This window comes from Poecilia reticulata, linkage group LG10, assembly GCF_000633615.1.
Source record: "Poecilia reticulata strain Guanapo linkage group LG10, Guppy_female_1.0+MT, whole genome shotgun sequence".
NCBI lineage: Eukaryota > Metazoa > Chordata > Actinopteri > Cyprinodontiformes > Poeciliidae > Poecilia > Poecilia reticulata.
In genome coordinates, this window is record NC_024340.1 from 14,933,380 (window position 1) to 14,996,871 (window position 63,492).

Sequence of the window (63,492 nt, forward strand, 5' to 3'; positions counted from 1 at the left end):
TACTGACATGGATGTGAAACTCACTTTCCTGGACCTGGTTGAAGGACTGGAAGACCAACCAGCTCAGCAGGGTCAAGGCTCCAACAGCACCGAATTGTAAGAAAGGAGCCGTGTACTGCAAAGAGAGAACAAAAAAATAAAAAGGTCAGCTTGGAGTCTGGAGTTAAACCTCTACATTGTGCTTGGCAATAAAAACTATTACAATAATTTAGTGAGAAACGGAAAATGTAAATGGCTATAATAAAGGTAGGCTTTAAAATTCAATGAGACAGACATTACACATGCCCTTTAGGCCTTTTGGAGAAAAAAAACTGCAAACTGAAGTGTGAAGTCGATTTGCATTTTCCGGTCATACTCAAACATATTTGCATTTTAAAAACAGTATGCACAAGTTACAGTAATTTACAGTCTTTCAAAATGAAAAACTGTTGGCTGCTGCACTTCCTGCTTTATTTGTAGCATTAAGTTTATAAAGCAGAAAATGTATTTCTTCTCAGGTTTTATCTGCAAGCCCTAAAATATGTTACAGCTGATTTATCAGGAACTCGTATAACAGCAGAGAAAAGATGCTAGTGTCTGCAGCTGATTGATTTCTATCAAAGAAGACTGTATGGTGGAAATGAATCAAACTTCAATCAGGTTTTAGTTTAGGGGTGTGCATATTTATGCAACTAAGTTTTTATATGCCTGTCAAACTGATTTTTCTGTCAATTATAGGATATATGACACATCAAAGGGTGAAAAAAAGTTACGAAACAATCATTGAGCCGATTTTTCAAGTCTCATAAACGTAAAATGATATAAGGGCGCTTAGAGAGTCAAGAAACATTGCATTGCTTCTCTTATGTTAATGTAATATCAATAACAACAGGCATTGGAAAAAAATGGCAAAGAAATAAAAAACTTGATCAGGTGAATCCCCAACTTTGATGATCCACACACTCACTGTACCTGAAGTGAAAGAGGAACAATATGCCATTCTTCTGGCTGTTTAAGGGTCATTGCTGAAATCATAGCAACGATGAGCAGCACTCCAAAACATATCAAAGCCTGCATATCAGAAAAGAAAATGTGATAGTTAGTGCTGTGTTTAAATCTGATCTTCTATGTTGAACAAGTGAAGGTTTGTTCTACCTTGTGGATCCAGTGTAAGTCAAGATTTTCTCGTAAGACAACTTGGACCAGTGCAAAAAGCTGCAATCAAGATAAAATGTTTACGTTTAGACAGAAACAGTTGAAGAAATCCAATTTTATTCAATTTGATATGATGCTTCTCACCACCAGAAGAAGGCAGTAGCTGGCAAACAGGGCAAAAATGATCATGGCCACCATGAAGTAGTTCATGTGCTTGTGAAGATGGGAGAATAACAACCTAATAATAGAACAGAAGAGATTAGGACTCGGGTAACAGAGCAAAAGCCACCACTGAAAACAAAAAAGCAAGAATGGGTCCTTGGTTTCCTGTTGTGATCACTCACGTATTAAAATCATCTCGGTCGTTGAAGATGACCAGCCAAATGTAAAGCCAGCAGACGGAAATTAGGGCCCCAACAGTGACCATTATGCACCAGCAGGTTGAGCGCTGTGGCAAAAATATAAGATCATCATTTGTTAGGTTTCTAGATAAAAATGATGCAGGTCATGCAGGTAAGTGAGGTGAAAGATTTTAAACATTCTCTCCTTGTTGACTTTGTGCTCCTTACCGTGACAGCTCAACTAAAACATCCCTTTATATTTTCTCAGGTAAACACACCTGCACTTTTACAATGGAAATGATAGGACATCGTCATTCTCCTTCTCTTTGTACTCCAGGTAAATCTAGCAAAACCTGTCAAGGCTTGTCAGTTTCTACATTGTTTTTGGCACAAACTGGAACCATTAGTCATCACATCTTCATCACCTTTTTATTAGTGTTTTAGCACTCTCTGACAAGCAAAACGGACCGTTTTTAATTTAAAATGTGATTAACAGAAGACAAACTTATTTGTAATATTTGTTTTTGAAGATTTCAACCGTTTGTAGACTATTAATCTGTGGTTACTGGGAATAAAAGTTCTGCTCAATACTTTAAGTTATCCTTAACATTAATAAAACAGCTAAGGTCCGTAAATTTACAGAGGTGCAACTCAATAAATTAGAATATAACAAAAAAGTTTATTTCACTTATTTAAAAAATAAAAAGGGGAAAGCCATACAAATATGACATGAAGATTCTTTATATTTCAAACATTTACTTCTGTAGTGTTTTTATTACAAACACAATAATTTGTTCAGCAAACAATTAGAATATTATATGAAAGGAGACTGTTTACAGAGTGCTGTATGAAAGTATATTAATGGAAAGTTAAGTGGAAGGACAAAATGTGGTTAAAAAAAGACAAATACCAAGGAAACAACTAATTTAAATGCGAGTTTGGAGCTTCAGGACAGATGCATCAGATATGGACTTTTTAGCTGAATTAAGTGGTTCAAGATCCACCACACACTGACAGATCCATAAAACAGGATGTTGCATTCTTTGAGTTATACCTCTCCTGAACCAGAGGCAACATCACAAAACTGACTCGACTACTGCACAGAGGTCCAAATGTAAGATTTAAAGAACTCATTGTCCTGGACATAGAATACAAGCTCCATCATGTTCAATAGGACTTCTCCTACTTAGACATTTGATCTGCTGGCTTTAATCCACTTGTTTTACCAAGAACACTTCACGTTTCCCTCTTCTGTCAAGCTTTATGCTGATTTTGTTTTCCAGCAGGAGTTAGCAGTTGCCCACACTGCCAAAGATGCCAATACCTGTTGTAACTATCACTGTTCTTGATCGGCTAGCAATGGAGTATTGTCAACAGGAAGATGAAACACCAGACCTAACAATGCAGAAAAGCTGCTGTTGAAACAACCTGGGCTTCCTCACCACTCCAGCAGGGCCCCAGGCCTGTAGTAATTCATGCCAAAGAAGCCTGAAACTGCAGAGTTTTCATTAGCTGTAATCCATAATCAAAATCAAGAGATACAAGAACATGAAATATATCACTGTGAATTTGACTGTGATGCAGCTGTTGCTCAATGGCAAGTGTAGCTGCTTGGGATTTTGAATCTGTGGCTTTGATTCCAGCTTCTTTCTTGTGCCACATTTTAATGTGGCCCTGGGCAAGGCACTTAAAGCCAAGTCACCCACTGGTCTATGTATTGTGGTATGAACATGTCTCGGTTTGTGCATGCAACTAGGCGAACGTGTCTCTTGTGTAAAGCACTTTGAGCGGTTGGTAGAGAAAGCTAAAAATAATAATAATAAATACATCCGTTCATCATTTCTTTTTCTTTTTTTTTACTGAATTACTGTTAATTGACCTTCTCTATCGACTAAAAATTAATTGATAAGCAGCTATTTTCTCAAAAACCCGAGTTTTGTCTTGTGGTAAGAGGTCCAACCTTCTTTCCATAACATAAAGGCTAATTTTCATAGCATGCTAATGTAGCTCCATCATGCAGAACCTCTGCTGAAAGACAATCAAGTGTTTATTTCAAAACAGAACCGCATAAAGTGCATCATATATCCCACACCAGACTGGACCATTTCACTTTTCCGTTCTGGTATGCTGTTGCCATTTTTATTCCTATATCAACTGACTCCACTTAAAGCTGCAGTACGCAGCTTTTATAAAAAACATGTCTTTTTACATACATGGTAACTGTTGCCATGTTGTGATGGTTTGTGATGAAACAGAGAATCTGTGAAAAGATCAATCTTCACTCTGAACTACTGTTGCTGGCTGAACAAATACACCGCTCCCAACCAAAAACAACCAATCAGAGCCAGGAGGAGGGTCTTAGTGCTGTCAATCAATCTCATGTTTATTGCTAAATGTGCTAGTGGTAGAGAAACAACTTAATGTAACTGGAAAACTGTTTATCCACCGTCGTCAGTGGCCATATTAACTAGCCTGAGCATTCACTACCGGTGAAGCCGGGGGAGGGATGAGCAGCACCACATGGGGGTGATTGACAGCAATAAGACCTGACACTGATTGGGTGTTTCTTATTAGCCCTGGGAGCGCTGAAAGAAGGCGGAGAAACTTGATTTTTTTTCCCCAGGCTATCTGTCTCATACCATATTTCATCAAATAAGTAAAAAAAAATTATTTTTAAAATAAAAATTACATACTGCAGCTTTAAAAATGACCAGAGGCGCCCTCTTCTGGATGGTGGGAAACTACAACCCTGAGAAAGTCTAAATTGCTTGGAATTCATTTTAATCTGATAAATCATTGATTGACAATTAAATTTGTATGGACCTGAAATTTTTTATGTATACGTACCTTGTTCTCGTTGTCCCTCTGCTCCTCTCGACGGCAGCTAAAGAAAGCTCTGCTGAAACCTCTGCAACATCTGCCCAGGGCCATCACAGCTCTTTAAATTCACAGTGAAGAAAATGTCTGGAGGAGGATGGAGGAACTCTTATAATCCTTTCTGTGGACACAGAAAAGAAAGGCTAGTCTCATTCATCTCCCCAAGCACATGGAGCAATGAGGGAGGGGATAGAAAGCAAATGAGGCAGAGGTTCTTTGGGTGCTAAGGCAATTTCTCAAAGGAGTCTGTGTACAAAAGAGGGGATAGTCACTAGCCTACAATGGCCAACACCATGGGGTATTGAGCGCTGCACAGTCGGTCCTGGGAGAGAACTCTAGCTTTTTGCAGCACAAATGGTCACAGTGACAGGCACAGCCAAGCACCGATAGCCTAAGCAGGAAACAAACTCCCAGTGAGTAAAAAGCTGCAAACAGAACAGCTGGACCTGAAAAACAGCTAAAAGTGTACAAGGGATTAGGCTGTCCATCACCTTTCTAGAAATGGGTCATATAACAAGATAGTCGACATGTTGGGACTCGGCATCCTTCAGTTGTGCCAGGTTTTGGTTGCCCGCACACGTAAAGGACATGGGAAACGGTCCTGTCACTTGTGTCACTCCAAGATGAGTTATTTGGGGCATCAGTTGTGAAATCTACTGTTTTACGACCCGTTTCTCGCTAGACCTGCTTTCACTTGAGATTCTGCCAGTTTCCTTATCACTTGAGTGGTTTTCGTTTTTACAGATAAAGTCCTCCGGGTCTTCACTTGAGGCTTCAAAGTTAGCTGATAGGATCAAGTGAAGAAAGATAAATCTTAATGTTGCATGCTGCTCTGAAAAAGGTTGAAGCCTTACTGGTGGTTCATGAGATTTAATTACTTCAAAAGCACATTCCATTCATCATAGCACTGAAATCCACACATCACCACTGTAAGAGCTGAAACACGTAAAAGATGAGTGTAACTAAGCTTTTTACAATGTTTCCATTTATGTGCTACTTTAGGTTTATGCCACGTAAACCTATTAACAGACAGAATACAGATTGAAATAAATAATAATAATAATAATACTTTATTGATCCCCTAAATGGAGAACATTTTATATATATTTTTTAAATATATTTTTTAGAATTAAATCCTTGTAGCACCTTTTCCCTCTTTATAGCTGGTGCCAGTATTAAACAATGTTTAAACACGTTGCTTCGTGGAAAAACAAAGTGCCGTATAACTACGAACTGCTGTACTAACTGCTGTAACTGCAGTGACTTACTAACTGGAGTTATTTGTATGTAAACACAGCGGATGCGCACGCAACTTCACTGTAGAAAGAGTCTGCTCACTGGTTGCCATGGCTACCCGCATTTATCTGGCTGTTTTAAGACAAGCTAGCTTGTTTTCAGCGTACTTACAACAGCGTGATAAAATAAGTTATGCTACCAAATTGACATTAGTTACCCATTGGTGACCAGTGAGTGGATAAATGTCGACAGAAAATGGCCCAAATTTAAGTGGGCGGAGATTATTACTATCAGTATTAAATGAATTTTGTTCACGGTAAGATCGTCACCTCAATGAGAAATGTCGAGTTCTAGTTAAGACCGACATATTCATGATGAGCAAGAGCACCGAAGTAGGGCTCCTAAAATATCCGTTTTCATAATAAAAAAAAAAACAACAATAAAAAACTGAATTCATATTTAGCTTGCAAAGAACAGATGAACAATCATTTCTTCATGTTTTGGTCACAATTAGCAGTTAGCATTAACATCAAAATTACTGGCAAAATGAAACGCATTCAAATTTGCTGTAATAAAAGCACTTATGCTTACACTTAGCATTATTATTGTTTCTATTTATTGTAAAAATGACACCTAGACATTAAAAAACTCTGCTGGAAATAATTTGGAGGATTAGAGTTAATGAGGACTTGTTGGGGCAGGTCTGCATACCTAGTGAAACCAGGAAGTCTTGAACCTAAGCTGAAAGTAGAGCAAGAACTATAGACTAACCACTTTGACAGCTTATGTCACGGTAACAAAAGGACACAAACATGTGATCGTTACCTGAAAACAATATGCTTCTTTGTTACAACAGTCACCCACTTATGAATTTACGAGTTCATTTGTTGTGCAAAATTACTTTCTTCCTTGCAGTTTATGTTGGGGAAGTAGAAAACAAAAATAACCACCTTCTGGCAGAGTAAATTATCACATGTAGAAACAACTTGCAATTTGTTTCACAAAGTTTTCTTTATGACTTCACACCGCATCATGCAACCTATACTCAAAGAACTGTGGATTTCTAAATGAGCTTAATGAGAAATGTTAGAGAGCCAGGTTTATACCGCTGTTTAGATGAAATGAGGTTTAACAAAACAACTTCCTCCTTAAAATAAATGTGAAATCTTTCTTTGTTCTTGTATTGGTGCAAAGGAGTTTATAGTGATAAGAATTGTGATACAAATCTGATAACACAGTTTGGTTTGTTGCTGTTTCTGCTTGAAACCTTTTTCTTCCCCACTGTCAATAAATATAATATACTTGAAAAATGAATAAATAAAATTCGACTGGGCTGCTTAGAGCAACAAATAGATAATCTAATCCAACTGGTGAAAGGGCCAGAGATTGAGTTTTATTTTAAGAGACAAAATGTTAAATTGTTTGTCTTGAAGATTTTTTGTCTTACTTTTTTTTTTGTTTGTTTAAAAAAAGTTTTGTGGCTGTAGTATACTTTTTTTTCAACAGTGGACAGAAGTAGAGCGAAGGGAAAGACGATGAAGCAAAAGACGTGTTAAGGATTGTATCCACTGCATATATTTGTAATTTTGCGTTTTTATGATGTGAAACATTTTGAACAACTATTTCTATGTACAAATAAAACATTTGTAAATAAAATTTATATTTTATTTACATACTTTATTGCTGAAATGTGCCATAGAAATAAACTTGATTGATGATTGATATACGATGCACCTGATCTGTCACTGAGCCACATCTATGTTTTTCTAAAAAGAAAGTGTGATAAGTTTCTTAACATTTTTCAACTTTGTTATCACAATAAATGCCACAAAATAGATGAAAGTTTATTTGTTGTCTTTGCTTACTCAAGATGTTTTTCACCAAACATCTACAAATACTTTATATATTTCAAACATTTTAACTCTTCTTTACCGATGACCCATTTTTAGATTTCAGAGAAGCTTCATTGTTAGAAACCTTTTCAAATTCATTTACTGTTAAATTTTAACCTCCAGCAACTATTTCCTTCTTCCCTTTTTTATTGCATTACTTGGAAAAGGTGACCTTTTATTTATTTCAATTATTAACCAGAAAAACTCCTTTTATACTTTTCCATCTAAAAAGCCTAAAAATACCAATAAAATCTACAATTCTAACATTTTGTCACTGCTGAGATTTATCCTTTTCTCATAATTTTTGTACTTTGATTTCATGTTTTTATTTGAGAAGTATTACTAGCGAACTCAGCTAAAATTTTATGTGTATTTTTATGTACAAATACAAAAATGTGTAGATACAATTTATATTTTATTTACAACCTTTATTGTACCCCCCCCCCCAAACTCTTCTTCTTCTTTTTGTACTGTTCAATATAATTTTTTAGAAATGTATTAAATATTGTTCAGAGTTAAGTGTTTTGTGTTCACATAAATACAAAAAGACAAAAAAAAAAAAAGTATATGAGACCAGACTGATAAAACCATTTGGGTTCAGGCTGTTAATTTCATGGCAAACAAATGTGCACATCTGATTAAAGGTCGTCTCCGCTGCATCATGGAGACAAACCCCTCTAATCTAACCACTTAATCATGCTTCTCAAAGAGGATTAAAAGCACGCGCAATGTTTCCACCTAACCCTTCATTACCGAAATGAAACCACGAGTGACACACAGACCTTCAATCCGGCTCACAAACACGCGCTGCTCTTCGGATCCCTTCTCCGTTTGGCTCCTCTACACCTCTGCTTCGCTTCTCGCATCTTTTTGTATGCAGTCTTGATTCGTGGGCTGAATGAAAATTGGTCCTGATGAATGAATGTGGGGGCACGGAGGGGGAAAGACACAGAGAGAGAGAGAGAGAGAGAGAGAGAGAGAGAGAGAGAGAGAGAGAGAGAGAGAGAGGGAGGGAGGATCCGTGTGCGCTGCGCAGGTAGATGCTCTAAAATGACTTTTATTTTAAAGTGTCGGTATAAAACATAATAAGAAGGGACTTATTTAATTTAAAATGTTGTAAATGTTGCTTAAAGATGCAATATTTACTAAAAGCAGCAAGAAAGTCATCGGTTCTAAACCCGATGTATTTCTTCAATGTCAATGCTTGGATTCTCTCCTCAGTACAAAAACATAACGTTAAGGTAACTGTTTTTTCTAAGGTGTGTGTGAGTGTGTGTGCTTGTCTATAGCTATAGCTACTGTGTGTCGCTCTATTGCCCATTTTCTACGGTAACAAAATGTTTTGGATATTACGGTCAGTAACTGTTGGTGTTTCACAATTTTCTACCGTAAATTTACTTACTTTTTTGCAGTTTCGACTTACGGTATAGTTCCATGTAATTCCTACGGTAATGAGATGTTTTTGGATATGACGGTCAGTAACTGTTGGTCTTTTACCGTTTGTTACCGTTAATTTACTGACTTTTTTTTACAGTACAGTAAGTCGACACTGCAAAAAAGTCAGTAAATTTACGGTAGAAAATTGTGAAACACCAACAGTTACTGACCGTATTATCCAAAGAATCTTGTTACCGTAGAAAATACATGGAATTACAGTAAGTCGACACTGCAAAAAAAAATCCATAAATCTATGGTAAAAAAAAAAAAAAGGTAAAATACCAACAGAAACTGACTGTAATATTCCAAAGCATTATATTACCGTAGAAAATACATGGAATTATCATAACTCAATAAACATATATCCTAAGCAATTTTGACAGTCATGAATGTAGAAAATACAGAAATATATTGTAAAAATATAAGTAATTGTAAAGTTCATAAAAAAATATTGTAATATTGCCAGCAGTTAATTACCCTAAACTTAACAGTACTAATCAGCCAAAATTAAAATTTTTTACTGATATTTATATCTACAATGTAAAACCGTAAACAAGACTGCAAAAGTAATTTTTACAAAGAACAGAATGCTGGTGTGATATTTTGGTTTCTTTTTTAATAATGCCTTTAATACACCAAACTGAAATCTAAGCAGTAGACCAGGCATCGATCTGGCAACCCACCAATTGCAAAGCAAACTCCTACAGCCAACGCCACCATCATTTATGAGAATATTTGATTAAATGATGCGTTTGAGATTAATTGTATGCCGACCATAGATTTCTTATACATTAAGAGAACTGTATGTTAGCCCCTCTTGCTTGGATGAAGTTGAAGTTGGTTTCCAATTGCTTCTTCCAATTTGGGAAATGGCTAAAGGGCAATTCCACCTAATTTTTCACTACCATCAGCGTATTTAATTAACTCTAGCTAAAAAACGACAACATCTAGACTCTTCAAGTCTTGGCTAGATTATTCTCAACTCATATCAGAATATTTAAAACCAAGTGTGGGATTTGTGAAACCTTTATCTGATTTGTGAAACGTCAATAAAGAACAATTCTAGTGTTACCCAAAATCATAAAAGTTGTGAAGTCGCCCTTCATTCAAGTTTCATAAATCCCACACTTGGTTTTAAATATTGTGCTATTAGTAGAGAGTAGTCTAGAGAGTTTTTTATTTTGTTATTGTGATAAATAGCAGGGTTTACAGTAAATGGAGACTGTTACTTGTCATGTAAACAAATAATTATCTAGTTTGTATTACTGCTTGATCATTCAGCATCAGCAGCAAGTTTCTTTCAACTCTGTTCCTGTAGTTGAGTGTGGCTCAGGAAACTGTGGTGTCCTGAACTCAACACAATAAAGTCACAGTGCACTAGCTAAGGCTGCTAACTAGGAGGTGCTAGCTCAGGGTGCTGAGAGCCCAGTAGGCCTGGTCCTTGTCAGGATGCGGCTACTGTCTTTGAAATCAAGCTTCTGCTATTTTTGCGCGTTCACAAGGAGAAGGAAACACATCTCTGCATCACAGGTGAGCTCCTATCATGGTTTTAACTGAAGTTAGATAACTTAAACCAACTGATAAAGAAATGTGTAATTTCTGAGCCATGGTGTTTATGTACATGCACTGCAGCTAGATATTTGTACTATATGGAATATTTAATTTTCTCAGATGCAACACTTCCGTTAATGTTTCTGTTGGAACGACTGCAGAGATTATATACTGCTCAAAAAAATAAAGGGAACACTTAAACAACACAATATAACTCCAAGTAAATCAAACTTCTGTGAAATCAAACTGTCCACTTAGGAAGCAACACTGATTGACCCGACGAGGGTCCATGAGATTGTCCTGTGGTTCCTTTTCTACTTTTTTTGTTCTCTGCATTTCTGTCTTTTTCTTTCTGAATCACCATGGCATGGTCCATCAATAAATTACAGCAAAAGGGTAAATGTGAATTTTGTAGACTTTTCCCATGACTAATAAATTCTTATTGTAAGTCTTATCTGTACATAGAGAATCTATAACTTATTTTGAGTCACTGATATGTTAACTGACAGAATTTTGAGAGCTGAACTAAGGATTTTTCAAGCAAACAAATGCTATTTTTGCTGTTTCTACGAATTGTTTTGAGAAATGTGCTTACTGTTGTACAATGACTTGAGAAATGCACCAAAAGTAACTGAGAAAAACTAACATAGCATAAATCGTCTCAGGCGTATCTATTTGTTTGCCTGTATGAAAAGTGTACACATTTACAGCTTTGTTTCTGCTAGCTTGCAGGAATTGTAACTTACATAAATGGTTGAAGACAACTTATTGGCCTTCATGAGACTCAGATAAATGGTGAGTATCTATTTCATAAATTGCCTAAAACGGTTATATTTGTTTTTATTTATGTTTTTTGTTTGTGTATTTTGTCTGGTTGCAGAGRGGATCACACCTGTCGACAACAAACAAAGGTTTAAGAACTACTGAATTTTCAGTCAGAAATGATCATACTGCCTGGTTGAAGTACCAGTCTCCATATGCAAGTCAACAAAGGTGAAACAAACATTTAAGCGAATGGTGCATTTATACGATGTTCATGTAGTGCATCTTTCTAATTTTTGCTTTGTTTGTTTTCCAGCAGAGAGGAAAACCCGATTGGCAATATGCGAGTCTCAATTTCAACCAGTGACTGGGAAGACTACAACCATCCTGAGCAAAGTCTGAACTCAGTGACTTGTGACTGTCAGCCCAGATCAAGAATCCTTTTATCACTGGTTTTTCTTCTACAATAGGTTATCTCTTATGTGGACACATGCTGTTTTTTTGTTTGTTTTTGTTTTCCAGATCTCAGTAATACCGTGAGGAAACTGGACAGAAAATAGAATCAGTTCTATTTTTAACTGAATTTTTAAATAGAAATTGTTTCTGTAAGTGGATTACTCGTAATCTGTATTTTTGTTTAATTTGAATTTCTTTATAACTTTCTGTATAGAAATGCTGACAAGTTACACTTCCTTGTTTGTTGTACTATAATTTTTATGGTAAAATTCTGGTAAGAACAGTGACCAGAAATTTACCATAAGGTTTTTGGGGGTTTTTTTAATAATAAAATGTCAATATATCATACAGTCTGGCCGTGTTTTTCACTTATGTAGATACTATGCCTCAGGCAGTATGACCGTATTTACTATGGCAAAACCACATATTAATTTTTTTATTTAACATATTTCAGGAAATACAGTGTTTTACCATATTTGGGAAATACGGTAAAATACTGGCAGTTTTGGTTGCCAGAATTTTACCGTATTCTTAAAAAATGGTAAAATACTGCATTTTAAAAATACGGTAAAATACTGGTAGTTTTGGTTGCCAGAATTTTACCGTATTTTTAAAAATACGGTAAAACACTGCATTTCCAAAATACAGTAAAATACTGGCAGTTTTGGTTGCCAGAATTTTACCGTATTCTTAAAAAACGGTAAAATACTGCATTTGCAAAATACGGTAAAAAACTGGCAGTTTTGGTTGCCAGAATTTTACAGTATTTCTAAAATACGGTAAAAAACTGGCAGTTTTGGTTGCCAGAATTTTTCCGCAACCACAGCTGCCAGTTTTTTACCGTAAATTGAGGCCGTTTTTTTTTTTTTACAGTGTAGTGACGACTGGCGACCTGTGTCCACCACACACATCCCACCTCACCGGGAAAAGAGAGGAGTCAAACAGTCAAACCACTGCTGTTCTTCTGTTAGGCAGCTTACTGTACTGCAGATAAAATCTCTTTATAAAATACTAATGGGAAATTTGATCACTTGTACCAATTCAAGTGTGAGTCTCTCTCCAAACTGAATAAAGTTTTTGAGTCATTTGGGTCGCTGACCCAACAACTGCTAAAGGAAAAGCCTTTGTTTCATTTTCTTTCTGAATGACACAAAAGTAAATGTGGTGGTGGTGTCATGTTGTTAGTAGTGATTGTAGATCACTGGTGACTTTAGTGAGTGAGTGATGGGGAGGTCTGACCACTTTAAGCTTGTATGACTTTTTGTCTTTGATCACTGTTTAAACCTGAGAATCAGTTTTTATGCTGCTTTTGGACACAGATGTTCCGCCTTGGATATTGACAATACTGATGAAACCAAAACCATCTTAACTGCAGCTTGGATTTATGTTTTGACTATAGGAGGTGCGTCAACAATGATTCCCCTATTCAGCTGCTCAGTGACCTCGTTTTACAGCCTTTAATATTTGTCAGCAAAAAATGGACAATGAAGTTTCTCGCACAGCTGGAACGCCACTGCACCAACAAAAGAGGATCGCTTGACAGAAGACGACAGTGGTATGCAACCTGAATGTTTGGTGCTGCGTAGGCCTGTCACCATAACAAATTTTGCTGGATGATTGTCTAAAAAATTATTGCGATAAACGATAATATTGTTTCAAGACCTTTTGACATTGATTTCATGGAAATTACTAATAATACATGTGATTTCCTGATAGATACTTTATTTTCAAAAGAACACGTAACACTGAAACTGATAAACTAAATAAACAAAACAACCAAAAACAAAAATAAAATGGATTCTCAGTCTCCATTAACAAAAAACGTACTTGAATAAAAACTAAACAACATAAAGCCAAAGTGGAAATAAATATTGCATTCAACCAAAAGAGTGCAGATTATGAAGTCTGTATACTATATTGGCCTTCAGTAATCACTAGATTTAAATAGAGAAAACGGGCACATCCGACTACCTAATGCAGTAGTTCACACTACACGATATGTTGCCCCTATTTTCCCTTTACGAAAATCTTAGATCGTTGGCCGATCTAACCGATCATCCTGTACTGTATGGTGTGTTACGGTAGATCGTCGTGGCCGCTCAGATCTAAATCAGGGGAGCTTAAAGTTTAAAGCTGAATGTGACAGGTAGCCAATCAGAAAGCCGGATTATCCTCCTCCGCTTTCTGAGGGAAATTACGGAGGGGAATCCCAAACAGCTGAAACAGCGCGACCCGAAATCCAGCGGACATCGGAGACGATATGTGGAAACAACAATAATGTTTATTCAACATTTCGTGCAAAGAATATAGAAATGACAAGGGGATGAGTTGGAGATAAATTGCAACCGCAGTTGATAAACCCGGTAGGTTTTCAGCTGTTCTTCGTTAACGTGACATAAATAGGTTATAATGATTTTCATTCAGTCAGGACTTTGCTGACTCTAACCATGCATCACAGGTAGATTCTAGTAAAGCATTGATTAATGCCTGATTTTAAAATTAGTTAACTGGACTTGTAGCCATTATTTTGTGCCCATGTGGCTGGACACCACACGGCACGACGAACCCGATCGAACCGTTATGCCTAGGATTTCTGTTTGCTAAGGTGTGGTCTCTCAGGGGTTAAAAATGGGCGGACAACTCGTGTCGTGTGCGCTGGACATTAGACTAAGGAAATGAGGAAGGGAGGGTAAGTGAAGAGCACCGGAGCTGAGCCTTTTTTCATTCAGTGTCAACAGAAAGAAAAAAGGCCGGAAGAGACGATAAAGACGATAATTAAAATAAGGTCGATAGGTTTAATTTATCGTTTGATTAAATGATTTATCGTTTATCGCGACAGGCCTAGTGCTGCGTATTGCTCTTTTAAACGCAGTTTGGTTCTGAACCCGGAAATCTAATGGAATGGAATCATAATTTAAAACAAAAGGAAATGCTGTTGAAAGTCTTAATGCAAATACTTTTGTTCCACAGACAAAGAGAAGTGCAGTTAATGACAATGCAGAGCTTCAAATAAAAACAGTGCAACAAAATGTGACAAAGAAAACATCTGCACCTCTTTTCTGGGGCTTCCTCATCCTGTAAGCAGAACAGCATCACATATGCCTCTGCAGCAAGCTGCTCAATCAGCAACCAATGAAAATATGTTATCCATCATGGAGAAACAAAATGAATTAACTTTCATGTTGGTTTGTCAACAAAGTCTCTATTTGTTACCCAAAAGAGAAATTCAACCTTTTGATCCGCTTCATTTCCAGGCCTTCGTGCGTTCATTTGAACAGGTCATTGACTCAAAGACTGGTGATTCTGAAGATTGCCTGCATTAGGGCAGGCCAATCAACTGGTCAAAAGCTGCCAACATATGTCTGATGGTGCTGGATATGTATAAGAGCAAAGACTATTCTGTATCAGCACTTTGGAAATGGACATGTTATTGCATCTGCTTACCTGAATAAAGTGCATTCGTGGCCATTGATTAAATCAGAAGCTGTTTAGGCAAAGAACTGTTTGTTCTTACTTGGATGTTGTAATGTGATGGAGGAAGTTCATGACTTTTCCCTATTCAGCTGCTCAGCGACCTTGTTTGAAAGTTGCTAATAGTAAAGAATGCAAACAATCTTTGTGCATATCTCCAATGTTTTTGATAAATCTGGCAAATAAATACGAGTAAATGGATCAAAAATTAATAAACACAACTAACAAGAGAATGAAATAATGGAGAGGAGGAAAGCCCCAGTTATTATTCCTTGGAACAAAACTGGCCTAACGTTTGTTTTTATACTATGGTTACTTTCGTATACAATTACATATTTGGCGAGTCATTTGCTTCTATTTTTGCACAGGAATAATAGAGGGTTAAAAGCTATAATATTAGCTCAGGTAAGGGAAGAAGCTCATAGAAGCGGAAAAGTGAGTGATTGAGTTTCTTCTCAGGAATGGAGTTACGCATTAGCAGAATCTGTAGTTCTTTTGTTCTGTGACTGGTGCTAGGCTACGTAGCAATTATTCCTTCAGAGCTCATTGCAGATTGTCACCATCTACAGGTGTTTATGCTTTGGCTAATCTGGGCTTCTCAAATCACTTCTGAACTTTATGGATTATTGTTTAAAAAGTCTTGCCATATTTAGTGTTGCAATTATAATTAATTCTTATGTTTCCTTTACTAATTATTCATCTTCTCCCAATCTGTCTGTCTGTTCTTTTCCACAGCTGTTCCTTTCCTGGTTCATCTGTTCATTCTGCTCTACACTGCTTGATACTACTCCTTGTTTCCTTTTAAACTTATTTAACATTATCTTCAGTGCACATCTCTGGATTTTCAGCCTTGAACTTTGTTTTTGTAAACCGCTTTTTGTTTGCTTAATGCTTTTATTTCTGCTCCTCTTCTGCCTACATTTGATCCTCATTTAATGACAGAGGGAAATGATGATTTGAATTGTTTTTCATACAGTCTTAATACAACTTTTACGCTAATATATAAAAAAAAACACAGTTACAAAAGCTGTTATGCAATTACATATTGTGAACGTTATCTTTGCGGTAGACTAGCTAGCAAAAGTAGAGAAGAGTCTGGGAATTAATTAACAAGAGGCAATAAATCATTAGTGATTTACAAGTTTTAAACAATTTGATCAAGACTTGAAAATCACCAAGATTCAAGAACTGCTTGCAGAAGAGGAGCCTAAAGCAGAAGTGCATTCCTAATACAGCTCAAGCTACAAAGATCTGCTTCATAACGTTGAGTGTTTTTAAAAGTCCAGTATTTTGGAATAACTATTCCCAAACTGATTTTATTCCAATGTGCATATGCTGTTAAAAGTAAACGTGCCATCAGATTCTACATTGCTGCTCTTCCTGTTTGACTTGTGCCGCTCACAACCTGCTACACAAACATGGCTGTGCATGTCACGTTCATTGTTTTATCAGGAAACCTTAACCATAAATCATGTCAGTCTTTGTCTTCTACTTTACCATTACCTTGGATTCCACCTGTGCTATCTAAATTAATACCAAAGGTGTTCAATGCCACCCTACTCGCATGATATTTCCTAAGGCAATGTAAGTACAAAGTCATAAATTTCACCAGATAGAACTTAGTGAACCAGTTTTTTAAAGTAACAATAATCTAACAGAATCATTCTGTTTTTGTGATTAAACAACTCTCAACAGACAACCTAAATGTAGTGGAATATGATGTGCTTTCAGTGTTAGAATAACACTACTTTCTCATCTTCCTGATGAGAATAACTCATGAGGAAGCTCTTACCTTCCTGATGAGTCAACTGTACTTTGCAGAAGTAATTGCCCTGGCAAAGTTAACGTCTCAAACATTTCCTTCATCTGTGCAAAATGACTCTCGCTGTTCTTCATTGGAGTTCCAATATCTTAAAGGGTACGTGTTATTCAAAAGTCACATTTTGCACATTTTTGTACTTCCATTTGAATTTCTACTGCTTCTACAAAAGAACCCCAGCAGGCATGTGCAGAGGGGGGCTGGGGCCCTTTTGGTCAAATTTTTTATTATTTTTTTGGTATTATTTTCTAAGCCCTCTTCTGACACATAGTAACATGTACTAAAATTATTATTATTATTTTTTTTGTTTTTTGTACAACATAATAAGCCCTCCGGTCACCTTGTTACCTTTGACCTTTCGTCCGTGACGCATGACGCAGTTGCCTCTCGCGCAGTGAGATAAGACGGCTAACTGGAGCTCAACGTAGCGAACGTTCCAGATTACAGAACAGCAGGGCCGTGCAGAGGCTACTATAGGGGCAAGTGCTCCAAAAAAAAAAAAAAGGGGGCACATCCAACCATTTTTTAGGACAGAATATTAACAAAGGCTCTCAGCTTTCAAAGTTTAATAAACAATGATAAATTACAAAATTGTGAGATATACAATCAAAGCTAAGGAGAATCTCTACATAGAGCACACAACTATGCCTATGCAAGATATTTTATGAGTAATTTCTTTCTGCAGGTCTATTTTGTTATAGGAAAGTATTGCAATATTCAAACCTGCAATTTAGCAAGATATGAAAAGCAGAGCTGGACCACCAGACATTTTTTTGTCTTTACATAATTACCCTATTAAAAATATAAACAAGGGCACAATGCAACCTTTTAGTGGACTGTAATCTATAAAACAGCTGCCTGTTTGCTGCAGTGGAGATGAAGATGGTCCATTCAGGAAAGCAGAGCTGCATCAAACTTTAACGTGGAACTGCAGAAAAGAAACAACAACAAAAAAACAAAAGCAAATATTTAATTGTTAATGTATGTCACAATGAGAAAAAAAAGCCTACCGAGTTTTGCTTAAAAAACTTTTTAAAACATTTAAATCACACATTTGTGTCATGAAGTGAATTTTTTTTTTTTTGCAAAACAAACTTATTTGTGCATGTCAGAAATCTTTTCTTAATATTATAAGGTTTTGTTTGTGACTCAAAGTTTTGCTTGTGATTCTCACATGAGTCGTGGGCAGGGCCCAAAATCGCAATAAAAGATTTCTGATGTGTGCAAATTGACAGAGTCAATTAAACTTAATCGCCTTCCATATTCTTTCAAACAATTGTTTCTTTTTTCTTTTGTTGCGCAACTCAAAAAATTAACCAAGCCCAGATTTCTATAGGCCGTCAACAAAATCAATGAAAAGCAACAAACTATCCTAAAAATACGAATTTACAAAAATCAAAGGGCCTATTTAATATTTTGACAATATATAATCTATTCGGCCACAAAATTAACAAAAAGAGAACGACCTTTTAATCAAAAAAGTAATTTTTCAATCATTATTTCATAATTTGAGTGGGCGTGTCGCCACCGCATTTGTATTTTATAAAGAACACAAAGTACGTAAAACAAAGGACTCACCGTCGAGCGGTAGACAGAAAACACCCAATTAAATCGTTCGGCTGTGTTAATGAGTCTCGATCCAGTCGTGTTCTTCCATACGTTTGGAAGACGCCAAGACGAGCAGCTAGCCACAGAGACAGCAGCAACATCAATGGAGGAGATCCGAGTTGACCTGTGACCCGGAACTTAAAGTGTGCCGTCACTTGGACCCGCCAAAATAAAATATGGGTTGATTATTTTGTACTGGTTCCATACAGGTTGTTTTGCCTTTGTTTACCTTTGCTGTGGCGCATCACAACACAGCCGCTGTAATTTCTGAACGACAAACTTGGACTAAATCCCTCGTTCTTTGTGAGTATAAGTCATTTACAACAAATATCAAACACAGTAAATATGTTTCATTAAGTATTTAACAAACAAATGGCTTCTACCACAATAATTATGTGACATTAAATTGTCTATATAAAAATATAGTTTGGTGCTGTCGAGCTCAGAGTCTGAGAGGCTTTTCCTTTAGCCTATCAAACAAAATAGAATTATTTGTGAATAAAATTTAATGTCCCTTTTCCACCGGCTCTACTTCAGCAGCCCGGCTCCGAGCCGGAGCCTGTAGCACGGATCTGTAGCACGGTGCTGCCTGGCGGTGGGGGGGTATAGCGCCCCACCAGTGGCGAAACTACACATTATTCAGGTGGAAGCGAAAACATCATCGGCGTGTCGCCCCCTCCAGACGGAGTTTTTGGCGCCCCCTCTGGTGCTGCGCCCCTATGCTTGCATACGCTGCATACCCACTTTTTGCGCCACTGCGCCCCACCTTTAGGCGCCATTTGCTGCGCTTCTATGCGACCTAACTCGAGTTGTTTTTCTGATACAAAAGAAGAAGAAGCTTCTTTTGAGCTAATTTTTATAGCCTGATTGTGATTTTTCTGAGACTTCAAGAAAATGCGCGGTGGGAGGAAAGCTGCGATTGTGTGGAGGAGAAGCTGATCTCCGCCTTGCAGCGGGAGGAAAGCAGGTGGCTCAGACGGCCAAAGAGGATTTTTGTATTAAACTACTATAAAACTTGTAATAGTGCCGAATATACATCCACTAATGTTAGTCAGGGTGTTGCAAATAACTTAAAAGTGTCAGAATTTATTCATAATATAATTCAATGTGTTTTCAGGTGTGTCCGTCTTCTTGTCAGTCGGTGTTTACCTTCAGGATGTCCAGAGACGTTTAGCATACATTCGTTTTTTCTGACTTCTGCAGAAAAAAAAAATGTCATAGTACCCCCAAGAATTTAAAACTATTTTCACCCCTGCTGATTTTTGTTTATGTAAAATATCAACTACCCACTAAACTTCCAAATAAAACCATTTAAGCTATTCAGTATTACATCTTATCTTATTCCTATATGTACCGAAAGTCTCAAATATCTTCTCCATATGTCTGGTCCAAGTATACCTATTTGTGAAATCCCAAAGGAAAATGTGTTTTGTTAATCTATGATCTGGGACATTAATGAACGTATTCCACAATCTAACCATATCTGCAAAATGGTTAGATATTGCAGATATCTAACTTCACGTGGTCAACCCATATGTCCATATAATGCCATTTTAGGAGTATTTCTATGCACATATAGGAAATATCGCAGGGCTCTACACTGAACTTTTTCACTGGGAGGTTGTTGACAGTAACTCCGACACCGTAATCCAATACTGGGCAAACACAAGACCTATACAACTCAGTATACACCTTATATCAATCAATCAATCTTATTTCAGCACATTTCAGGAACAAGGCATTTCAAAATGCTTTACATAATAAGTCATTATATTAATTCAAGTGCCATTGTTAAATTCTTAATTGATTACATTTCAAAAGCAACTCTAACCAGCTGGGATTTTAGTCTAGATTTAAAAGAAGGCAGTGTTTCTGCAGTTTTGCAGTTTTCTGTAAGCTTGTCCGATTGGACTTTTATTCCTTCTTCCAATGTCCTTCTTCCAATGTCAAATAGTCATCCACAATAAATCCCAAATATTTATGTTTTTGAAATAGACAAATCTGTAGACCCAAAACAAAATGTAAATGTTATCAATGCACTACTCTGTTTTCTGAAAGGAATAACTTCAGTTTATTCATTTCAGTAAACTATTGCTGAAATGTTTACTGAAACATTTCAGCAATAGTTGAAATGTTTCAGCTATAAACATTTCAACTAAACAGATTTCAATGTTTACTGAACATTGAGTTTGAGACTCCCCAAGTCTCAAACTCCCCAGTTTGAGACTTGGGGAGTGGTTTAATAATAGTTTTTGACATTTAGATGGGGGGGCTGCACAGTGGCGCAGTTGGTAGAGCTGCTGCCTTGCAGCAAGAAGGTTCTGGGTTCAATTCCCAGCCTGGGGTCTTTCTGCATGGAGCTTTCATGTTCTCCATGCATGGGCTTTCTCCAGGTACTCCAGTTTCCTCCCACAGTCCAAAAACATGACTGTCAGGTTAATTGGCCTCTCCAAATTGCCCCTAGGTGTGAGTGTGTGTGTGCATGGTTGTGTGTCCTGTGTGTCTCTGTGTTGCCCTGCGACAGACTGGCAACCTGTCCAGGGTGTACCCCGCCTCTCGCCTGAAACGTTAGCTGGAGATGGGCACCAGCAACCCCCCCAACCCCACTGAGGGAAAAAGGGTGCAAGAAAATGGATGGATGGACATTTAGATGGGCAAAAATCCTGTTCACAGTATGTGGGAAAAAAGCTTGAACAGCCTGGTTCATTTCACATTTTATTCAATCTTTCATTCAGACTTCATTTGACAGATTACTGTAACCCATAACCTTCCCACATTTTAACTTATCAATAGCTTTATGAAGTTCATTTTCTGAAATGTGAGAGTTTAATTGAAGATTTGAGGAACTCATTGGCATGAAACTTCAATTTGATTCTCAGTAGCTACTGTCCTTTCTAAATGAGATTAATCCCATTCAGGAGAGACACAACTACCAGAAAATATATTTTCAAAGTCAGTTTGCCACTTGTGCAAAACTTTGTTATTATTAAGACATAAGGAGCCATCCTCCTGAACCACTTCTAAGGGAATCTTTTTAGTTTTTTCTGGAGCCTCATTGGTTTATCAAGTTCCAAAGTGCCTGAGGGTTATGAGTTTGATTTGTATATAAATAAATCCAGTTTCTGACAAAGTGGTGGTGTTCTTTCCAATTAGTTACTCAAAGTGCTTACAGCTAACAAAAAGGGTCTAATAACTGGACATTCCCAAAGACAATGTATCAAAGTAATTTTTTGACAATTTCAACATAGTAGATCAAGTTTGAGACCAAACATGTCCTATGAAATCTTTGCCTGACGGTAGATTATGTAAGCTTACACTAAAAAGTATGAACACATACTTTCTAGTGTTCATTCCTCATCCACAAACAGAAGTCTTTTTTAAAGTTACTGCTGTAAAAGCTTCTTCTTTTTTGCTTTATATCTTTTCTCTTTTGGGAAAAAAAAAACCCAATCCTATATTGTTACATAGCCGATATACAAATGGATAATTTGTCGGAAGGAAAAACAAAAACAATTTTATGGTTTTTTAAATGTTTTTTAAATCTTGTTCTGACAGTACTTGTCAGAACAAGATTTAAATGTGTTGGTAAACTACATCAGATATTTTAAATAAGCGTATTTTTTTCTGATATATTTCAGCCAGTTTTAAATTGCCTTAAAATGATCAGTTTTGGTAATTTCTTCTTTATCCCCCCATCCTGGCGGGTGTATGTCGCTCCATCCTGTCTAAGACGGGACCTGTGTCGTTCTTCACCAGCCAACAGTGGACCTTTGTCGTTCTGTACAGACAAAGTGGGGACCTTAATTTTTCCTGTAATGCCTTTTACATGTTCTGGAACTAAAAAAAATATACACATTTAGTAATTTATTTCTGTCTGTTTGTCCATCCCTACTTCATTAAGAACTTCAGAAGTAAAGATATTTGATAAAAGGTAATTTTCTTCTTTATCTGGAGTGTTTATGTCGCTCCATCCTATCCAAGAGGGGACTTGTGTCGTTCTATACAGACCAAGTGGGGATCTTTTTTTTCTGTAATAGGTTTGACATGGGCTGTTGTAAATTTGTCTTTAAAAAATGTGCTCTGTAAATAACTTTTTTTACTCTTTATTCTGACCACTTTGTGCTGCAGGTCCCTTCACTATTGGAATGTCAGTTCATATACCATTTAACATTTTCATGATGAGGAAACATTTCTGACAAATGTTGGGATCTGTAGTTTATATCAACTGAAATAGTTCACCTTAAGTTGTTTTGATTCAGCTTACATATTTTTTTGTTTTAAAAATAATTCAGTTAATTTCTTCTTTATCCCCCCATCCTGGAGTGTGCATGTCGCTCCATCCTATCCAAGAGGGGACCTGTGTCATTCTTCACCAGCCAACAGTGGACCTCTATACAGACCAAGTGGGGATCTTTTTTTTCTTGGAATGCCTTTGACATGGGCTGGAATTAAAAAAATATACACACATATTTATGTGTCTGTCTGTCTGTCCATCCCTACTTTATTATTATAATCATCATAGCTGAAGAGACCTGTGTTCTTCTTCACCAGCCAACAGCAGACCCCTGTCAACAGTAGACTAAGTGGGTGTCACGTCCACGAAGCTGTGCTGTGAGTGTGTGTTGTCTCCCACCCTCTCTCCTGCAGGGCGTGTCGGACAGGAGTGGCCAGCTGGAGCTCATCAATTCATCAGGAACAGCGGTTAAATAGAAGCCGGATCCTGATAGCGCTGCCAGATGGTTCTACGCTTCCAGTGAGTCCTCGTTCCTTGGTCAGAAGTAATCCATGATGGCCATTGTTTCACTTTTTTGGGTAATATTTGTATTGAAAAGAATTAATTAAACAACATCACCCAGTTAAATCATAAATTTATGAAAATAGTTAAAGTAATTCATTGTAGTAAGTAAATCCTCTTTAGGTCAACAATGGATAGAGTCAGTTGTATTGCAATATGTAAAGGTCCCCTCTTTGTAAGGTAAAGGTCATTCAGAGATCTAGGTCCCCTCTTGGCAATTTCTTTAAAAATGATTAAAAGTCGAATTTTCAGTTACATTATGGTAATAGAGCTTTAAAGTACATTTTATTATGGGTTTTTACTTTTTCAACAAACTAGAAACAGAAGTCCCCTATTGGCAGGACTAAACCGATAGTCCCCTTTTGGTTTGGTATGCGTGCGTATGCATAGTTGGGGGGTCCCACGCTGGAATACGCTGAAGATATGTTTATAAATAAATAAGCGAACATCTTGTGTGAACAAAACAAGTTTCATGCCAGAACTTGACAAGACTTTTTTTTGGCTGGGTGGCAGCTTTACGCCTATGTTCACAAGAATTAAACCTGTGTAAAATTGAGCCAGTAAGAGTCCATTAAAGGTTTCTAGGTCGTCAGAAGTTCTTCACAGAAAGACGAGATATTCCACAGAACAGCTGCAGAAATGAAAAGTAAACTTGAAATCACCTCCATTGTTTAGCTTGGAATCCAGGAACGTCTAGCGTTGTAATGTAAAAGTAAACCAACAACCTATTTTAACAGGAACATCAATGAAGATGCATTCAAGACATTGGAATGCAAAAACGTAATGAAAACAATGTGAAAAATAAATAAAAAGGCTGATAAGATCCTTCTTCAGGTGTCAAAGTACCAACTTGTCCTTTATGCAACATGTTTTTTATTTCCTGCATTTCCCACTGCTGAAAGATCGGAGATATTATTTTCCAGCAACACTATTTTAAAACATTTTAATCTAATTTTATTTTCCCAGAAATGAGCCTCAAACATTTCAGAGGACCCTGAAACAAATGTCACAACCTATCAGCATCCTCACAGATCCATTTGACAGCAACTCTTTACACAATCTCCATGAACTTTTTGAACTGCTGACATCCGAGCCACAAAAACGGAGAACCGCTAGACTTCTGCGAAACCTCTGCTTCAAGATGTTTCATCTTTTTTTTTTTTTAACAATATGTTTTTAACAAAACAACTGAACTGATTTGAAAACGCAGTGCACAAGGCACAGTCCTATAAGAGCAGTTGAAATGACAGTCTGGAAAATAATAACATATGTTTAAAAAAAACAGTTTCATAGTACCTGGACCAGCTGCAACATGTAGAAGTGGAGTTTAGAGGCACAACCATGCATGTTTAGACCATCTGCTTCGCATCAGGGTTTATAACAACGAGGGAGGCCAAATATTTTTGTCCCTCAGGCATATTTTGGATTTAAAGCTATTTATATTTAATTAGGCAGTTTCTGACAGGAAATGAAAAAGATGTCTCCAAACAAGATGAGATGATAAAAGCGGGATATCATGTCAGAAAAAAAGTCTATTTACATTTAAATTCAAAATTAAGATATTTCTATCTTTTTTGGAACAATCTAAGAAAAAGTTTATTTAGGCTTTAAACTTATTAAATCCTTCTTTTTTATTGCTGACTAGTGTTTTACTTGTATCCTCTGGTATTTTGATGATTTATGTTTAATAAACTCCAAGTCTTTGGTTTCCATCACCCTAATCTTTAATTTCCTCCACAAATTCTCAGTCAGGCTGCAGTTGCTTGGATCCCCACAACTAATATTAAACTAATTAATAGTACTGCCACTCAGACAAAACTGTTGCTAAAATCAGTAAATTGACCTTTGAAATGACCAATTTGGGGCTTATTTACACATTTGTGAAATCAAATAAAGTGCTTACAAATCAATGAATGCATAAATAATTGCGTGTACATTTGTATTTTTTTCTCAATATTATCTTTAATTACATGTAATTATTTAAGAAAAACCTCAAATGAAGACTGGAATTGTATTTGAGCTCATTACTGAATACAGTAACATGCAAGCGTATGAATTTGAAATGATTTAATTCTCAATGTAAATGCAAGTAAAATCGCAGACAATAATTAGCTAAACACTAAACAACGTAAAGAAAACAAGCAAACTGATAATTAAGGAAATTAAACTATAATAGAACAGAATCCAAACCAAACACACCAGTTAAAATCTTAACTGTTTTTCCTAACAACCGACAGGCACTGAACACGAAGCCAAGGAGAAAAAAAAAACTATAGAGGTGGAAATAAACCCCTACATGCAGGACAGGTGTAGAGATAAGCTAATATGAAACAGGTGTGATGGGAGATTAGAAAACAGAACTAAATGTAAATGGAGCAAAGCAGGACAGGGTCTGAGTTGGTATTGAAAGACGATCAAGCATTATGCAAGACGACATAAGAAACCATGAAGGCAAACAGAAACTGGTTCATAAAACTAACAGATACTAACCAAACTAATTCTTATTTCCTGTTAGAGAAGCTGAGTGACATGACCAGGAAGCTGGAAGTGAAATATGAGGTGAAACAGTCTAGTCTTCACTTACTCCTTTTTTTATTTAATTAAACATAAGAAATATGATATTTTTAAAAATGTGAGACATAAATTCCTATTTTACAGTTAAACATCTGCTATTTAAAGATACACATCTGAAACTGTATTATCAGCATGACTGTAGCTACATTTTTATTTCAGAAAATTATGTATGAACAGCATCATTAACCTTTGACAAAATTGTTGCTAGGCTGAGCTGCATCTAAATCTGGGGAAAACATGAGTTACTGCAGCTGATCCAGACGCTGCTGCAGGGATTTGCGCTAAAACTAAAAAAACTGTTTCAGGAGTTTTAGAAAAGAACTGTATAAACCTCAAGAACACTTATCTAAAACTTAAATACAAGAAAATGTAGCTTTTTATCCTGCTTGGTTCTACATATAATTTATCGTACTGCATATATTTACTAGGCACAAAGGAGCACTGTCTCAGGTCCTTCCTCCCAGCACCTTTATGACTTTGTAACCATCACAGCTCCAATTTCCCTGAATTTCTCAACTGTCATGAGACAGGATTTCATGCAACATACTGTTGCCTCATTTAATTATGCACATCGTACTGGCAAGACGTTGGGGAAAAAAAATACACAAACAGTTGGATTTTTTTAAATGGAGTAATGACAAGGTGTGGCATTAAACTATGAGGAAAGTCACACAATAAAATGTTCTTAAAATGCCAACCCTTCCCCTCATGTCAGCAAACCGTCCCTGTATTTGTTGATTTTTCCAAGAAGCTAAACAGAAGAGCAGTTGTCCTTTTCAGGAAATGTTTGACTGAACTTGTGCTATGTTTCTTGGGAATGTGGGTGGAATAATATGCAAAAACAGAAAAAAACAAACATGAAGAATAGTGTTGAAAAACAAAGACAGATTGTCTTTAAAAAAATCTGGTCTGATGAAGGGAAATTTAAAAATCTTTAAAAGAGAGGAGTAAAACTTCCTGGCAGTAAGATATATGTATTACTCTATTAAAAGAAACAGTAAGTGTGTTTGAAAATTTAAGGAGAAAATTGAAAGACGATATTAGATTTAGTTCGAGTTTAAATTGTAGTATGAATTGAACAGTAAAGCATCCTACAAGACTCGGAGTGTGATCAATCACAAGAAACAGTAGAGTATGCAATTATTGGGATGTCAAGAAGACATATTCTCCAGTGTAAGTCTCATTAGCTAAAAGTACAGCTGACTTACTTAGTTAAAATTCTAATACTTTTATAGGAAGACGTCTCTTTTCTGGTTCACAGTTTAATACAAAGAAAAAAGGTGACGATAATGATTCCTGGTAGTATTAGAAAAGTGTTGGGAAAGAGGAAAGAAACAAATTGACAGCTTTGGGTGGGTTGGGGATGATGGAGCGAAAATTTTTAATGTATATTATAAGGAATTTAGTCCTACTGTATTGTGGCCTTTGAGACCTACATGGACTTGGAAATATATTAATGTAGACAGAACACTAACACATGTTAAGAAGAGAAACACATTAGATATTTGCCAAGAATTTCATAATCAAATGCAGAATAAATATAATGACTACTTGCAAATTTATACTGATGGATCAAAAGACCCCAAAAGTGAAGCAACCAGTATAGCCATAGTGATTCCTGAATTAAAGATTAGCATTTCAAAAAGAACATCTGATTATTTGAGTGTATTTGCGGTACAATTACGTGCTATTTTAGTAGCCTTAGAATGGGTGGAGGAAACTAATAGGAATAAAATAATAGTTCGTAGTGACTCTCTATCTGCATTGATGAGTATCGGAAAGGGACGTACAAAAAATCATCAAAATATTTTATATGAGATTATGGCTGTTCATCATAGGATATGTGAACAAAATAAAAATGTTATATTATTCTGGACTCCTGCTCATGTAGGTATTATGGGGAATGAAAGAGGCTGGCTAAGGAGGCGATTAGAAAAGATGATATTGACATGCAAATAAAGTTATCTAAATCTGAAGGCAAAAGTATAATTTGGAAAGAAAGCAAGAAGATATGGGAAGCTGGGTGGGTAAATGAAATAAATGGAAGACATTTATTTAGGATACAAAATACAGTCGATGTAGATAGAATCAGAGGAATAAACAGGAGGGAGGAGATAATTATAAATAGAATAAGAACCGGGCATAGTTTCCTAAATGGAACTCTTTTTAAGATGGGGAAACACCTTACTGGTTTATGTAAATGGTGTGATGATGTAGAAACAGAGGAACATGTTTTGATTAAATGTAGAAAGTATGAAAGCCAAAGAAGATTATTAAAAACGGAACTAGGTGTTAGTAGGGAATTAAAACTTAAGAAGGTGATCGATCAGCTGAATAGTATTGAGGGGAAAAAGAAATTTTTTTGTTTTTTAAAAACACTGGGATCTTTAAGAGAATTTGAGGTGTAGACGGTAGGAGTCAATAGAGGGCAGTAGTGCAACGAATTGGATGTAAGCTGCCGTTAAAACCAAAAGAAGAAGAAGAAGAAGAAGAAGATGATGATTCCTGGCAGCGGGTGGCGACAACGAGCTGGATTCCTCAAGTGGCGCAGAAGAAGTGCAAACTGTTAGCTACCAGGCAGGTAACAGAAACATTACATCTTTTTCTTTTCGTATTTGTTCTAAATATGCTGTGCAATCATTAAAATAATTTGGGTAACAATGCTGAGATACAGATTAGACATTGAAGACGTGGTTGAAACGTGTTGAAACGTGGATTTATCCAGCCGAAGTAGCTTGAGTTAGCATTATTTTGTAGCAACTGCTAACTGAAATGAGTCTTCAGTTGATTTTAATAAGACATAAAATATGGTTTATTGAACTACGCTTAACTTAATATAGTGCGGATTTCTTACGAGACGTTTCTGAGTGTTTAGTTTGAAATGAGCACTGAACGTTAAGTATTGATGAACTTGTGTTTTGCTAGTTGTTTAAATGAACGATGGATCAGAAGATTCCTTATGATGACTACCAGCTCCCAGTGGTTTTCCTGCCTTCATATGAAAACCCACCGGCTTGGATTCCTCCTCAGGAGGTAAGACGAGACATAAACTGTTCTGGTCAAATCTAGTCTGTAGGGGAAGGAAGATCTGCGGACCGCAATAAACAAAACTTTAGTTTCGTAGTGTTTTTGTCAGTAAATTTGAATAACATTAAAAAGTTCATTTATGTTAGTCATCTTGTCACATCGATTCATTTCACATATACAGTGGTATATTTTAAGCGTTTATTCGTGTTTCATTTAGATGATTATGACTTGCATGCACTGAAAATGCAAAATTAAATTTCTGAAAGAATATAACATATTAGCAATAATTTTTTTAAAAAGGCTGACAAGAAGAATGCTATATGAAAAACAGTAATTAAAAACAGAGTTTTGGTTTTCCTTCATACTAAAAAGCTTTAATAGTACACTACAGTTTGTACTTAAAGAAGTTCCAAATTGAGTGTTTTATTTGCTTATTGTGCCATTTTACAATAATAATTATAGTTTTTTATTAAAACTACAACTCTTACTTTTCAAGCTTGAACCTTGGTTATTCAGTGGTTTCTTCTTGTTTTCTTTATTTATTTGCATGGAGACAAATGTTAAGTACAAGCAAATACTAAACACACTAGCATTTATAGCATTAGCTGGTTTGCAGTGCATGTCCCCAGATGGACCTTAAATAACATGAAACAATTTAAAAGATAGTAAAACATGTCAGGATAAAATATCACACACAATATAAATCCTAACCTAAAACTGCACACTTGTTATCTTAAACTCAATTTTTAAATCTGTGATGCCTTTTCTTCTGTTTGTGAAAATTAATAATAAAATTATGTAACAGAAATGCGACTAAATTTAGTAGTAGTTCCCAAGTGCTTATTGTGCAGAATACTTTATTTAACAGATGTTTCCCTCCATATATTACCAAGTGTAATTTTAAAACTATGTTACCTTGTAAAGAGTGATGGCTGAAGTCTTTAACACAAAGACTTGCTTGTCTTTTCCAATCTGAAATATTTGCAAACTGTCAAATCTGTCATTCTTGTTAGTAAGAAAAAAGTGTAGGAGCCCATAAAAACAGTAGGACACATAATTTACCAGGAGCTAATTTTACAGTACTGGTTTAAAAAAAAATAGCCCTTTGCCCAGCTGCTGAACCGAAAGAAAATAACTGGTTTCTGATTTTACCAGAGTATGGCCAGCTACAATTACAGCCCCGGGGGAATAATTGGGGACCTGAAGATTGGAAAAGGACATGTGGATTATTTACTCTCCAGGCCACAATTATTTTCCTTGACAGCAGGGCAGTGGCATCTTTCCAACTTATACAATATAGCATAAGGATGTTTTATTGAAGAAGAACCTTATGATACATTTATTTAATTTACATGTAAACACATCAAAACGTATTTTTTTATTTTCTTTATAAGAGTTTTATTACCTTCTATCTCTTTGTATACAGCGTTGCTGGTTTTTTTTTTTTTTTGTAATTTGTGACCAAGGATTTGCTACAAAATTACAGAAAATGTTTGTTTTGAAACATAAAAAAGTTCTGGAGCTTCACAAATTCAGTCAAACCACATATTACATAAGTCCATTTGTAATTTAAAGGAAAATTAAAGTGGAGAAAAGCATAAGCTACTAAATTAGTCAAATAAAAATACTGAAGTGAACTGAAATAAAGTTGATTTGAACCAGTCAGTTAGTGAGATGGAAATAGGTCAAAGATACTAGTTGTTGGATTATAAATTGATGACAGTTTCAACTAAGAAAGAAAACTCAAAATGTTCAAATACAGACGGACCAAAGGCAGGAGCGACGTATGACCCGACACAGGAAACAATATTTGTTTTGCTGCTTCGGTTCAGTATTTGACTTTAACCTTTTACTGAAAATATGACGATGTCTTCAGTTATCATTGCATCTGAAAGCTGTTGAACTCATTAGTAAGGATGTACAGTCAGGCCTAATGACATTTTCTCCTGGTTGAGTAACATTTGAACAAAGACGGTAAAGTTAACAGATGATAGTCGCTGATTATCTTGTGTGTCCTGCTTAGACTTGTTCATTACACATTTACGGTTAAATCAGTTAACAGGGTTAGTCTTTTTGTAATTTTGTAACTATAATTATGTGATTAGAAATTATATATGTCCTCAATAAGGTTGTTTTTAAGTAGATTATTACATTTTATTCTAATTTAAAAGTAGATTTTCTTAATATTTGTTGGATTTACCTTTTACTCTATACTTGAGTTTTCTTCATCACGTTTTCTCACAGTAATTTACGGGATTTCGACCCGTTTCTCCTGACAAAACTGCTGTAACTGAGTCCGATTTGCAGACTGCCTCGCTCACACACATTATCAGCTACTGTAAAATTATTACTGTAAAAAAATTGTAATTACTGTAAAGATAATGACTTTGACTTTCACACAAATACACGTTCATTCATCTCTAGGATACAGAGCCAGGCTCTTTCCTTAATAATACAACGGCACCAAATGTAGGCATTTATTTTTTATCGTAAAAAACAAAACTGACAGTTTTACTAGAAATTTTTGTTTCACTATTTGTTCTGCAAGAGCATCAATAAATATCAGTAAATTTAAAAAATATGATTGAATGTAGGTTTTGTGTGCAGGTTAGTGTGTAAATTTCACTTGTTTAAGTTGCGTCATGTTTCAAATAGAAATATTTTTCAAGAACCGTATTTGTGACGTTACGAATACTCTGCAGTCACAGCCATAGATGCCTAAAAAAGAAGCAATAAATAGTTTTTTAAAAATCATAATTTTATCAGTATTACAATAGTACCACAAAATATTACAAAAAATGTAAGCCCATATTGCCCATCTCTAGCTGGCACAAATATTTTTAGGCTGTTTACCTTTGCACATTTATCTCTGAACAGATCAACTCGGCACCCTCAAGCATCTCAAATTATTCTTAAGAATAATTTCTACTGTCTCTTTACGTATTTATTTTTATTTCCCCCTGATGACTCACAAGAAATCATTTGAACTGGTGTATTTTGGTTTGAAATACACCAGTTTAAATGTTAATTAACCTCAAAGAAGCCAACAAAAGGCGTTCATAATACATGCAAACGTCCGACTTAAATGAGGAATTCTCTCATTATTCTGGCTTATAGCAACTGTTCTGGCTGTCACACCGTGTATGTACGTTCCTGGGCTTCACTGTGTATTTCTTGGTTCCCTGTTAGAGGGTTCATCACCCAGACTACAACAACGAGCTCACCCAGTTCCTCCCTCGCACCATCGTGTTGAAGAAACCTCCAGGAGCCCAGCTGGGTTTTAACATCCGAGGAGGCAAGGCATCACAACTAGGAATCTTTATTTCCAAGGTGTGTGCAGGTGTAGTTAGCAGGCCTCCTAAACTTTTATTTTGTGTTTGAAAGACCCATATATTGTGGTAATAAATAATATTTTGTGTCTTTTGTGGTGTCAGGTGGTCCCAGATTCAGACGCCCACAGAGCAGGACTGCAGGAAGGAGATCAGGTTCTCTCTGTGAATGATGTGGATTTCCAAGACATAGAGCATTCGAGAGTAAGTCACAGCAGAACCAGTGAAAGTTAAAGTTAATTCATCCACAGTATTTACTCCGTTTAGCAACTCAGAAGGTAGGGAGACTTTGAAATGTGTTGTTGTAGGTCTGAATTGTCTTCTGGTTCAGCTGCAAATTATTTGGATCATCATCTCACTGCTTAGGTTTGACAAAAGACAGTGTTGGTATATTTAGTCTAAAATGTAAAACCTAATGTTTTTAGTATATGCTTCTTTCATTTTTAGCAGAAAAATTTCACCTGTAAATATGACATAAAAGTACTTGTTGGCCATTCTTCAAAATGGGAAAGAGAAGAAAACGGGCCATTTAAGTAATACAGATAATGCCTTTTTTTTGTTTTTATAAATGATCAAATGGCTGTAAAAAACCAAAATGGTTAGAATTCAAAATTTTCCCATTTCTAAAGTCACAGCAATAATTTAAAAAATCAAAACAGCTGGAAACACCCAGTGAGGATAGTGAGGGAGGCAAAGGTCCAAAACTACGACGGCGTAGTAGAGCAGCGTAGATACGAAAAAACGGAGGAGTAAATTTCTACCAAAAAATTCACAGGAATTTTCTAGAAAAAATAAGGACATTTGAGTTTGAAATGTTGAAAATTTGCTAGAAAAAAACCTGAAGAATTTCTGTATTAAAAGTTGTAAATTTGCTAGAAAAAAGCCCAGAAACTAGAAACTAAAACTTTTTCTTTCTTGAACATTTCTGAGATCAATCTAAAAAAAAGATTTTTAGATGATTCTTTTGACTCTTCAAAAAGTGAGTGTGGTTTGTTTTTTGAGATTTACCTCAGAAGTAGACTTTTTTTGTTGTTGTTTTTTTCTACCTACAATCGCCCCAATTTGCCGTCATACAAAGCTCATTCCTACTTGTGGTGAAATTTTGATACGAGATTGTGACGATAAAAGACAATTATTTGTCAATGTTGACATAAAGTGAGCTGCTCACAAAGCTTTTATTCTGTAAGCTTCTGTTCTGTTTAAGCACGTTACATTTTAAAAGTTTGAAGAACGAGTAGTGCAAGTCGTGAAATTAATCACCAGTCGGCGACAACATTTGTCACCCTCTTTAGGCGGTAGAGATTCTGAAGACTGCCCGGGAAATTGTGATGAAGGTTCGCTTCTTTCCTTACAGTAAGTGCTTTGTTTCATACAAAGGCGTGTTTACAGATTTGGTTTGTCTGGTTTCATTCAGTGAATGTTTGTGCAGGCTACAGGAGGAGTAAAGAATTGACACTATCAGATGAAATGTGTTGAACACCCTGTTGTAACACTGATCTCACCTGTGATAACATAAATGTTTTTCTTTGTGCTCATTTAACTATTAATTTGTACCCTATCCAGTCAACATGCTGTATCTTGTTTGGCTTAGATTGAATCTTCCATTTTCTTAACCTGTGAGAGCTTTTTCTACCTTTTTCTGCATTTGAGTATCGAAAAGAAAAGCATATATCAGGATTTGGATGATTCTCAGCAGATGTCATCCTGTTGTGACACCAGCAAACAAAGATCAAAATCTGTTGGATTTTTAAAAGTTTCAAGGAGAAAAACAGAAAAGCTTTCCCGAATTATCTCATAATGATTCGTTTTTCAGCTCAATAATGGTTTTCTCTGTTCTTCCCATCAGACTACCAAAGGCAAAAGGAGAGAACTGTCCACTAGGGGGCAGCAGCGTTCCTAAAACACTTCATTCGACGTCATTTTTCTGCTCCTCAGACTCCTAAGCACTCTACCGCAGCTTCAAGATGACAGATTGTTGGTCTCATTCAAACTCCTCCATGTTGGGAACATCCATTCTCTGGTGTAGAGTTTAAAGATGGTGAAATGTTGTCAGCTGTACTGCAATATTTGATAGTTTCTGCCACATTATGGTCCAATCATATAGTGTTATGCTTTGCATTTGAAAATGTATCATTGTAATCTCAATTATTGATTTTTAAAAAAGGGTTTTAATGTAATTTAGTACTGATAATGTCTCATCTATGTTTAATAGCATTTTGAAGTCCCAAATGGTACAGATTAGCGCACTAATCTTGACATTAGACACTAAAACGAAACATTAAAACACTGACGGAAATAATTTATGGGGACATTAACTGTAAGGGAAAATTGTGCAAGACTTCTGATAAATTTTAAGTATTTCTGTGTCTGTGTCACTTTACAAGTTTTTGAGTATTTATCAAATATTTTAATTGTGTATGAAATTATACAAACTGTAAATATGGATACTAATTTTAATATTATCCCATTTTTGTACAGTTTTTCCATTCAAGAAACATGAACAAATTCACGTGCCAAAAGGTTAACATGGATTCATAAGACATTGTTATACTTTTATTATGAAATGTTCATAATTAAAAAACATTGCTTGAGAATTTCAGTGCATTAAGTGTTTAACTACATTCATTATTGATGTCACTTCCCTCTTTTTCCCTGGAGGATGTTGACATGAACTTTGTACCAGGTGTCAGTAACAGCCCAGGTAATTATTACATACCAGGAATTCATGACAAATGAGCCAATGAATTAGTAGATGACACAGGGAACAAATATTGTAACTTATTTAGTACTTAGTAATAACCCTCATTTCCTCTGTGGGACGATGTAAAGTAAAATTCTCCAAACAAGGTGTGCATTGACCTCCAAAGAAGAGTTGAACTGTGATCTTATCTGATCAAACTGCACATTCCTAGTATTTTTTTTTTTTTTTTTAGCTCGTCCAAATTTTCACCTTTGTCCCTTGAAGCATACTTCTACATACTTTTTCTTCAGCAGTGGAGTCTTGTGCAGTGCGGCCACAGAAATTAAGTGATACTTACAGGTTCAGAAATGCATTTTTGACAAATTGTGTTATGTGTTGCAACAATAAGGCTGCAAAGATGTTGAGAAAGTTCTTAGTTGTTATTCAGCATTGCATGCTTTATGTGCCAAACCGTCAGCAAAGTGCAGGATTGATTTAATTCATCACATAGTTTGTGGAATAATTTTAGATCTCTTTGTAGATTAATTGGATTGATACCAGTACTTGTTAAAATCAGTAGAAAAGGATAAAAACAATGTTTGCCAAATTGTACCAAGAAAGATTCTGTACATTATACAAAAGTTTGCCAAGCATTTGCACAAACGTTTATTAAAAGGCTGTAATTTTAGGTTGATCATTTAAACTCGACTCATGATGATTTGACGTTTTTCGTAAACGCAACGTGGCACATAAAAGCTGAATGACCCAAGCTGAAAGCTTTTCTGTGCACTGGAAGAACTGGTACCAGACCTGAGAACGAACTGGTTTGTTCCAGAACGAGTCGCAGAACTTGTTCCACTCTGCCTGTAGAGAAACCGACCTCGTACGAGGAATCCAGTCAGTAGGGATCACTGTGGTATGTCGGGCTTTGTTAGCTTTATTTTAAAAAGTCAACCTGAAATATTCTGAGAACATAAAAAAAAACACCTTCAGCCAAACAGGCTTCATCAGTTTAGTGTAATAAATAAACGTTACCAAATATTTCACATGGTTTCAACCAAACTCAAATGGTTAACCAACATTGCTATTTACATAAAATGTTTCTCTTTGAGGGAATGTCTTTGGCATATGTTACTTCATTTGATTGCACAACTTCTTCATTACACATTGAAGGGGACAAATCTAGCCGGTCAATAATTAACTAGTACATAGTATTTTCCTGAAAAACGGCCAAATCTCTGTCAACATGCTAACATAAAACCTGCGTTGTGTCATTTTCACTGGACATATGCATGAGTTTAGAAAATAAAGGAAGTCTCTGAGGTTCTAACAGAAAGTTGCATTTTAGGAATTAAGACTGAGCATGGTCTAAATTTTAGTAAACAGACACCAAAAATATGCCAATATCTAACAGTCGTACTCCATTTCCTTTTACATTAAGCTTTGTGTTTTTTTTCCATATGTAGAAAATAAATATCCTGGCCAAAGACCCGTTCTGTTGTGCTTCTTTAAAAATATCCACCACCTCTGTTCCTATACACAAGCTTAGATTCAAAGAGGTGAATGGTACCTTGATCTGAGCTCTTTTCTGCATTAAGACATTTGTAAACACTTCATACTTCTGTAAGGCACACTGATATAAGACTGAAGGATTTTAGGTGACGTTGCAGAAAGCTGGGAGTCGTAAAGTCTCTCTTAAAAAAACACTATACAGGTCACCCCCACTCTCTCTTATCGGCCACCTTTCCTTTTTCACTTGTGCGACTTTTAGCTGCTGTCTTCAGCGTCCTGACCGTCCAGTTTGGAGCTTTCATCCACGTTTTCGAGAGAGTCCGCTCTCTGTATGGACAGCAAGGCAGGGTCCATGTAGGAGAGCTTGCTCTGCTTCGGGTTGAGCCAGGCCTTCACGTCGGGAGAGTTCTTCTTTTTCCATGCCGGGTAGTTCTTTCCCGCCTGGTGCACGCTATTCAACACCTGGAAAGATAAGAGAGGCCGATCAGAACGGCTGCTTTATGACGGAAAAGATTTCTGCCACACCTCCACTCTCGGCAAACAATGCTAAAGGTAAAAAGGTTTACATAAATCACTGCGACAGATTGTATTGAAGGTGGATTAGTCAAACGTGAAAGATTGTGAGAAACTCACTCTTTCACCAAGTGGAAACATAAAGGGAAAAAAAAAACAAGTACACATATTCTAACTGGTTTTAAACCTGTTAGAATATGGTTTAAATATAGGTTTAAATAGGCAAAAATAAAACTCATAAAGCAGTCAGTATGTATACATTTGGCTGCTTTGTAACACTGTCTCTTTTTAATCAAAGAAATCCCCATTAAAAACAATTAGACTTGAAGGCTTTCTCTCCGATTCCACACAAAACATTTACCTCACATAAACTTTACCAAATATTTCACTGGCCAACTAAAAAGACACACGATCCAAAAACTTATTGCATATAGTTTTATTTTGGAACTTATTTTCATCGTTTAATGGATGTGATCCCATAAACAATGATCTGATCCCCATTTATCAGATCATGTTAATCTTATGAAAGATACAAAACTATGACCTCTGATCAAACCAAAACAACTGAGCTGCAGCAGTAAACCAAATCTCCTTACAGCACAGCTTACTTATACAGGATGTGATTAGATTAAAGAACCCGAATCAGTTTTCAAATTAAGTTCAGAATATCCACATTACAAGCAAGAACTGATGCAAGGTCATTATGTTTACATACCCAACTTTTTTTGGTAGACCAAAAGTTTAAAATAAGAAAGAAATGTAAAGAGGACAAGGACTAGCTGTGAGCAGAAGTATGACTTATGGTTGGTACCAAATGTCCAGTTTCTTTGGCCAAAACTGGGACAGAATGACCAGCAATTGGCTTTGTTGGCTAGTAAGGAAGTTTTTGATACAATCATTAGAAAATATATTGTTTTTACACCCAAAACTTGGGTAGAAAATGATTAACACTCCCAATGAATTGAGTATTGAAGTGCATAAATGTTGTTTGATTTACCTTCCTCCTGATTTTCTTTGTTTTGTCTCTGCTAGTATCACAACTAGGCTGAAGTTGACAGGTTTTTGGTTTTACTTCAGTATTTTTCATGCTAGCTCTGACACCCAAGCACCCAAGCTCACAAAACGCATTGTTTGCTTATTTTATGATTTTATTGTGCCAAACAGCCTAGATTTTGTATCAGCTCCCATTCAAAGTATAACGTCTACCGTCCTCGGAAAGGAGACGCTTGTAGCTCTGCACTTCTGTTTCGCTACAGGGCATAAGCAGCTGCAAAAACTTGTAAACGTGTCTCTAAATAGTTTCAATTGAGGCAAGATCTGAAACCTGGGGAACGGGTTCTGCTGGGCGACCAGGTAACACCATGAGCTGAGATTCTCCTTTGTCAGCAGCGAGTTTTACCTAGACAAGGCCCTTCAGTTGTGTTTCTATGGTTACCATTGTTAAAGACACATGAAACCTGAACTCAGGCCTGTCACATGTGTACATTTTATGTTCTCTTAAGGGACACACACCCACATCTGTAGAAACGCCGACACACGTTTTGAGACGACTTGAGCTAGTGAGGTCTTGATCCGTTTAAATTTGTGGCAGAACTTACCCGAGGAGCGAGGACTTGGGACGCTTTGTTCACCACCCATTTTGGAAGAGAACCTTACAGAAAAACACATAAATGAGATACAAATATCTCCGAAAATGTTAGGTAAGGATGTTCAGGATCTGGCTGGGTGTTTTCTTACCTTTTGGGTCAGCTTGTGAAAGGTAAATGAAAATACAGCTGTTTGGTCCTGTAGCTTTGACGTAATAACCAGTCAGGATTGACACTGCTCTTACAAATTTGTTTTTTACCGCGAAGTCCTGCAAGCAAGACACGGACAGTTGCAGAAATAGTGAGAAAAACAGATGTGTGTACATTAGATTAAGTCGTTTGGAGGAAGACACATACCGGGTGTTTGACAGAGAAGTTCATGACAATGTACTCGTCCCCCTTCACCTGCCATGAACGCAGAGTCACAACGTCTCTGTTCTTTATCGGCTTTGGACAGCGCCCTGCATATGGAGGCGAAAAAGTAAAAACATAACATTTTCCATTAGTTTCACGGCCATGGATCCACGTGTTGTGACAATAAATAGGCTAGTGAAACAAGACGCCACTCAGTCTTCATGGGAAAATCTGAACAGGAGCAACAGGTTTGTGGAAAGATTAAAAGCAGTGACTATGTCTCACACAGAAGGTTATAAGAAGTGGCTTTTACTAAGAAAATAAAGCAATTACAAAACTGTAAAGCAAAACCTTCACTTTAGATTAACAGAAAGGAGTACTCACATGAGTAGTAGCCCACATCCGCATTGTCAGAGAGCTTGGCGATGTCATAACTCTCCATCATGTTGGCGTCCCATTCCTTACGGTACTGACCGTCATGAATGACGTCGTACATGGTGGCAGCCGGCACATCTTCGATGTTCATTCTGCACTGAAACAGGAACAGCGTTTATTAAAATATATACGACGACACATCTTTCTAAGCTTTTCATCTTCTACCTCACAAAGAAACAGAGTAATGGACAGGTGTACAAACATTACTAATAAATCAATATTCTTGTAAAGACATCATTTTGTGCCATAAATGTGTCTGTTCTCTTATCTTTTGGATTGCATATCACAGCTTGTACTTTAATGAAACTTTAGAGGTTACGTGCAGCAGGTTGAAGATGCTTTCGTGGAACTTGCATGACGTCCTCAAAAAACTTGCTTGTTCTTTATCAAGATGAATTGTTGGAACTTATCTGTACCATTCATATAAACAGCAGGCAGCTTTCCTGGAACTTACCTGAACTTAAACTGAACTCACATTTAGCTACATGCCTATAATTTCTTTGCAGCCATCACAGCCATCATCCTAAATTACTTACCTGTAATTTAGGATGCTAAAAAGTAGTAATAAGCTCCATAGAAACGCCAGGTGAGTTTCTTGATAATCACAGATGCATTTTAGGAAAGTTTCTGAAAATTCCTACAAAAGTTTCAGTAGAGCTCCTGGACACTAGACCATGTTCATTATTTACTTCATTTCTGAAGAGGATCTCAAAAGTTTGCCGATTTGAGAAACGCTGAGTGAGGTACATTAGCCAACACTCTGGCTTACAAAGGAGCAAAACAGAATTATCATTAGCATTTAAAGTAACTTACCTTGATTTTATGGACTTTTGGTGAGTTGATCCCCTTGTCTGGAAGAACTTCGATCCAAACCTGCTTTCCACTATCGTCATACTTTTTCAGCCAGTTCTCGGAGGCCAAACATTGCCTCTTGAAGTCCTCAAATGCCTCCTCGTTGGGTAAAATACTCATGTTTTGATTATAAAATAAATCTCAGGTCACTTCAGTCCAGTTAGAGATCCTTCGCCAGACGGTAAAGGTTGTTCTGCGGCTACCTGTCTCTGCGTTGATGCATTTATACCCACCGATCAAGTCGGGCAGGATTCCCGGGTTAATTCCTGAGCCATTCCTCTGAACAATGACAGCCTCTCCCTCTGACGTGAGAGCGCTTCCGGAATCCAGGTGTGCGTAAACGGAGAAAAAAGGGCCAGGCCCCGCCCTAAAACACAGGTCTACGCGCTAACAGCCGCCATTATTTAAACAATAAAACATATTTTCTCCAGGTGGAAACTAATACTAAAAGACATAAAGAGACTTAGAATTGGCAGCTAGATTCTTTAATTGTGTCGAGATTGCGGGAGGCTTAACGGAGTGGGTGTGTGAAGATTACTCAGGGTTGACGTAGCCACATCACGACTTTTTACAAAAGTAGGCGTACACTGAAAAAACAAACTGTTGGAATTAACCAGAACATTTTACTCCTAATTTTAATACTTACTTAAAATGTGCTCGGTTCAAACACAATTTTAAGTTAGTGGTGTTGTTTTATTACACAGACACATTTGTTAAGTTCGCTTCTGTTATGGAAGCGAACAGAAGGTGGAAATCAAAGGAAGTGTTTTTGAATTACATTTTCACTAATCAAATAAAACATAATTAAAGTTGTAAACTCTAATAACACTACGGTTGTATTATAAAGACTTATTTATAACACAAATAAATAAAAAAACAAAAGAAAACTTGTTTAGAGCCGACTTAATTTTTTATGATAAATATCTACTGTAGTAATTTGTTGTCATTGTTTAAAAAACACAGTCTATTTTTAGGATTTTGGAATAAAGAAAAATGACAAACTATACATTTTCCTCTACATATTTATGGCAAATAAATAAAAAAACAGGTAATTTCCAACCAAGTGATGAGAAAAATAGATCTGAAATTTACTGGTACTTGTAGTGACATTCTATTGTGGAAATTCAATGCAGTTACTCCATGAAAAACTACTAAGTATTATTTTATCTATATTTAAAAAAAATATTAGTTGGTTCTTTATCGTTTTCGTCAAAGTTAAGAGTCAAAGGTTATTAAGAGTCAAAGATTGTACACTCCTTCACTAGGATAGGAGCATACTTATTATTTCCAAGTCAGGATAAAACATTGTTTAAATACTTCAAACCTACAAGTTAAAGCAATCAATACAAGATATTTGATTAATACAAATACTTTCATAACTACAGTAGTATAATCAATCATCTTTATTTTTTCTTCCATCTGTTATCTATTTAAAAGCAACAAGAAAATGTTACGTAAATAGTAAAACTGCATGATTTCAGGAAGATAAATAACTGAACCACTACAGATGAAATAATGATATTTATTACAACTGACCCACATTTGTCTGACTCATTTCTTTGTTCACCATTAAACAAAAAGTCCCCACAACACATTCTGGCTGTTGTCAGTGAGGACAGAGTCAGTCCAACTGGCCAAGTTTATAACAAGCATTGATGCATGACACATGAAATATGGTGCTTTGCACCTAAACATTATTTTCTGATTGCAATATTACACATGTTGACATTGCAATGCAATTTCATATACTGTAAATGGTAATGCATTTATTTAATTCATTCTAACGACATGTTATGAAAACATTTTCCTCATCAACGCCTGCCAATATCTGCCATTTACCCTGAAGCAAAATCTTCCTCTGGGTAAAAAAAGTTCAGCAACTTGATTTCTTCTACACAGGAACTTTTTAACCACAAGTTATCCCAGTTTCAAATGGACGTCTATAAACATGTCAGCACATGAAATGAAAATATTGGCTGACTGAATCAACATATTCAGTGACATTTTAATCAAAATAAGCAAAAATGAAGGAGTTTATTCTGTAGAACGTAACTGCTGTTGGATATAATGGTTACAAACATATGTTTGGTTTGTTTTTTGTATTTTATTGACTTATAATCAACATCCCCATAAAATCTGTTTTTATTGTGTAAACTGGGCTGGAATTGTAAATAAAGTAAGGTAATTCCTCTGTAATTCTGTTGTACAATGAATCAGAAAAACTCCCAAATTACTAATCTGAACAAGTTTTCTCTGGCTGCTTAAGGGTTATTCTAATAGACGGTGAATAACCGCTCCAGTCGTTGGCAGCCTCTGAAGACACTGGTGTCCTGAGCCTTTTATATGCGTCAGCTTACTGCTAGCTCACAAGACAATTGACCCTTTTTTTTCTTTTGATACAGGTACACACACCAGCTTAAGGAGGTTTCCATCAGCTTATGAAAGTAAATAAAAGCATCTCCAACTTGATTCTGCCACCTTTGTTTGTCATTGCTTTTAGAAAAATGCATATTTTAGGACGGCTTTTCGTAGATTAAACTACTCACTGCACTACAATCAATTATGTACTTAGCCTAAAGCTACATGTATTCTGCCATGTTTTCTTCCATGTCTTGTTTTATATTTATTTCATTTGTAAAAGCTGTTTTAGTGATGTAATCCATACGATGTGTTGATAAGACCCTAACTATAACAACAGGCGGCGCATTACTGCAGCTAAACGTGGATCTAAACTAAACTAAACCGTTTTTCATCATGGAAATGAAACATGGTGGATTCTGAGCTTTTTCTTCCATGTGCAAACTGCAAACATGCTACCTTCTTACCTCTCCTCTATAAAGGCCAGATTAGTGGAGTTCATGACTAATAGTCTTGCTTTCAGCTGTACTGCACATCGTCACAGTCCCACGCTTTCACAAAGCTCCTAGAGCAACCCATTCTTTCACAAATGTTTGTTGAAGAAGTCAGAATGTCAAGGAGCTGCGTTTTATCCACACACGGCTGTGGAAATGAGGTCTGGAATGGTGACTCAGTCATTTTGAAGCATACTGTTGTATTACACATAAGAATCCTTGATTTTCCAGTCATCTGAGGAAAACCTCTGTTGCACCTTAGGTGACCTTTTGTGCTTCCTTGAACAGGTCAGAATAGGTCTACAGGCAGTACAAAACATGTCCATTACATTAGATAATGAGATATTTTAGTTTGCTCAGTTCTGGCTGTTTTGAGCTCATTTCAGAATGAACTTGTCACTTTAAGTCTGCTGCTGGCCACGCCGACCAACTCAGCGTTTACACTCGCATGTGAAAATGGCTGCAAAAAGATGCACGGTTGTACAATTTACATCTGTGAAAAGCATTAGTAGAGCATCCTCCTCAACCAACAAGAACGCAGAAAGTGGTTCTGAATAAGTTAACATCAAAACACTTTGTCTTTTCCAGCAGCCATTGGGAAAGTACATACAACAGTAAAACCAGTTCACCAGTGCTGGAACTCAGCTCCCGTTTCTAGGTGACAGGCAAAACTCAGCTTGGGTTGCTAGGTAACGGGTTGGGCTTCACTGGGCCTGCTAGGTGAGAGGCAGTGCCTGCTGATTTGTGATGTTACATCATGGAGGTTTTGAAAAGGTTCAGTTTTCAGGCACCAAAAAAACATGAATTTATTGCCAAAAACATTCACTTACACTGATGATGATATTTAAGTATGATGATGATACAATATTTATACAATATTAGAGCTATATTAAAATATGCATATAATTCATTTTTAAATAAAATTCACATTTTAATGCTAAAAATGCAATAACAGCTTTTCTTTAGTGAATGCTTGATCATTTGTAGCAAAGGATGCAACTGCAGCTTAAAATAATTAACATTTTTGACTTAACATTTTATCAATGTTAAGTCAGCATGTGCTTGACTTAACATTAAAACAGTGAAGGGCTACTCTGGTGATTTTTTTTTTAAATCAACCAGTTAATATTTGGACAACCAAAAGTACTTGATAGGATATTGTTTTTCACAGGATTTGAACCAGGTGAAGCTAAAACTATACCACTCGAGTGAACATATTTACATACAAATCAACCTGCCAATTGGGACCAGAGATGGAAATTAACAAGCTGGCTATAATCTCATAATTATTGTCCCAATAAACAAAACCAAACTTGGAAAATTAATATTTTTTTGTGGCTCTGTCATTCCCTCTGCAAAAATGCCTCGTCTTAAGCGTCTGTATGCTCCAGTTAATAAAAGATTAACTAAATGAGTTGATGATTGATTAGTCACTATTGATTATTGCAGCCCTACCAGAAATGGAAATTATTTTGACACTCCTTGTGTAGTTCGTAGTGAAAGTGGGTCGTAATTAGGTCACTTTTTAAGCCAGTTGGCGGTACAGTTTTATTTTAGGGTATAAGAGTAAAAAAAAAATCCTGATTTGAATTGAGATGAGTCCTCAATTGAATTTAAAGTATAAAAAATGAGGTTAAATTGAATGACTATCCACTGGTTCCAATGTTGGTGGATTGATTCTACAAGTTGAAATTCATTCAGAAGGAGGAAAGCTGGTGTTCATAGCCACTCCCCTCTGTTGTAAAACTTCATACCATTGACTCAGTGAGTAGTTTCAGTCACACACCCACACAGGACAGGTTTTTCACATTCAATTCAGGTGCCACAATTTATTATTGGAAACAGGAACCAGGAATTGATAAAGCATGTCATAGTTTGCTGGTTATGACAGCACTTTTTTTTTTTTTTTTTACCAACAAGGACATGACAAATTTTACATTTTGGTGAAATATCTTTATTTTATTCCATGTGATAGGCCTACACTTGTGTTTCAGTAACTCTCCTTTTTATACATAAGATAAGTAATAGTACATTATTCACACAAACATTGCTAAACACGAGTAGACATCATATTTCAAATAGACAGACACAATTCAGAATAGCACAAAGCTGAGTATTTAGTCAGTGAGAAGTAATAGAAGAGCTGCTCAAGATAAACTGTTTGTTCGTGAAGTAAATAAATACCTAAAACCTTCGAGTCCGTTTCAAAACGCCCACAATCCCAAACAAGCAACATCAAATGACCAGTGTCCTTTGTTGTGCTCTGGCTAGTTAATTTTATTAATAGACCGTGTGTGTGTGTGTGTGTGTGTGTGTGTGTGTGTGTGTGTTGAAGCGGTGCCGACTTATAAATGCCACCTTTACGCGGAGCTCTAGCGGAGACACAATAAATAAAGCAAACCTCCAACATGCGTGGCAGCGTCTGTACTTTTGGTCAAGCTCAAGAAGGTCATCTGTAAGTCCAAGTTACAAAATAAATAAATGCATAAAACCAAAACGGTCCCACGCAGGCAATAGCAACACAATAAAGGATGCTGCAACTAACTTCTGTGCACCGTTTATTTTTATTTTTTTACAGCGAGGGTGTTAGTAAGCCGTATCTGAGGACGTCTATCTACCTAACAACTCTACAAAAACAACTAGTGAAGCCATGAACCAGTCAACAGGCTCCTCTGATAATTTACAATATTGTGGCTTGATTCAGTGCACAACATGGTGAACAAACAAGCAAGGCATCTGTGTTCTTATCCATAGAAATCCTGCATGGTGAGCATGCTGCATGTTCTTACAATAGTGTGATCAGCACAACACGAACTATCGGTGACGTGGCAGCTACCTCACAGAGCGACCAGACTCTCCACCAGTAGCTTCCTCAGATGTGTAACGTTAGTATGCGGGCAGCAAATTTAACAACACTGAAAGCTGATAGAGTTTTAACGCACAGCTTAGGGTTAGTAACCAAATATTTCCCTTTCATGAAACTCCCTCATTACTTTTTAACTCGTCCTTTTAAATTTTGACTGATTTGGTCACAACTGGTGAATTTGGCAGCTTTGACAGAGAGAGAGAGAGAGAGAAAGAGAGAGAGAGAGAGAAAACTGCTCCACTTGTCTTTAATGTGAAAGCCTAAGTTTAGTCAGATAGATCATGGCTTGAAATGATGTACAGTTATGTTTGTACTTCCTCAAAATGTGACAGGAAATATGAAAAAATGATCTGTCCGAGAGATAAAACGTTTCTTCCTTAAATAAAAATAATAAAAAGGGGCTGAGAATTAAACCTCGCAGTCATTTACATATTCCAAAGCAACTTTACAACAACGAGAGAAACAGCACTAACATCCTGGACTGTGCATAAAGTCAAGAGCAGTTAGCTATGTCAGTCTGCAGTCCTATATAATGCCATGCAACTGGATGAAAATCTGAACAGGTTTAACTTATTTGTCGTTTTTAAACATTTGTTTCTGAACTATATTCCCCAAGATAATCAGATTCATTACAGTAATGCACATCCACACGGTTACTCTGAAAAGTCACTGAGTTGAGAAGAGGAGGAAAACAAAAACCAAACCATAAAAAAAATAAAAAGATAGGTCCTCCGTCCCAGTGGCAGGGTGCCATGGGTGGAGAGTGGCCACTGAGAGACAAGCTGTTGGTGGGGAGGAAACAGGCTGGGTGGGGCGAGGTGTACTAGCAGGAGCAGCTGCTCTCGGTCACAGTCATCTCTGGCTGTTTCTCCAATTTGATGTCGATCACTGGGAGAAGCTGAGTTAAGCAACCATGACTCAGATTCTCAAGAGCACACTTTATCACATCATCTGACCCAACCTCTGGGTTTTAAACGCCACCCATCTGGTTGGACCGTTGCATATTGGGTAATTTTGCTTGTGTCCTTATCTTACCTAATTTTTTAAAAAGCCACTTTGAGTGAAGTTTCTCAATACTCTTCAAAATAAGAGTCCCCTTTTTAAAGATAATCTGTGGAAAAAAAGGAGCTTCTCATGAAAACGTTTCAAAGTAATGTTTTTTATGGTTATTTCTTAAAATGTTTGCAGATTACTTGATTTAAAGCCATAAAATGAAGCATTTGGGCCAAACTCAGCAACAAAATATTAATAAATAAATATGTGTGAATGGGAATGACTGAATTTACTGTAAAGTTTCTTTGAGTGTCCTAAAAAACGCTATACAAATCAATTCATTTTAATATTATATAATGCTGGGCTGTACCCACCAAGTGGTAGCCACCATCAAAACTTATTTTTTCAAAAACTACTTCTTAAATTTAGACAAGATGATGACTATCCATATCCAAACTGAATTACAACTAAAAGAGTAACTATATTCTTCAGCTCTGAAGAATCTAAATTAATGAGTTACAACATTAACAAAGTATCTTTGAACCTGAATTTGAAATATCAGCCTAAAACTGCTGCAGTAAATTACTCCCGGATTAATTAAGGGGAAGGAAACATGTTTTCACAAAAAGGTTGCTTATCGCCACGTTTTCTGTAAAATATGTTGTGCATGTTATGATGATTGTTTTGTGGAAAGTATCATGAAAAGGATACTGTCCTCTTTGCTTTTCTCTGGTGTGCTGTCCATCCCGGGCAACGCAGCAGCGACACGTCGGAACAGCTGCAAAACAAAGTCAATTAAATAACCAAACACATAAATCACATTTAGAACCAACTACTGCCGACACTGTCGAAGCTTAAAAATTAAATGGAAATCCAATTTGCTACTCATCTTTCAAAATTCAATAAATTCAGGTTGCTCAGCGAGTTTTAATATGATGATGTTTCTGGTGATTTTATACAAATGGTAACAATACTATCATTCTTCTGTAGACTCAGAAAAATATTTTAGGGGAATTTCACACAACTTTCCTAAATTTTTTTAGAGAATCTGCTATTAAATGAAAATCTTTTAGCCATCATATTAAAATGAACATGCAAACCAAACTAGAAGGATGAAAGCAGAACATTAGAAGATAGTTTCACACCAGAAATTCAGAGCAATTTACCTTAAAAAAAATAAAAATCACATGCAGAGATCTCCTAAATGTGTCAAACAGCATATTTACCAAAAGTACAGTTACTAATGTTACAGTTTTACCACAAACTTTTTATAATTACACTGTTCATAATTTATTTTGATAACAACAACATGGCATTATTTATTTAAGAACAGTTTCTTTTAGTTTCTTTGCTACAAATCCCCCAAAACATAAAAAAAAGTTTTCAACTTTACAGAAATGCAGCTGGAATCTCATATTTACATATAAAAACCCCCAAAAAAACATCATCTTCTTTCTCCCTTTCCGACATTAAATCAGACCGTTGACCGTTTTAGGACCATTTGAATTAAAAATATATACGTTTCTGCTTGGCAAATGCTACAGTAGTAAGAGAAATCTTTCCTTACTTTCTTTAAAACTAAAAGGTTTTATAGTATATAATACTTTAAATTAATTTACCTGGTAAAACCAAGGTGATTATGTCACAGGTTTGTATATGTCCATTTAATTCACAACATTTAAGTTGTGTGACTTGAACAGGAAATTAAACCAGCCAACATATCAGGAAGAGAACAGTCGACCCCCAGATGCCTGAAGTTTCCACGTTGGTCTCTTAAAATAATTATACACTCATAAAATAGAAGCCATTACTCCATAAGCAATATAAAAAATAACCAGATTACAGTTTCCAACTGTGCTAAAAGACAAAAACTTTATTTTTGGATGCTTTTTTTGGGTATCAAGTAAAAAATATATTGTCTGGCCTTAATGGCTATTGCTACATTTAAAGGAGGAGAGGGGAAGCTTGGTCTGTGTTGTGTGGAGTTCGTCACAAAGTCCTGATCGCAGTCACTTCAGAAAGAGATGAAGAGTTGTGAGAGTCTGGAAACCTGACTGAGCTACACCAGTTCAGTCAGGAGGAATGGGCCAAAACTCCAGCAAACTATTGAGAGAGGCTTCTGGAAAAATACCCAACATGTTTCACTCAGTTCTATGGAACTGCATAGAAATGTTTGAATTAGAAAATAGAAACTGTCTCATTTTAGCAGTTAGTAAAATGAAATAATTTTGGTAAACTTCAGTAACCTAAAACAGTCTGATTTAAGGTCAAGTTTTGTTTATTTGTTTAGTTGACATTTGGCTCTAGCTGTATTTAGAGCGATTCCTTCTTTCTGGAAAGTCAAACCAGCCAAAATACCAATGCATCAGTGCACCAGAGAAAATGATAGTAGAACCTCTAACAGCAAAATATGCTGAAGTGGAAAGGAAACAGATACAAGATCACAAGCTTTGCACGACAAGACAAGCACGAGCCAAGCTGTGGCGTCAGAGGAAACGGTGATGGGAGGAGTTACATGTTGACTGTGAGAGCAGAACTAGCCTGAAGAAACAGATATGCTACCTGTTTGACATTGTAGCCAGTCTTTGCGCTGGTTTCAATGAACATGACATTCAGTTCCTTAGCTCTCTGCTCGCCCTCCTCCGTGGTGATCTGTCTGCTCCGGCAGAAGCAGAGGTGGGGAGATGGACGAAAAGAAAGATATGGAAAGAAACATCGCAAAGAGGAAGAACCAAAAGGAGAAGAAATGAGGAAACAAGAAGAGCTCAACATAAGGGATTAGTTCACAACTGGGACAGACAAAAAGAGGTGAAGCTGAAAATTGAAGTCAAACAATTAAAGGAAAACATGGAGGGCTTTACATCCTGGAAATCACAGGCGGGTCTCCCTGCCCTACGACACGTTACGATCCGTTCAGAACCGTTTCAGGGTTGCACCTGCAGCTGCTGAACACCAACCTGTTTGACGTTATAGCCCGCCTTGGCACTGGTCTCTATGTACATCACATTGAGCTCACGCGCTTTCCTCTCTGCCGCCTCAACAGAAACTTGCCTGCCATGGTCCCAGGGAGGAAAAAGCGGGGAGCAAAAATATGGTGGAGAGGAGTGTTGAGGGATAAACATGCATGGAAACGAAAGAAAAAAGCAAAATCAAAATGACAAGGATCAAAACAAAACATAACAGACATGGAAATCATAAGTATGGCAGTGAAAAAAAGTATAAAAACAAAGGGGGAGAACAGAAATATGCTCAAAATATACAAAATAAAAAATACTTGAACCAGTAATAAAAAAAAATAGAACAACTGGGTGAAGACAAACTGAAGGGAAGAACGCAGGGATCCCAGGCTTTGGCAAACGTCATTTACTGCTAAACAACTGGCTCTAAATAAATTACATTTCAGTTTAATGAGTGAAACTTAAATATTATATCAATACAACACACACAGTAGGGCTGGGCAATATGGCTTAAAAACAAAATCTACAATACTTTGAATAGTTGAATAGTTATTTTCTAAAATAGAAATAGCAAATGACTGAAAATACTTAAAAAAAGTGTTTTTTTATTTCAATCATCTCTTGTGTGAGTTGTATGATGAAATACTAAGGCCAGGCTACAAGCATTTATGTTTAATTATGAGCATATTGGCATAATATTAGCAGAATAAAGACGCAATTTTACCAGAAAAAGTTGTTTTAATGAGAAAACAAATGATAAAGTTGTCAAGATCAACATGACCAACTCAGTAAATCCATGATCGTTTCAAAATCCTGCTGCTGATAATTTAATTCTGATGTGTTAAAAAATTAAGTATTTCTATTAAATTCTTTATTCTCTTAATATTTCAACTGTGTTCTGGTAAAATTACAACTTTATTCTCATAACAAAAGAAAAAAGAAGAATCTTAGCCTGGTCCAAACACTCTGTCATAGAGTTGACTGTAAATTAAATTAAATAATCAGAAGCTGTATAACAATGTAATGCATGTCAAATAAGATAGCGAGCCTACAGAGTGAATTAGTGAGAAAAACCCCCACATTTTGTAAAAATTCTTTAAAATCCAAAAATCTCTGACTCAGAGTTGTGTAATTCAAGATTTTGCTTCGACAAAATTACCTGATGCAAATATGACATGGAGCTAATAAAATACTAATGTTGTCATGACTGTGTACCTTTTATCTGCCAAGTCTGTTTTGTTTCCAACAAGCATAATAATTACATCACTTCCCCTCTCTGTCCTCACATCATCAATCCATTTGGAGGTTTGCTGGAAAGAATTAAGATCTGCAAATAAAAACAAAACAAAGTTACTGTTCACATTAGCTCCTGCAAATCCAAAAGTCACAAAGTGTGTTCTTCTACACCTATTTAAACATAAGCATTGGTTGTTGTTGTTGTTTCACTTCAGGACAAAAGCCAGATCGATTTTATGAAAGCTGGAAGTCGTGTTAATGAGCAGAAATATTTTAGAGATGAAATATAAACATACAGAGAGAAAAGTTCTGAAAATATTGCAGAAATTAGAATAGATAAGACACAAAACAGCTTCCGTCCAATAGCTCTCGGCCCCAACAGGAAAGTTATAAGCACAGCCCTGACTCACTGGTGATGTCATAAACAACCACAGCAATGGTAGAGTCACGGATGTAGCTGGGAATTAGGCTACGAAAGCGCTCCTGTCCAGCAGTGTCCCAAAGCTGGAGCCGGACCTGAGGATTGGAACGTCGGGAGAAGAGGACAATAAGAGTAAAGAATAAAGAAAGCCCAGGAAAGAACAACAAGGTGGAGAACGGGACAGACATCAAAGGTCTGCTAGTGAAGCGGCGGAGAAAATTTTTATGAAGCGGCGGCGAGGAATCGTTTAAGTGCAGAAAGCTCAGAGATGACGACTGTTATGCATACAGGACATGTGAAAGAAAACCCGGCTGGATTGTTCTTTATCCGAGCCCGTGAAGCGACGCTGATAAGACACTTATTCTATCAGCCAGATTTAAAACAGCTGTCAGAGGCTTTGCTTTAGAATCACAGCTGATGCAAACAGTCTTGAAAATTATTTATTACTCCAAATGCTGGGATTTTTTGCCCTTCCACGTCATAAGCGAAGGACAATGAAAGAGGCAAGGCCATGATACCTACTGGCTATGTCATAAACCACCACAGCAGCCGCTGAGTCGCGGATGTAACTGGGGATGAGGCTGCGGAAACGTTCTTGTCCGGCTGTATCCCAGAGCTGCAGCCGAATCTGTGGCCAGCCGTGATACAAACGCGGCACCATGTGTGGGTGAATTTCATGAGCAAGCCAGGGGATGGAAAGGAAACAAAAATGTTTTGAAACGTAACGATGGGAACTAAAAAATGTGATCACAATTTTTTATTTTTTTTTCACAAATCAAAATGAATAACAAAAATCTAGGACAGTGCAACACCAAAATGTGAAATGATGAAATGGAAATAAATGGTGGCTACTGAACAGAGAGCAGATGCATGCTTTTTTCTTGGAGCTAAAGAACTCTACCAGTGGGAGTGATGAGAGCAGAAAACACAGGGCTTACCGTGCGATCTTCTAGGTACATGGTTTTTGACAAAAAGTCAATACCAATTGTTGCCTGTAAGAGAAGAATGGTGTAAATTAGCACAATCTATTAACATGCTTAGGAAATTAACATATTTCTCATCCAACACTGCAGATAAAAAAGAAAGTGTTATATTTTATTAAAATGTGTCAGCATGAGGACTGGTTTTCTACAATGCAAATACTTTCTTTCTCTCTCTTCCCTTCTACTCAACCAATTGTAAGAGTAATCGATACTAAAATATTCTTTTACAACAGCCCTACTTCATTTTAATTTTCAAATCAGATTTTTTGTATTTGGATTTAATTTGCCTGCTGTGTGAACATAGCCTTGGATTACCATTTTTTCCACAGCAAGTCAGATAATCAGTAAAAACATTCAAACCATGCGTAGTTTTTAATTTACCTGGTAAGTGTTGTCGAAACTGTCATACATAAACCTGGTGATGAGTGAGGTCTTCCCAACTGTACAGATAAACACACAATTTCACACACAATTTAGTGACAGTTGAAAAATTCAGGTAAAACAACAAAACCCAAATCATGCTGTTAAAATAGAGACCAGACATATATTTCTTGTGCCGTCGTTTTTAAAGAAGACAGGACCTTTTTGAACGTGAAGCTGCTAATTTGGGCTTGGTTTTCTTTCTGACTGAAACCCAGTGATTCTCTCCCAGTTTCCAACAATAAAGCAAAACACGATTGCTGGTTTGTTCTTGCCAAGAGTTAACTCGGCACACCCCAAACACACTCACACCAGACCCCAGTGTTTTGCATAATTTTGTTGCAGCTTATGTGCAATGCCACTATAAATGCATGCATTGATGCTGCTTACAAGCGGCCTCTGTTTTTACACAATGTATCGGGCTTTTTTTGGGCTTGTTTTCATAGAGCTGGTTGATCGTTTCTCTCGCGAGATCTAGCAATATCGGTGACAGCATTTGGGGAGTAAATTCAGCAGCGATGGGGAGTGAACTGCTGAACCCACACGCTGAGCTGGCAATAAGGGTGGAGCCACAAAATTTGGAAAATTTAAATGGCTAAACTTGGGATAAATGGTCCGCAATACGCCACTCTAAAGATAAAGCAATCAAAAATATTTCAAATATTAATATTGCGGTTGAGAGTGTCTGCCCCAAAGGACCAAGGATAACCGGCGAGGAAGAGGCCGACTAGTTAGCACACACTGGGCGACGTGGCTCTGGCAAATGCTGCCAGCTAATTATTAGCTATGTGCTAATGTAGCTAATAAATATACAAAACATTTATCTTGCTGACTTACAGAGACACTATTAGAAACATGAAATATTCCTCAAATAACTGTAAAACTCTCAAAAGTCTGACGCGGGCAGTAAAGACGCCATTATTAAATAACGTTTCTAGCACAGTTGGCTAACAAACTGCTTCTTACAGTGCTGTGTTAGCTACCATTAAACTGGTGGGATAGTACATTAGGAATTAACTACATGTTTGATTTAGTTAGACAACATGGCAATTACTTTTGAGTTAATCGACACATCAAAGCTGTTTCCATTATAGTTTGTTATTTTGTCCAACTGTAAGGTGTTTGGCTAGCTTAGCAGGAGAACTTAGCTACTCAATGACATCACCAATGTCGAAAAAACAAAAGTTTATCATCTTTCTCATCATTTCTACTCGCGAACATTTTAAAAACGCCTTCACCTACTTATTTAAAATAATATATCACTGTTAGTTTGTGATGCTGATGTGCAACTTTATCTTGTCAGCGAGTGACAAGCTAACGCGAAGCTAGCTGGTAAGCTAATCTTGACACTTCTTTCCACATTTCCTTAAATCTGACATTAACAGTTATTTAAAGAGCCTCGCTTACCGCTCTGTTCACCCAGAAAGACCAACTTAAATTTCCGCAGAGGGTTGCCAAACTCTCCGCCACCGGTCGTGGTTGACATTTTGTTAAAAAAAATATACAGCTAAAGTAGCAGAGTCGGCTAGTGATGTGATGTCTAGACTGGGGACCAAACCGAGAATCTTTATCCTGCACTAACCGAAGCTTTTGTTTTCTTAAACGCAGAACAGTGAAACAGCGCCACCAAGCGGCAACTGGGCAGAAACAGCAATATGGTAATATTCAGAATATATGTATATTATTAACATCTGTTAAATGTTAACTTAGCTTAAAATGTTAATTATCTGCTTTAGTTAGTTATTTAGTCAGTCGTGGATCTCACATAAAGAGAGATTTTGATATATGTAGAAATACTCGGTTTTCCAAATGCATAATTATACTAAGTATGCAACCAAATTATTTTCATTTTTAATTTCCATAAATTAAGAGTTTTCTTTAAATACAATTTAAATCAAATAACACCAGAATACAATAAAATGGAACAGGTTTTTTTTTAGTGTACTTGTTTATTTGTAAACAGAAGACATTTATCTCAGCTGCAAGTTTATTCGTTGCTCTAATGACACAAAAATCCACATTAATAACAAATTAAGGTCTGCATTTTTCTTTTATAGAGTCTGCAGACTCTATACTAAGGGACAATTAACAATTTTCCAGTTAAATATATTGACACTCAGAAAAAAGTTACACATACTTTTCCATAATTGAGCAGTGAGTGTAATTAACAGTAAAAAATTATATGTACATGGAAAATAGGAACATTGCTTTGCTTGTGTGAAACAGTGCTATTTGTGTTCTTCATCGGTGAAGAGTTCCTTGGTTTTCCCTGTTGATTTTCCTTTTTTTATGCTTCCACGGCATCAACTGCGATATCCGTTCTGTAAATAAAGTGGATACCAACATCATATGGAGCATATGTACAAAAATATTTACAAAAAAAAAGACTTTTGGTATTTTCACAATAAAATGCATGATGCTTCTTTTCCATTATTATTATTATAATTTATTTAATGCATTTAGTTAAAGTGGTTGCAAAGCTTTGATGTTTAGCATATATTCAAGTAAAATCATTTTTCAAACAAACACTTTTTTAAGTATGCAAATTTGATTTCAAACATGTAATTGCACCATAGATGCTTTTTTTTCATATTTTGGTGTATTGAAATGATCATGACTCTTGAATGAAGAACACCTAACTTGAACTGAGCTCACCTGGGCTAAATACACTTTTAATCTAATTAGCTGTGGTCCATAAAACACTCAGTCACACATGAGAAAAGCAAGCAGGAACATGCCCCTAATTCTACTTTTACACGAGAAAAAAGAGTTTTTGTACTTACATTTCTGCTCGATGAACCACAACGACATGCAGTAAATGGGACAAAAAGTGGAGATTGGTCATGTTAGTTATCGCTAAACATTTGATTTGCTAGTTGATGTAAAATATTCACTAACCAGCAGGTTTTGGGGACATCAGAGTTAAAGGAAGCTCCACGACAACATCACTGAAATGGAAAAGCTTTGTTGTTAGGAAAATACTGAAATGTGAAATATTAGAAGACAGAAAATGAGGGAAACTATTTACCTTCCCGTCAGGCCGCCGAGCAAACTTTTTAAAAGAGACACAATGAAGGAGAGTGAGCAACAAGGAAACGGTTGTGGTTTAACATTTTCTGTTCAGAGACGCCTTACCCTCCTCCAGACGTCGATACAGTAACTTTGACTTTGTAGTGGATGATGATTCCCTGCATCTCCTTCTCCCCTTGGCTCCTGCCAGGAGACAGGAATAGTTTACCTTTTTAGAGCTTGAGGATTTGTGTTAAGTGGATGACACAGTGTATATCTGCATCAGTGCCACTCATTAAGAGGATGAAAACCTGTCCTGGACACACACTAAGCTCCTTGGTTCAGTGAGAAAGTAGATTTGTCTTACAGCGTTGTGGATGCAAGGTTGGTGTCCTCGTCTTTCAGCTTCCCATCGACGGCAAGCCCTCGTTTTTCCTTGTTGTTGGACAGCAGGGGGGTAACTTGATAAGACTTCTCAAATGTAGAGTTTGCAGCTATATTCTCTCTGTATGATAAAGAGGAAATAAATCAGTTGCGATGCAAATGTAACCTTTTTGGTAACTTTAACGTGAAAAATGCAAATTATTTTGTCTATGACAGCATGTCAGATATAGCAAATAACATAGAAGTGAGTGTAATTAGCTTGGCTATCCTAGACAGATACATCTTTCCAATTACCATTGTAAACTGAATTTGATTGTTTAAGAATTAAAAAATGTCTATATTGCTGGATTATATTGCATTTTAACAGATTTCTGCTCGTCTTATAAAGTATCCTAGCCAACACTGTAGGTAATCTGCACTATATAAAGACATTGAGCTGAACAATAGTATTTAATTTGCTTATATTTTTATGCGTTACTTCCATATGTCTGTGAACATGCATGGGTAAAACCTCACGTAAACTCCTCGCAGCAGACCTCCTTGGTGTAGGTGTCAGATGAGTAGAGGACAACACTTGTTAGCTGATCCACTAAAGACAAACATTTCTACTGTCATTTATTTACTTATTTTAAAACATTTCTTCATCCTGCACCAGTTAAAAGTATCAGCTTTGTGGTGTTTCTTACCTGACACTTTGATTTTTTTGATAGTCTTTGAGGTTTCGTTGTTGACTTTCAGAATGACAGTGATCGGGTCTCCATGGTAGTAAATCTTAAGCACAACAATAGTGTTTTTTTTTGGAGTTACTCACTCAAAGCATTCAGTTTCCAGAATGCTAAACATCTTAGCATAAAAATGTAAGTGTACCTCTTTTTCCAGAGAGGCCTCCATGTGAATTGGTTTGTCGCTCATCATAAACTGTTTGGAGAGCTCGACCTTCGGTCCGGCTTTGTTCGTCGGTGCGAACTGTATTTTACGAATCATCAAGCGGCAGGTATCCCTGAGGGAAGCGAAGGTGCATTAATGCATGTGTGCATATGTTCTGTTGCATTGCAGGATGAAATAATAGAATCACCAGACAGAAAACCCACTTTTTGTCAATGACTTCGTCTGGATTGCTGGCTTCTTTGGCAATGTATGCTTTGACCTCAAAATCCACTCCACAGGCCTGCGACAGAAACTAGTCGGTTTAAATCGTAAGTACAAGCTTTGCATGGGCAAAAAATACATAAAAATATTGCAAAAGAAGAGTGGCTATGGTACCTTGCCATTATCATTCGGCCCTGGATGTAAAGAGACTGAGCATGGGAGATCTGTTGGCATCTGAAAAACGCACATCAGATTATGAACGTTGACAGTAATGAAAAAATACTAAATTCTGTAAAGTGAAATTTGCTACCTGGAAAGAGAAAGGACATCCTTGCTCTCCAACTTTTTTCAGGAGGGATTCCTGCATTGGTGTCTTAGTCGGGTTTCCATCGGCAGCCGGATACACCTGGACCTTCTTCATCCAGATGTCTCTCCTGAAGGAGAGTCCGATAACATCCAGGTCGTCACTTCCATAGCGGAAGGCGCAGGCGAGGTAGACAAACACTGCAGCGGAAAATGAGGACCAGTCCATCTTCATTAAATGCATTGATTATAACCTTATTGGCATTATTTGAGGTCTGAAAGCAACTGCAACGTTTTCATTATTTTGACCATTTCTCATTTTCTGCAAATAAATGCAGAATTTTTGTTTGGAATTTCAGAGACATGTTGTCAGTAGTTAATAAAATAAAAGAACAATTTTCATTTTACTCAAACATATACCTATAAAAGTATAATCGGAGAAACTGATCATTTTAAGTGGTCTCTTGAATTTTTCCAGAAGTGTATATTATATGTGACGAAATTACTAAGTAAGGCAACTTGTACTTATTCTAAAGACATTCTTATTTATATATATATATATTACACACATACAGAAACAAAATTAGAGCTTAATTTACATTTAAATGTCATTTGTAAAATGTAGACACAATTTTAGATTTATTACTCAATTGTTCTTGTTTAATAAAATGCATATCTTGGTGTATCATATTTAAACATCACTTTTCTTTTCTTTTTTATAAGATTACCTTTTCTTCCATTTAAACCAGAAGGGTCCACCTTAACGATCCCATCTGCAAAAAGAAATGATTAATTATTTAACAAATTATTTTCATTTCATCTGAAAGGAATATGTCGATGTATATAAACCCAAAATTATTCACACTCCTGGCAGATTTAGGTGTAAAATAATCTTTAATTTTACAAACATTTCTCTTCTGAATGGAGGTAAAATTAAAGTCTGTGATTGGCTCAGTTCGAGTCCATGAAAACCTGAGAAAGGAGCAAAAGATGAGGGTGATGGCAGTGAGGCTTCCCAACCCTAAAGGGTAAATAATCAAAATACCAGTTGAGACATGCAAAAAGACGGTCAGAAATGATAATAGCAAGATTGCTGTTATGCTAACATTCTTCCAATCAATCCATTGATCATGCAATGCCTTGCATCATGAAGGCGTAGCATCATGCCTTCATGCTGCAATTTTCAAAACTGACGCAACTTTTACTTTGTTTTATTATCTTTTAAGTCTCATTTGCTAGCAGAAACAAACTTCTTGACAGATTGAGAATAATTTTATATCTAATTTTCCCAGGCATATGAATAATTCTGAGTTTAACTGCAGAGAGTATGTTGCATTAACCACAAAACACACCAACTACGTCGACACGATCCACGTGGTCCACAAAGTCTCTCTTCCCCAAGTACAAGGCAATCTAGCAGAAACAAATAAAAACAGTCAGTCCTCTGCCAATATTCCTAAATATTGGAAATTTTAACTGTGGAAGCTGGAAAATGAGATAAAAACAATGGCATTATTAGCCCAAAGGTGGCCTCGTTATTTTTAAAACGACTCACGGTTCCGTGCCCGCAGGTCTTCTTATACACTCTGAAAGGAAAAACAAAAGGAAAAAACAATGAATCAAACTTTACTGCAAACATCAATCATTTCACCTCACTATTATTTACAGCTATTAATCAACTTAATTGTTGTAGCAATTTAAATGAAAGCGTTTTTTACTATTTTTACACAAAAGCATGTTTTATCTGTGACTTTATAAGTCGGTAGACTGTTGCATTATAAATCTTAAATGCTCAATTCTGACTTTATTCTGGACATTGCGTTAAATCTGACATGAGGTCAATAAGAGAAATGGTATAAAAAATAAAACAATTACAAATCTCTGAAGTTTGATATCTCTTTGCTCTGTGCATATGCTGTAAACAACAACGTAATCCTTAAGTTGTGTTTGCCACTTTCATGTATTTGCGAAGTAATCCTGTTTAATCCCCCCATTTGTCTTGTAAATCTCTCTTCCAAGATTAAATCCACATAATCCACCTTAATAAGGGTTTATCTATATCCCGGACAAATGATTACAAAATTGTAAAATAACGAAAGTGTTACAAGAGCGAATTAGATGTCAGTATGTTACAGTTAAGCCAGTTATCTTGGTTCTTGTTTCTTTAATCCCTGCATCAGCTGCTTTTTCTGATTTTGAGTGAACAACAAAGCAACAGATTATAATCTACTTTCAACTTCTGCTTAAAAATAGAACAAGAAGTATTAAGGCTTTTTGTTTTTATTTCAAAATAAACCTAATTTCTGTCACTTAAGCACATAAATATTAAGCTTTCTTCTCAAATGCTTTGTGTTTATATATAAAGTCTAAAGTATCTGTATTTCAGAGCTTTTGTGTAATTTTCAGCAGATTAATAAATAACTGACTTACTTTGACATGACTGCACCTTTCTGCAAAGAATCCTTTCTGCAAAGAATAAAGATACAGCGGTTTGGTTGCAAAGATGTGTGACAAAAGATATTGAAGGAGCAACAGGAATTTGAGGACATTCATGGTTTTCTTGTGAGTTCAGTAAAAAAAAATCTCGACATTTGTCTCTAAAATATCACTGCAGAGTCTCTTTCCTTTTAATGTTTGCAGTTCAGTCTTATAAAATAACCCAGAAAGCATCACTTCAGCTTGCCATAATCTTGTCTTATAAAGATGTTCAGGTATTCTCTTGTCACAAAATGAAATTTAACTCATCAAATGTCTACTGTCTATAAATTTGGACTTCTTTGTGTCTCAGTCTTTGTCTTGAAAGGTGCAGAAGCTGACTTACCGTGTCTTCGGCTCCACCAGCGACTCTTCTCCGCTTCCTTCTCTAATCCGTCACAGTTGATGGAGAGCGAATGCCAATCAGTGCCGTGCGCTTTGCTTTTATACGGTGACCCCCGCCAACCTTGGAGCCCTCTCTTCAGCTTACCCAGCGGCTGTTTTGGAGCAAATCTGATTAATTCGTTACAACACTACTGTTTTAGTCTGCTGCACAGTTAAAAATAATCATTGTGTGTGCAAGTCGAAGAGAATAGGCTCAGGGGCCGAGAAAGAGGTCATTTTCTACTGTAAAAGTAGTCCAGGAATATTTTTAGATTATTTGGTTTTGAACTATATGTGCTTTATATTAACTCTGAAATTGTTAAATATGCTAATAGATAAACAAATGGGCAGGCAGAAACATACCAAAGTCATTTAAGCTTTTTGATAATGATTGCTAAAGCGGTAACAGTCTGGAGGGTGAATTTTATTTGATCGAACAAGAATCAACCAGTCAACTTTATTTGTATAAGACATTTCGGCAACGAGGAGGTTCAAGGTGCTTTATATAATAAAAACACAAAATTACAAAGTTATAAAGAAAAAAAACATACAATCAGTAAAGAAGAGGAATGTGGAAAGTGCATACTGCAGTATTTACTTCCAATATTTTCTAAAAGAGAAGGGAACTTCATTTTTACATGAATAATTTGGCTTGTGCCTCAGATTCTTATTTTACAAATTCACTTCTAAATCCAATGCCTCATGTACAAGAATCTTACATCATTTTTACCGTTTTGATTTAATTCCATTTCCAAGGCAAAAAAAATCATCAGATTATTTTCACACATGCCTTTGAAGACGTTTAAACCCGAGTCTGGATCCCTGTGAGCGGGTTCCAAGGATTTCCCTTCCTCATAGCTTAGACAGAGTGGTATTAGTTGGATTTGAGTTGTTGTGGAAGGCAGGACAACAGATGGCTCTTCTCCCCGGCTCGATGCAGTCTGGGCTCATGGTCGGTTTGCAGAAATGACCTCTTGGCTTAATGCTCTGCCATAAGTCATAAGGATTTACAGCTAGCATCAGTGGTACTACAAAATCCTTAACGTTATGGTTATGAAAAAGGTTAGCTAACTCATGACATCCTGTGAAAATTATTTTTGGTCTTTTGTAACAGATGTAAAAAAAATGAGACAGAATAAAGGAAGCGTTTTGAAGTTACATTGTAGAACTGAAGATGTGGCTTCAGGTTAAAATAAGATGTCTTCTTATTAGTTTGCTACGTTAAGTTATTTTTGTAGCTTTCATCTTTATTTGAACTATAAAGAGACACATCAGTTTGATTGGGAAGTGCATGTTTTATTTCATTTAGATGGTCAGAACAAGATTAAATAGATTAAAACAGTTTTTATTTTGGTAAATTGATTTGAAATTGTTTTTAAATTGTTTGATAAGTTGAATTAATTATAAAGCCCGACTGAAATATGACTTAATTTTGATCTTAAAAGTTACTTCCGGGTGTATTTGGTCAAAATGGATTAATGAAAAATAAAACTATCTAAAAAAAAAGTCTCAAATCTAATAAATTAAAGTGAACAGGTCTTTTGTCATGTAAGGTCAAACAGGGCACAACATAGGTGATGACGCAAATATTTTAATCCACGGATCCGCCCGTCTACCAGCAGTTTGTTTGTTCAGACTTACAGACAAAGAAACAGACTGAAGCAATTAGGAAGAATTTCTTAACTAATAATAGATAAATTCAGAAAGATGTACACAACTATTGCCAAGCAATATTTTTCAGTAAAATGCTTGTTTTTTTAGATTGATACTCATTTCACGTTGTTTTTGATATCTTAAGAAAGATTCAACTTCTTGGTTAAATGTAAATAATTTTATGTCAAAATCTCTTGTTGGTTTCAATCATTTTGAGCTTTACTGTTAATTCACCATTAGCCGTTCTGAAACCAGATGACCAAATATTGCTGGTTTTTTTTTTCTTTGACTTGCTATTCGTTTCAGCAAAATCTTCCTCAATAAAAAAATAGAAGAGAATAGGACATAAACAGCCTTTATTGTCCCGCAAAGGGAAAATTCAGATGTAACATCAGCAACAGATATAAAGGTTCACACAAAACGTTTTTAAAGGGGCAGTATTAGGTAAAAATCTAAATTTTTTGAGAATTACATGATGTTGTAATGTTATCCCCGCATCACAAACATACCTGAAGGGATGTTTTGATTCTTTCATGCATGTTTGAGAAATCCTTTAATCACCATGGCAATCATTCAGCTGGTCAAAACGCCTGGGTGGACCTAGCCCCGCCTTCAAAGCAAGACTCCTCCTCGGAGATGCAGTTTCCAAGCCCTTCCCCACTCAGCTCCTTCAGACTAGCCAGCAGCAATTAGCAAATACCTGGTGGAAACTTCAGAGCTCATTACAGGAGCTGGTAAAAACGTTGTTAAAGAGTTAATAGAGGAGCTATAAAGTGATGACCGACTGAAAGTGGAGTTTCAGAAAGAGCAGAAGTTTTTAAAGAGACAGAGGCCCAATGTGAAGTGAAATTTCTTTTATGTCACGTTTGATATATGTCGCATTTTTACAACAACTGAAGGTTAACATAGTTACTTGATTGTGCCTTTTATGGGTACTATGTATGTACCTGAGAAATACATAATACTGCCCCTTTAAATTCTTAAAAGCAATATATAAAAAGCAAGATTGACAACAATAATAATGTAGCCCTGGGGTTTGGAGAACCATAAGAAGTGGGGGTTTATGTCTTCCGATATGTAACTGGGGTTAAGAATGGGTAATGGAGTTACATAAATGTATATTTTGGTGATTTACCTATTGTAAAGTACGGAGAGGGATGATTTCCTGTGTCCGAGAGTAACTGAGATTTACGAGGTGCAGTGAAGTGTACGGGGGGGAAGAGAGA

The 63,492-nt window shown here is 36.4% G+C and overlaps 5 protein-coding genes and 2 long non-coding RNA genes across 18 annotated transcripts in view; 3 read left to right on the forward strand and 4 right to left on the reverse strand.

Moving 5' to 3' along the window:
• gdpd2 (glycerophosphodiester phosphodiesterase domain containing 2) overlaps positions 1–8,972 on the reverse strand; it is an 18,185-nt gene extending 9,213 nt beyond the window's left edge. The window contains exons 1-8 of one of the 5 annotated variants that reach the window (XM_008420760.2): positions 8,883–8,972; positions 8,263–8,374; positions 4,323–4,473; positions 1,479–1,582; positions 1,279–1,372; positions 1,135–1,194; positions 952–1,050; positions 25–115 (exon numbers count right to left, since the gene is read on the reverse strand). In XM_008420760.2, the coding sequence (XP_008418982.1) occupies positions 25–115; positions 952–1,050; positions 1,135–1,194; positions 1,279–1,372; positions 1,479–1,582; positions 4,323–4,406 (532 nt within the window). In that variant the 5' untranslated portion in view covers positions 4,407–4,473; positions 8,263–8,374; positions 8,883–8,972. Of the gene's footprint in view, positions 1–24; positions 116–951; positions 1,051–1,134; positions 1,195–1,278; positions 1,373–1,478; positions 1,583–4,322; positions 4,474–5,498; positions 5,627–8,262; positions 8,467–8,882 lie in introns of those variants that run through there. The other 4 variants (XM_008420761.2, XM_008420762.2, XM_017307101.1 and 1 more) reach the window with 4 other exon arrangements.
• A 1,769-nt stretch (positions 8,973–10,741) lies between these two features.
• LOC103471628 (uncharacterized) lies at positions 10,742–11,753 on the forward strand. 2 transcript variants are annotated; one of them, XR_534690.2, is made up of 3 exons: positions 10,742–11,263; positions 11,349–11,461; positions 11,547–11,753. It is a non-coding gene; the product is annotated as an uncharacterized LOC103471628 (long non-coding RNA). The 2 variants fall into 2 exon arrangements; XR_534689.2 differs by having other exon boundaries at positions 10,743–11,263; positions 11,550–11,753.
• Positions 11,754–28,423: 16,670 nt separating this feature from the next.
• pdzd11 (PDZ domain containing 11) lies at positions 28,424–34,903 on the forward strand. Of its 2 annotated transcripts, none has more exons than XM_008420758.2 (6): positions 28,424–28,534; positions 28,879–28,986; positions 32,170–32,310; positions 32,415–32,513; positions 33,602–33,662; positions 34,156–34,903. In XM_008420758.2, the coding sequence occupies exons 2-6, from the start codon at positions 28,894–28,896 to the stop codon at positions 34,188–34,190; spliced, it is 429 nt and encodes a 142-aa protein (XP_008418980.1). In that variant the 5' UTR covers positions 28,424–28,534; positions 28,879–28,893; the 3' UTR covers positions 34,191–34,903. The 2 variants fall into 2 exon arrangements, with proteins under 2 accessions (XP_008418980.1, XP_008418981.1); XM_008420759.2 differs by having other exon boundaries at positions 28,436–28,530.
• Positions 34,904–35,223: 320 nt separating this feature from the next.
• stard14 (START domain containing 14) lies at positions 35,224–41,027 on the reverse strand. The gene is made up of 6 exons (XM_008420757.2): positions 40,203–41,027; positions 39,339–39,486; positions 38,958–39,061; positions 38,752–38,869; positions 38,613–38,665; positions 35,224–36,963 (listed from the first exon to the last, which is right to left on the reverse strand). Exons 1-6 carry the CDS (start codon positions 40,359–40,361, stop codon positions 36,757–36,759), a joined length of 789 nt encoding a protein of 262 aa, XP_008418979.1. The 5' UTR covers positions 40,362–41,027; the 3' UTR covers positions 35,224–36,756.
• Positions 41,028–45,024: 3,997 nt separating this feature from the next.
• On the reverse strand, positions 45,025–54,555 carry rab41 (RAB41, member RAS oncogene family). 5 transcript variants are annotated; one of them, XM_008420753.2, is made up of 8 exons: positions 54,377–54,555; positions 52,931–52,989; positions 52,505–52,558; positions 52,089–52,194; positions 51,125–51,236; positions 49,910–50,003; positions 47,664–47,730; positions 45,025–46,847 (listed from the first exon to the last, which is right to left on the reverse strand). In XM_008420753.2, exons 1-8 carry the CDS (start codon positions 54,453–54,455, stop codon positions 46,783–46,785), a joined length of 636 nt encoding a protein of 211 aa, XP_008418975.1. In that variant the 5' UTR covers positions 54,456–54,555; the 3' UTR covers positions 45,025–46,782. The 5 variants fall into 5 exon arrangements, 4 of the variants coding, with proteins under 4 accessions (XP_008418975.1, XP_008418973.1, XP_008418974.1 ...); XM_008420751.2 differs by lacking the exon at positions 52,089–52,194 and adding an exon at positions 51,556–51,661 and having other exon boundaries at positions 54,377–54,554; XM_008420752.2 differs by lacking the exon at positions 49,910–50,003 and adding an exon at positions 49,515–49,608 and having other exon boundaries at positions 54,377–54,554.
• On the forward strand, positions 53,034–57,496 carry LOC103471622 (uncharacterized). Its single transcript, XR_534688.2, has 3 exons — positions 53,034–54,301; positions 54,578–54,627; positions 57,419–57,496. It is a non-coding gene; the product is annotated as an uncharacterized LOC103471622 (long non-coding RNA).
• Positions 54,908–60,664, reverse strand: arr3b (arrestin 3b, retinal (X-arrestin)). 2 transcript variants are annotated; one of them, XM_008420755.2, is made up of 17 exons: positions 60,576–60,664; positions 60,185–60,220; positions 59,310–59,340; positions 59,107–59,167; positions 58,483–58,527; positions 57,762–57,955; positions 57,626–57,685; positions 57,454–57,542; positions 57,230–57,362; positions 57,049–57,133; positions 56,879–56,951; positions 56,346–56,483; positions 56,105–56,182; positions 55,998–56,021; positions 55,868–55,917; positions 55,753–55,756; positions 54,908–55,290 (listed from the first exon to the last, which is right to left on the reverse strand). In XM_008420755.2, the coding sequence occupies exons 2-17, from the start codon at positions 60,190–60,192 to the stop codon at positions 55,257–55,259; spliced, it is 1,107 nt and encodes a 368-aa protein (XP_008418977.1). In that variant the 5' UTR covers positions 60,193–60,220; positions 60,576–60,664; the 3' UTR covers positions 54,908–55,256. The 2 variants fall into 2 exon arrangements, with proteins under 2 accessions (XP_008418977.1, XP_008418978.1); XM_008420756.2 differs by having other exon boundaries at positions 57,454–57,530; positions 60,576–60,662.
• Positions 60,665–63,492: the final 2,828 nt, after the last annotated feature.

Excerpts from the sequence above, each read along its gene's own strand:
- stard14 (XM_008420757.2), bottom strand. The coding sequence starts at position 40,361 with ATGAGTATTTTACCCAACGAGGAGGCATTTGAGGACTTCAAGAGGCAA. Across the intron at positions 38,666-38,751 it reads TTCACAAGCTGACCCAAAAG|GTTCTCTTCCAAAATGGGTG; the intron begins GTAAGAAAACAC and ends TTTTTCTGTAAG. Across the intron at positions 36,964-38,612 it reads CCCAAGTCCTCGCTCCTCGG|GTGTTGAATAGCGTGCACCA; the intron begins GTAAGTTCTGCC and ends TTATCTTTCCAG.
- arr3b (XM_008420755.2), bottom strand. Across the intron at positions 56,952-57,048 it reads CAAAAAAATCAAAGTGTCAG|TGGATCAGCTAACAAGTGTT; the intron begins GTAAGAAACACC and ends GTTTGTCTTTAG. Across the intron at positions 55,918-55,997 it reads CTCGGCGGCCTGACGGGAAG|TGATGTTGTCGTGGAGCTTC; the intron begins GTAAATAGTTTC and ends TTTCCATTTCAG.
- rab41 (XM_008420753.2), bottom strand. The coding sequence starts at position 54,455 with ATGTCAACCACGACCGGTGGCGGAGAGTTTGGCAACCCTCTGCGGAAA. Across the intron at positions 50,004-51,124 it reads ACAGACTTGGCAGATAAAAG|GCAAGTTTCTGTTGAGGCGG; the intron begins GTACACAGTCAT and ends GGACCATGGCAG. Across the intron at positions 47,731-49,909 it reads CGGGCTATAACGTCAAACAG|CTGTTCCGACGTGTCGCTGC; the intron begins GTTGGTGTTCAG and ends TTTGTTTTGCAG.
- pdzd11 (XM_008420758.2), top strand. The coding sequence starts at position 28,894 with ATGGATCAGAAGATTCCTTATGATGACTACCAGCTCCCAGTGGTTTTC. Across the intron at positions 28,987-32,169 it reads CTTGGATTCCTCCTCAGGAG|AGGGTTCATCACCCAGACTA; the intron begins GTAAGACGAGAC and ends GTTCCCTGTTAG. Across the intron at positions 32,311-32,414 it reads TAGGAATCTTTATTTCCAAG|GTGGTCCCAGATTCAGACGC; the intron begins GTGTGTGCAGGT and ends TTGTGGTGTCAG.